This window comes from Lissotriton helveticus, unplaced genomic scaffold (assembly GCF_964261635.1).
Source record: "Lissotriton helveticus unplaced genomic scaffold, aLisHel1.1 SCAFFOLD_1310, whole genome shotgun sequence".
NCBI classification, from domain to species: domain Eukaryota; kingdom Metazoa; phylum Chordata; class Amphibia; order Caudata; family Salamandridae; genus Lissotriton; species Lissotriton helveticus.
This window is the reverse complement of record NW_027611764.1, coordinates 4,246-76,334: the sequence shown is the minus strand read 5'-3', so window position 1 is coordinate 76,334 and position 72,089 is coordinate 4,246. Positions and strand designations below refer to the sequence as shown.

At 47.5% G+C, this 72,089-nt stretch overlaps 1 protein-coding gene across 1 annotated transcript; it reads left to right on the top strand.

Annotated features, from left to right (window-relative positions):
* The first annotated feature begins 23,893 nt into the window (after positions 1 to 23,893).
* LOC144806667 (uncharacterized) lies at positions 23,894 to 69,098 on the top strand. Its single transcript, XM_078672984.1, has 6 exons — positions 23,894 to 24,013; positions 26,845 to 26,955; positions 28,006 to 28,116; positions 65,572 to 65,679; positions 68,391 to 68,498; positions 69,081 to 69,098. The coding sequence occupies exons 1-6, from the start codon at positions 23,894 to 23,896 to the stop codon at positions 69,096 to 69,098; spliced, it is 576 nt and encodes a 191-aa protein (XP_078529110.1).
* Positions 69,099 to 72,089: the final 2,991 nt, after the last annotated feature.

Below are 72,089 nucleotides of genomic sequence, written 5' to 3'. Positions count from 1 at the left end.
TTCTCTACCTTGGAAACCTGTGGGAGTTAGGGTGATAAACCAGCATTTTTGGTAGAGCTCATGTGGGGCTCTGCCATTCCCCTTGTAGCCCTAGGAGCAAATAGCGATCATTAGTACTGTCCCTACCCTTCCTGGACATGGCCTCTTCTCCTTTGCACATTTTTCACAGCCCTCTGACACACATTTTCACACACAGGCATTATCTTTCAGCTGTCCCAGGCTTTCCTTTTTTTCATTGTCACAAATGTGCCTGATAGTGCTTTTCTGAGTTTTTTCTTTTTCAGTAACTGGAAGCCTGTACCTGTATATGGGTGTGACCTGTGTGAGGCTTGATGAGATCCCTGCCTTCCCAGCACTGCTCCTGAGTGTAAGAAGGGGACGATTTCTGACTTGCTTTCCTCAAGATCAGGGAAGCAGATATGTCACACTCTTTGGTGTGCTGCCACTCTCACCTTGCTACAGGCAGGCATGGACCACTGTGTGTTCCCTCATAAATGGCATGGGGACACTGGTGTAACGAAAAGTGAGGGGGCCTCCCTGCACGGTACTTAGAGGGGCCCCCTCCAGGCTCAATCAGGAGCTCTACGGCCAGAGTGCAGTGCCGAGGGGGCCCCTTGGAGCTAGTGGCCCCCGCACTGCGGGGCTGCGGGAGCCTGTGTTACGCCCTAGCATGGGGAGTTGGAGGAGGCACACCGTGATGCTGAAGGGGTGCTGGCCTACCCTGGCAGCCCTTAACAATGTAGCACCACAGCCCTCCTCTTGCCAGTAGCCTTAGGGCACTAGCCCCACTGCGATTGTAAGTGGGGAAAAGGGGAGATTGACAGGCACACATCTCAACACTTAATAGTCTTTCGGGCACAGTCCCTCCTTGGGGAGACTTTGTTTTGAAACTGCATCTCACAGAACTGCCTTTTTTCATCCGACAGCACTGGGGAACTGTTAGATGGTTCCTCCATGAAGGAGAGCAATACAGGTCCACATCTCTGGCCCCATTAGGCCGACTCACATGTGGACTGCTGTAGTTCAGCTACCAGGGGACACATTTCCAAATGTTCACGCAGGTTAGCAGCAAACAAAGTGGCTATACTGTGTTGCATAAAAGGGAGAGAAGAGAAATGCTTCATGTTTACAAAACTATCAAGCATTTCTGCTCTCTTCGTGTACTGAGTCACTGTGTACAAGGATACCAACGTTACAGGCAGGATTGCTTTTTTGCAGGAACAGACACCTTCCTGCACAAAAACAACTTTTAGAGTTAGTTTCCTCTTTTTACATGTGCAGCAGAATGCAGCGCAAGTGGAAAGAGGTAATAATGAAGAGAAATAAAGCTATTTCTCCTTGTTACACCTTACTTTGTATGGTGTAGCATATTGACACATTCCCAGGCTTACAAGTCTTTGTAAAGCTGAGAATGTACCAGAATTCATGGGTGGATGCATGGGAACAACCCCATCTTCACCACCACAAGTGACAGTATCAAGTACAACTCCACCACGCCACTCACAGGGACCGGCCACTCCATTATCAACTTCCAAATCAACACATCTCAAACAACACCCCCACCAGGTAACACAATTCCAAGCCGCAGCTGGGGCAAAATCACAGAAGCAGATTGGCTCAGTGCCATCAGCACAGATCAACCTAGCCCCACAGACGACCTCAAGAAGGCCATCTACAACTTCAACAACTTGATCAAGAAATGCGCAGACTCCATCGCACCCATACAAACCCAATATGTACAGTGGATCAAATAAGCAAGCCAGCTGGTACACAGAAGGCCTCAGAGACACCGAAAAGCACTGTAAACAGCTAGAAAGGAAATGGTGAGTAAGCCAAGACACACCTGCCAGAACTACCAAAAAGGTTGCACTCAGACTCTATCACTACCAAACAAGAGACACCAAGGAAAAACAGAAGTGGGCCGCATCAAAGGAAGCTCCAACAGCTGCAAGGAGATCTTCTCGATTTTCAAGAATTTCACGTCACCATCAGCCACTGTCAACAACATCAGTGCCTACAAACAATTCTGCAACAACCTATCTAACTTCTTCCACAGCAAAATTGCAAACATTTACAAAATCTTCTCACACCAACTCGACCCCAGAGAACTCATCGCTGACTTACTCACCATCTGACAACCCTCCCTAGAAATTACACAGCGTCAATCATACGATGATCCACTCAGCAGCCCCAATGGACCTATGCCCCCACCACATCTACAACCTTGGAACATCACCAATCAGCACCACCCTGACCCACATCATCAACACCTCCATCATGTCTGCAGGTTTACTGGATGAATGGAAACTTGCAGAAATCATATCCCTCCTCAAGAAGCCTTCAGCCCACCAGAATCCACTGACCAACTTCGGACCCATCTCCCTTCTCTCTTATGCAGCCAAAGTGATTGAGAAGGCTACCAACAAGCAACTCACTACCAACCCTGAGCTTCACCATCTTCTAGACACCATTCAATCAGGATACAGAAAGAACCACAAGACCGAAACTGCACTCATGTTGCCATTTGAACCATTCTCTGCAGACATCAACACTTTCTCCCACAACATTCTCATCACAAGACTCCACAAGATTGGTAAATTAAGTTCTGCTCTCAAATGTATCTGTTCTTTCCTCACAGGAAGAAATCAAAGGGTCAGGCTGCCGTCCTCCCCAATAACGATCAAGAAACTGATATGCCGAGTCCCACAGGGCTCATTCATCGGCCCTACCCTTTCCAAAATATACATGACACCGCTCACCAACATTATCTGATCGTAAGACATCACCTTCATCTCCTACACTGATGACACCCAACTCATCCTCCCCTGGTGGACAAGAAAACCACCACCAGAACCAACTTCACCAACTGCATGACCATGGTAACAAACTGGATGTAAACCAACTGCCTGAAGCTCAACTCTGACAAGACAGAAGTACTGGTGTTCGGTAATTAGACCTCCTCATGAGGCTCCACCTGGTGGCCATAGGAGGTATGACTTTTCAAAAAACAAGGGAACCCAAATAAGTACCAAGGACCTTGGGCAATAGATTATTCAGGAAAACAATGGTCCTTAGAAAAAGGAATTTATCAGTGCAATATAACATATAGACTCCAATAAGTACTATATCTCAGAGTTTTTCAGTGCCCAGCCGGGCCTGAATTTTAATTACAAGTGTAAAAAATATATACAATGACCATGAGGTCTGATTCAGGAATTGATAGGGTACAAGCCTGCACCTATCCAAAGTACATTCGAACAGCGTTCGAGGAAAGAAAGATAAGGATAAAAGAGGAAGCAAAGAAGTTCAGGCAAAAAGAACATGGGAGCCAACTGTCCCTTGCATCATTAGTATCATTCACAAGCAAATTAGGACAAACAATAACTGTAACAAAATTTGCATAATAGACAGGTTACAGAATTGTCAAAAAGTGTCGACGGCGTTTCGATCCCCCGGCTCCTATTGAACTGGGATCATCATCAGGACTTTCTAATTTATTGCCTGTAAGAACTTTTGTCATAAGCCTTATGGCGCAAGGATTACTCTGTTGTGCCGAGTTGGAGTGACCGTAGTGCACAATGTCTCCGTTGGGGCTCGGTAAGCATCAACCTTGCGGAGCACGAATTACTCCCTTGCAGCGAGGTGGTACAATGCCTCCGTATCTAGTTGATGGACAACCTGGAATCCGTCTTTACATTTCGCCCATGCCACAGATATAATTGATTTGGGTCTTGTGGGGCAATCCGGATTGCTGAGAAGTCGGCTCGCGGCCATTGTGCACGCCGAGTAGGAATCTGCTCGACTGGAGAGCAAAGCAGCATTCCCTGCAACTGAAAGAGTGCGCAACTTATTACTCTGCCCCACAAGACCCAAATCAATTATATCTGTGGCATGGGCGAAATGTAAAGACGGATTCCAGGTTGTCCATCAACTAGATACGGAGGCATTGTACCACCTCGCTGCAAGGGAGTAATTCGTGCTCCGCAAGGTTGATGCTTACCGAGCCCCAACGGAGACATTGTGCACTACGGTCACTCCAACTCGGCACAACAGAGTAATCCTTGCGCCATAAGGCTTATGACAAAAGTTCTTACAGGCAATAAATTAGAAAGTCCTGATGATGATCCCAGTTCAATAGGAGCCGGGGGATCGAAACGCCGTCGACACTTTTTGACAATTCTGTAACCTGTCTATTATGCAAATTTTGTTACAGTTATTGTTTGTCCTAATTTGCTTGTGAATGATACTAATGATGCAAGGGACAGTTGGCTCCCATGTTCTTTTTGCCTGAACTTCTTTGCTTCCTCTTTTATCCTTATCTTTCTTTCCTCGAACGCTGTTCGAATGTACTTTGGATAGGTGCAGGCTTGTACCCTATCAATTCCTGAATCAGACCTCATGGTCATTGTATATAATTTTTACACTTGTAATTCAAATTCAGGCCCGGCTGGGCACTGAAAAACTCTGAGATATAGTACTTATTGGAGTCTATATGTTATATTGCACTGATAAATTCCTTTTTCTAAGGACCATTGTTTTCCTGAATAGGAGGTATGACAACACAGACCCTGCAAGAAGTCTAGGGTTCATCCTAGATGACAAGCTCAACATAACGGTTCAAGTCTATGCAGTGTGCACCTCCTGCTTCCACCTCCTACGCAGTCTACGAAAGATCTTCATATGGTTACCCTAGAACGCCAGATGACCTTGCAATGGGGCGCAAAGTGACATTTATCAAGCCATGAAAGGCCACCTTGAGGGGCCTTGCTTGGCTTGATAAATCTAGAATAATGCAAGTCAGGGCAAACTGATGCATTGTGCTAGCCTGCACCAGGGAGTGTTGGTGTTCCCATGCATCCACCTTTGGATTTTGGTGCAGTCCCAGATTTACTAACACTGGTAAACCTGGGAATGCATCAAAATGCTACTTCTCCCAGGTGAGAAATGTATTAATTTTTTCTCCCCATTTTTTCCTCTTTGTATGTGTGTGGTATTCTGCACTATGCATATAAAGAGGAAAATGCCTCAGAGGATTCTGACCTGCTTGCAGGTCGAGACGCCCCCCTGACCGGCACCCAGCTCCTGCTGCTGAAGCCCGTCGCTGCCTCCCAGAGCGATTTCGCGCCTGCAGTGACCCTGCTGCTGCTTTTCTCTGCTTCCTAGCTGACGTCCTGATTGTGCTGTACGGTTTTATTCCTCTGTTTTTTGAGTCATTACCAGTGCTTTTTCCCGCTTTTTGCCTGCCTTACACCCCCACCCCTACTTTTTCCTTCTGTATCCCCTGTTGTTACCGCGACCTCCTCGTGAGGCCATGCCCCCTCGCCGCCGCGCTCCTGCCTCCCAGCTGCCCCGCCTCCCGCCCGCCTCAAAGGTGCCTGCTGCTGGACGCTCGGGGTGACTTCTGACCTGCTTGCAGGTCGAGACACCCCCCCAACCGCCACCCAGCTCCTCCTGCTGAAGCCCGTCGCTGTCTCCCAGCGTGAGTTTGCGCGCACAGTGACCCTGCTGCTGCTTTTCTCCGCTTCCTAGCTGACGTCCTGATTGTGCTGTACGGTTTTATTGCTCTGTTTTTTTTAGTCATTGCCAGTGTTTTTTCCGGCTTTTCGCCTGCCTTACACCCCCCACCACTCCTTTTTTCCTTCTGTATCCCCTGTTGTTCCCGTGACCTCCTCGTGAGGCCACGCCCCCTTGCCGACCCGCTCCCGCCTCCCAGCTGCTCCGCCCTCCCTCTCTGCCTTAAATGGCAGCCCTCGCCCGGAAGCGCAGACTCCGATACAACGCCAACACCCTCCACGCCCTCAACACCGGCCGAGACCACCGCTGCTTCCAAGCCGCCCCGAAACTCAACCATGGACCCTTCTCCTGCCACACCTGCGACTTCACATGCAACAGAACCACCAAACCTCCAAGGACCGAACCCAACCACCTCCGATGCATACTCCTCAACACCCGCTCCACACGCAAACACGCCGTCGAGCTCTGGGACTTGCTCGACACATCCGCCCCAGACGTGGCCTTCCTCACCGAGACCTGGTGGAACGACTCATCGACACCGGACATCGCCATAGCCATCCAGAGGGCAAGAAGATCTCCAGCAGAGACCGCACCAACGGAATCAGAGGAGGAATAGCCATCGTCCACAAGTCCACCCTCCAGGTCCACACCTACGCAGACGACTCCCTCAACACCGCCGAACACCTCCACTTCCGGATCCACACCGACCCCAACACCACCCTCAGAAGAACACTTGTCTACAGACCACCCGGACCCCAGGCCCTGTTCAGCAACTCCATCGCCGACCTCGCCAGCACCCACAAACTCGCTTCAATGGACTACATCCTCTTCGGGGATATGAACGTCCACCTCGAGAACAACAACGATGCCAACTCTACCACCCTGATCGACAACCTCGACAACCTTGGCCTGCGACAACTCGTCACGGAACCGACCCACGCCGCCGGCCACACGCTCGACCCCGTCTTCTCCACAAGCACCCAAGTGGCCTTCAACAACACCACCAAACTCTACTGGACCGAACACCGCTGCACCCACTTCACATTCAAGAAACCAACCACGCACCACCGCACTCAACAGCTGCCTCGCCACTGCTGGCGTAAAGTTACAGAGGACCAGCTGACCTCCACCCTCGCCCTGAACCCACCCACCGACCCCACTGACCCATACGCCGCCGCCCGTAACCTCAGACAGGGGATCAAAGACTGCGCCAATACTCTTGCCCCGCTAAAGAAACCCTCCACCAACCACCAAAGCAAGAAAGCCGCCTGGTTCACCAAAGAGCTCCGGACCTCCAAACACACATGCCAGAAGCTGGAGAAGAAATGGCTCCACGACCGCACGCCAGACAGCCAAGCTGCCCACAAGGACGCCACCCGCAGACATCACCAACTCAGCAGGACAACCAAGAGATACGCTTTCAAAACCCACCTGGATAACAACGCACACAACTGCAAAGAGCTCTTCAGCATAGTGAAGGAACTCTCCAACCCCAGCGCCAACACCAACAACATCCCACCCTCGCAAGGACTGTGCGACTCACTGGCCACCTTCTTCCATCGCAAGATCGTCGACATCCACGCCAGTTTCAACACCAAGTCCACTCCGACTACGACAGACCCAACCCTGAATGCAACCTGCACCAACCAACTGACCTTCTGGGCCCACGTCAACGACGACGAGACACGCAAGGTCATGAACTCCATCCGCTCGGGTTCACCATCAGACCCCTGCCCACACCATGTGTTCAATAAAGCAGACGCCACCATCGCACCTCATCTACGGAAGGTCATCAACATCTCTTTTGACACAGCGACATTCCCGGAAAGCTGAAAGCACGCCGAAATAAACACCCTCCTCAAAAAGCCCAAAGCAGACCCCAAGGACCTCAAGAACATCCGGTCCATCTACCTGCTCCCCTTTCCGTCGAAGGTCATTGAGAAAATCGCCAACATACAGCTGACCTGTCCACTTGAGGACAACAACATTCTGGACCCGTCACAGTCAGCCCTCATCGCCCACAGACGACATCCGGTGCCAACTAGACAACGGCGAAACGTCAGCCCTCATCCTTCTGGACCTGTCTGCGCCTTCGACATGGTCTGCCACCGCACACTAAGATCACGCCTCCAAGAAGCCGGAATCCAGGAGAAGGCCCTGGACTGGACCACATCCTTCCTCTCCGGCAGAACCCAGAGAGTCCGCCTCCCACCCTACCGATCCGAAGCAACCGACCTCATCTACGGCGTACCCCAGGGCTCATCTCTCAGCCCGACCCTGTTCAACGTCTACATGGCCCCCTTCACACAAGTAGCTCGCCAACATGACCTGAACATCATCTCCTACGCCAACGACACCCAGCTCATCCTCTCCCTCACCAAGGACCCGCACACCACCAAAGCCAACCTCCAAGAGGGAATGAAGGCCGTGGCCAAGTGGATGAGGAGCAGCCGCCTGAAGCTGAACTTGGACAAGACGGAAGTCCTCATCCTCGGCCCCACCCCTTCGGCCTGGGATGACTTCTGGTGGCCGACCACACTAGGAACAGCACCGACACCCACGGACCACGCACGCAACCTGGGATTCATCCTCGACTCCTCCCTCTCCATGTCTAAGTAGGTCAACGCCGTCTCCCCCTCCTGCTACAACACCCTCTGCATGCTTCGCAGGATCTACAAGTGGATCCCAAACGAAACCAGAAGAACGGTGACCCAAGCCCTCGTCAGCAGCAGGCTGGACTACGGCAACGCACTCTACGCAAGAACCCCGACCAAACACCTACAGCGACTGCAACGCATCCAGAACACCTTGGCCCGCCTGATCATCAACATCCCTCAACGCAGCTGCATCACCCCCCACCTAAAAGACCTGCACTGGCTCCCCGTCAACAAGAGGATCACCTTCAAGCTCCTCACCCACGCACACAAAGCACTTCACAACACCGGACCAGCCTACCTGAACAACAGACTCAACTTCTACACCACCGCCCGCCAGCTCCGCTTCGCCAGCCTCGCCCTCGCCGCCGTCCCACGAATCCAACGTACAATGTCCGGCGGCAGATCCTTCTCCTTCCTCGCCGCCAAGACCTGGAACACCCTCCCCACCAACCTGCGGCAGACCCAGGATCTGCTCACTTTCAGGAGGCTCCTCAAGACCTGGCTCATCGAGCAGTAGCAGCAGCCCCCTCCCCTCAGCGCCTTGAGACCCTCACGGGTAAGTAGTGCGCTTTACAAATTCTATGATTGATTGATTGATTGATTTTTGTGCACAAAACAATCCTACTCCCAACCCAGGCATCCTTGAACCGTGGTGCAATGATTCTTGCTTTGGCGCTGTGAGAAGTTGGCGTGGCATATGCTGTCCACTATTCTGGTGGGCACCTTGCACCAATCCAAACAACCCTTATTGATTTTTTTTTGTTTGAATATTTTTTATTGCATTTCTTATATGAGATTACATGACAATAAAAGAAAAGCAGCAGCTGTTATAGAATAGGCTCGTTTTCGGTATCCGTCCCCCACAGACAATGTGGAAAAAGAATACGGCAATAATGTCAAATACAGCTGCGCAAGGATACACTTGAACAACAACAGTTCGCTAAGATGACAATGTTTCGTCACATATGTCCTGCAATGCAAACATCCGGGTTAGTACACCTTTGACATTAAACTATTCAGAAATAATCTGGCCCACTTGTTCTCAATCAGGATTACTTCCAGCAATCTGAATCAGGTATGGGCTAGTGTATTGGTGCCATTCCGGGTGTAAGGTGTATATTGGAAGAGAAGGACAGGACAGTCTGAGCGCGTCCGTGTGTCAGGTCATGTATATCATATGTCAATGTCCCCATATCTAAGGTGTGCCTCCTGCTCCATACCCAAAGGGAAGTGCGTGTATCCCAGGGAATTGTAGGGTCAGAATTTTCTAATCTAGCTTAGCGGCACTGGGTGAGGCCTAGAGGGATCCGCTGCGCAATCGATATTCAATACCTTTTACACATAATAATAAACTTTGAACTAGAACTTGTTAAAATAGGAACCGAAAATTAAATGAAATCAAATCAGATGGGAAGTAGCACGGGCAAGGGTGGATGTGCACGTTACTCGGTCAGCCAAGTAAATCGTCCAGAGCGGCTTGGAGTCGTTACAGTGGGAGAAGGGGGGGCCTCCAATGCAGTGCTTGACCCCGGGGCGCGAGCAGAGGGAGAGGGGGGGAAGGGGGAGGGGGGAGGGGGGAACACAGGGGAGGTTGGGCCTGAGGGGGGGCGGCCATGGCTTCCCCCCAGTGCCGCGGAGGTCACATCTATCAGCACTTCGCAGGCGTGTCCATTGGGTGTGAGTCGGCAGAGTCTGCCCACTCATGGGGGCGTAAGCACGAGTTTGTCGCGCCTCGCTGCCTCCGGTCCCGGCAGTATCGTCTGGGCAGCGATCTAAGGGGAGTGTGTCTAAATAATACCTCCTTGCAGACACGCCCGGTGGAAAGCAGCCAGAATATCATCCCAGGCCCGGGCTATAGGGTACTTGCGAAACCCCGCTGTTTCTTCCCTGTGCAACGCTACGCTCTCCGCTCTCACCCAATTATCAAAGGAGTTACTCCAGTGTATTGCCCGAGGAGGCTCGCCGTTCTTCCAGCGCTTAGTAATAAGTCTTTTCGCTGTTATTAACCCATGGTCCCAAAATCTAGCCGGGACATTCGTCTGCTTTGCCCGCTTATAAAGGCCCAGTAGACAGGCCTCCCACGTGTATGGTAAACCTCCTCCCGCCCCCGCCGTCAGGGAGGTCGATATCGCCTTCCAGTAGTCGTGTATAGAAGGGCAAGCCCAAAGCATGTGTAAGAAACCTGCATCTAGTAGTCCACACCTGTGGCACGCCGATGTGGTGAGTCCAAAATAGCGGTTTATCTTGTCTGGGGATAAGTATGCCCAGTGTATTATGTAGTATTGGATGGTTTTGAAGCAAGAATTACGCGGAATGTTGAGTGCCCCGGCAATTATCATCGCCCATTCTTTGTCGGTCCAGTCCCGTCCCCTGTCCTCAGCCCATTTATCCTGTAACCGCTGTGGGGAAAATTGTGTGTGTGTGTGTGTGTAAGGCCTGTGCGAGCCAGTGCACCACGTGTGATCCGTTTCCCATCACATGCAAATATTGGATTAGCAGGTGGGTCGGCAATTCTTCCATAAGGTTACCCCAGGCCTGTGTCAATATGTGTATGAGTGTTGCGTGCTTCAGGAATTGTCCCGCAGGTAGCCCTGTGTCTGCGGCCAGAGCCTCGAATGGAATTAGGGCACCTTCTGTAAACAGGTCCCCCAGCGTGTCTAATTCAGCCCGTGCCCAGCTGCTTAGTGCCGCTTCCGTGAGCGTCCCGTCTTCCCAGGGAGTCCCCAGCAATGGCAGAACCGGAGCATATGGCTTGGTAAGGCTCGTGAGTTTCAGACTCAGAAAAAGTGCGTGCACTTGTGCAGTCGTCATGACCACCGTGTCTGTGGCAATGTCTCCTAGATTTTTCCCACTCAGCCAGTAGGTCACCCATTGAAGCTGCACAGCTAGGTAGTAGAGCTCCTGATTAGGGACAGCCAGTCCCCCGTTTTCCGCCGGTACATACAGCGTCTTTAGCGCAACACTGGGCCGCCCGGAATTCCATATCAGCCTTCTAACCAGAGTCTCCAACTCACGAAATATACGAGTAGGGACATAAATTGGCAGGTTGGCATTGAAATACAGTAATTTTGGCAACACTATAATTTTTGTCAGAGTGATTCGACTCGGGACGTTCAGTGGGAGAGAGTTCCAGAAGGCGACCTGTGCCGTGAGCGATGAGATTGGCCTTATTAAATTGCCTTCCAAGACATCGGTGGGGTCTCGATACATGTATATCCCCAGATAGCGAAAAGTGGTTGGGTGCCAGGCAAGTCGTTCGCCCAGTACTGTGATGGCACTTTCCGGCGTCGCAGCGTCAAAGGAATACACACCTGACTTTGCCCAGTTTACCTTAAGACCCGACATCTCTCCGAATGCATGAAATATGTCGGTGAGTACAGGTGGGAAGCAGGTCAGGTCTCTGATGTAAAGTAGCAGGTCGTCAGCGTACAGTGACACCGCATGAACCCCGTAGGCCAAGGGGATGCCCCATTCTACACCGGAGGCTCGGAGTCTCACCGCTAAGGGTTCCATCACGAGGGTGAAAATTAGGGGGGAGAGGGGGCACCCTTGTCTGGTACCTCTGCATACCCGTATCGCGGCTGAAAGCAGCCTGCCTGTGCGAACTCGTACCGTGGGTCTCTGGTACAGGAGTTCCACCTTCTGGAGAAAGTCGTCGCCCAAGTTATATTTCCGCATCTTCGACACTAGGTAGGTCCATTCCACAGAGTCAAATGCCTTCTCGAGATCGAGTATCAAGCACCCCGAATGAGGCCATCGGGGCGTGGCTAGACTCTGTATTCGAAACAGACGTCTGATGTTGTACGATGTGCTTCGAGTTGGTACAAAACCGTTTTGGTCGGCATGGACAAGAGCAGGCACCAGGGGCGCCAACCGCTGGGCCAATGTGGACGCCAGGATCTTATAATCTGTGTTGAGGAGGGCCAGAGGTCTGTACGAACCCATATTGGTCTCGTCTCTGCCCGTCTTTTGAAGAGATATTAGGTTCGCCTCGTTCAGTGTGGGCGGAAGAGTAGAATCAGCAATTGCGGCTTCGAACATGCGCAGTAATTCAGGGATTAGGATAATGGAGTAGGCTTTATAAAACTCCACGGGTAGCCCGTCAGGTCCCAGGGATTTCCCATTAGAGAGAGAAAAAATGGCTGTTCGGAGTTCCTCTGACGTGAGCGGCGCACTCAGGTCATCGCGCTGCGCGTCATTGATCTCTGGCAGGGGTAAGGCAAATAGATATGCCAAGATGTTGGTGGCGGAGACCCGCAGACGAGAGCAGTAAAGGCCCTCATAGTGTGTCGTGAAGGCTTCATGAATAGCCCTTTGTGTGTATACAGCAATGCCCTGTGTTGTATAAACGTACGTTATCGGGGTGGTCTGGGTATCACGCCTGATTAACCACGATAGTAATGTTAATGTTAATGTTAGGGGCACTTACACCGGGTGGCTTCATGGTGCTGACCAGAAAACAGAGAATACTGAGGACAGACTGATCAGACAGCAAGCTGTCCACTATACCAAGTTATATGCTTGCCGGAACAGCCAGGTCTTAAGGAGCTTCCTAAACTGCATAGTGTCAGTACAAGACAGGATTGTCAAAGGGAACGAGTTCCAGAGTTTTGGCGCCAGGACCGCAAAAGCGGCAGCCTCCCTGACGCACACGTTTGAACTTAGGTACAGATAACAGGGAGAGATGGGCTGAGCGAAGGGTCCGATTGGGAACATATCTGGGTAATAGATTGTTGATGAATGCAGGACTTTTAGCATGCAGAGCCTTGAACACAAGGCAGCCTGTTTTGAAAGCACATCGCTGAGAGATCGGAAGCCAATGTAGTTTCTCAAGCACAGGACTAATTGGTTGCATCTAGGTTGTCGCGTGACCAGCCGAGCTGCCTGGGTTTGTACTAACTGCAGACGCTTAAACACATTGAGTGGCATACCCAGATACGAAGAATTTGCATAATCCAGATGGGATGTAACATTGGCAGCTATGATCCGGATCAGAGCATCCTGGGTGAAGAACCGGTGAATTTTCCTGATCTTACGCATCTGGAGAAAGCACTTCGAGATCACATTGCCCACCTTGGATTTCAATGTGAGTTCCTTATCAAGGGAGACTCCCAGTGTTTTAGCTGAGCTGGAAGGGGAAGGAAGTGGACCCAGCTCCACGGGCCAATAATGTGGACCCCAAAATTTACAGCTGTCCCCGGTCAGGACAAGCTCTGTCTTGCCCGGGTTCAGTTTCAAATGATTGCTGTCCATCCACTGCTGTATATACAGCAGTGTTCCCTGAAAATTCGCCACCGAGCGGTTAGAGCCATCTATCTCAAAGACCAATTGCATATCATCTGCATAGTTGAGGACTGTCACATTTCTCTCCTTTAAGGAACGAATCAGAGGGGAAATATAGATGGTAAATAGGTGGGGTGACAGTGCCGAACCCTGCGGGATCCCGCATGAGATTTTCTGAGGGGAGGCGAGATAGGGCCCTTGACGGACCGCCTGAGACGTATCCTTCAGAAAGGAAGAGGACCAGCAAGCGGCCGCCTCCCGGACACCCGCAAGTTCGACACGGTCGACCAAAATAGCATGGTCGACCGTGTCAAAAGCGGCGGAAAGATCTAAGAGTACCAATGCCCGGGGGGAACCCCTATCAGCATGGTCTCAGAGAGTATCTAGTACCGCTACAATGACTGTTTCAGTCGAATGAGCCGGCCGAAAACCTGCCTGATGGGAATCGAGATATTTAGATTCCTCCAAAAAGTCAGAGAGATAATTGGCAACATAAGTCTCCAGCAACTCTGTGAGGAATTGAATCAGAGAAATCGGACGGCAATTAGATAGCAATGTGGAGTCTGCTCCGAGTTTCTTTAATGAAGGGACACCTATAGCCTTTTTAAAGGCCGAGGGAACTTTCCCCGAGGTAAGAGACTCATTCATTAGAGCCAATACGGGGCCAGGGAAGGCAACAAGACAGTCTTTAAGTATGTGCGGGGGACAACAGTCAGATGGAGCTCCTGATTTGACCTTCAGTAAGAGCTTTTGAAAAGTTTCCAAGTCAATATTGGGGAATTGACTTAATGAATGATTATTTTTGAACTGATCAGCGGAACTAAATACGCAAGAAAGCTTAGGAATATTATTTTTAATAGTGGTAATTTTGTCAATGAAATAGTCATTAAGGGAGTCACATAGTTCCTGAGATGGGACTGCCTTCAATAGTATCCTCTCTGGATTAGAGAGTTCATTGACAATGTTAAAAATCTCTTTGGAGTTATTATTTGAGTTAATGATACGAGTAGAAAAGTGAGCGGCTTTAGCCACAAGAATGTTTTTTTATACTCTTTCCTAGCAGTTGTATAGATCAGTCTTTTTTCCTGACAGTACTTCAAGCGCCATTGTCTTTCCAATTTACGGAGCAGCAACTTCTGATTTTTGAGTTCGGTGGAGAACCATCTTGTAGTATCGGCGCGTCGAGTGGTTTTTAGTAAGAGGGGCGTGTTTATTACTGGCATTCATGAGCCAATTCGAGTTGTTAGTTTCCATCATCTCTATATTCGGCCCAGCCAAAGGGACCGTGTCGGCTAAGGAACGAAGGAGATCTTCCTTGTTAACGGAGTTCCATTTCCTAGCAAAACCACCAACAGTGGTGCTAGGTTTCTCAGCTAATGGAAGCCTTAAGGTAAATTTCAGTAGATGGTGATCAGACCAAATACAAGGTGTAACGGTCGGAGTAGAAATCCCTATCCCATTCGTCCAGACATGGTCTAAGATGTGTCCCTTCTGATGGGTAGGGCACAGGACTTGCTGGGTGAAGTTCAAGTTCATAAGCAATTCCGTCATTTCAGCCGAGTGTGGTCCCTCCTCAGGGTCTTTACACCTGTAATTTAAATCTCCCACAAGTATTGCCTTTGCATGATTAGTAGCAAGTTTAGCTATCTGTTCACTAAGTTCCAGGGGGAAAGAGGGGGTCTTGTTAGGAGGCCTATAGAGGAGTACACAGACAAAAGAGTCATGGGCAGATTCTAGTTTTATCACCAAATTATCAGTGCCTTTAAGGGAAAGGCTAGGCAAGGGACAGTACCTAAGATCCTTATGAATGATAGCTACCACGCGTCCCCCTACTTTGTCAGAAGGACGGTCTGCATGTATAATGTAGTAGTTATTAGGTATGGCCGCCAGCATGTTATGTTATTTGTTATGTTATTTTATTTGTAAAGCGCGTAGCTGCCACAGCCAAGCGGCGTCCCAGCGCTATGGTGGACAGAACAACACAACACAGTGGAGGACCATACCAGAAACAGAATACTAATTAAACCAAGGTGAAGAGAAATGTCTTCACGGCTTTCCTGAAAGACAGCAGGTCGGGAATGGAACGGATGTTAACAGGGAGTGAGTTCCAAAGTTTTGCTGCCAGAACGGCCGCCAATTCTGGCTTTTTTAAAGCGAGGAATCTTAGCCAAGAATTGACCAGTAGAGCGTAATGCTCTGGCCGGGGTGTAATAGGAGATAGCTTGAACAAGAATGGGGGGCGAGGCAGCCTTTACGATCTTGAACACCAAGCACAAGGCTTTGAACTTAATCCTCTGCCCAACGGGCAGCCAATGTAGATCAGAGATGGTACGCCTAGCAGAGCAAAATTTAGGCAAGCCGACCAACATTCTGGCTGCCGCATTCTGCACGCGTTGAAGCCGAGTCAGTTCAGCTTGGTTGACACCTAGGAGAAGGGAGCTGGCATAGTCCAATCTCTGACAAATGTCAGAGCTCGAGTCCTCCATGAGCCATGTCTTAGTCAGTAGCAAAAGGTTAGGGTTGTCTGAGAGTAATAGGGAAAAAATATCCAACTGATGATTGTTATGTTATGTTATAAACTGTTTTGTAACGTGCTCAATTACTACCGGAGTATCCTGGTGCGGTATACCGCTGGGGAACCCGTCCTGGCTTTCCCTGTGGGATGGTCCCTACTGGGAGTCCCCAAGGTGAAGCCAGGCAGCCCCGGCGTTGATGGGGCCGTTGTGGAGATTAGGCAAGCTAATACCCAGAGTTGCCGAGTGGGACCCCTGGTTAGAGTAGGCACCGAGGCGAGAATTATCGAGTCCGCTGACCCTGGTCCACGACCCTGCCGCGTCGGGAATTGAACCCTGGTCCCGGGCCGACTCCTGCTTCCGGGCCTGCCGCCTCTAACCAGTGAGCCACACCACTCCACTGAAGTACAAGTAGATACTGTACAGTTTAACAGTTCAGGAAAGGAGGTTCTTTTTGTGAATATATCGAATTTCGACAGTAGATCTAATGTGTCGCTGGTAGGGAACAGACTGGTTGTGTGCAGACCTGGTAGCGATGTGGCGGAATAGGTAATAAACTGGCCATTATGGCTGGCCCCTGGTTCCGTCTGGGCGCGGACGGGCGCAGACGGGCTTGCCTTTGGCGCACCTTTGGTGCGCCGCCGGGGCGTCCGCTGCGCTCCCGCATGACGTGTTGCATTTGAGCCCGAAGACCTACCCCTAGCACCGCCCACAGGGCGGAAAAGACAGCTCTCAGGAACCTGAGGGGAAAGGTGTCAGGGTCTAGCGCGCTCGCGCAACGTACCCGTTAAGTAGGGCAGGGTGAGGGCGTGAGGGCAAGATAAAAACAACTAGGCCGCACCGTCTACCAAAATGGCGGTGTCGGTCGGAAGTGCACTGCAAGTCAGGGTTCGATTCCCCCTCCTGCTCCAATAACGCCCACCCAACCAAAAATTCCCACAGAATCAAACACAAAGATATATGTCTTCAATTTTAAAAGCAGTTTCTCAATTTATAAAAGATTCAGGCAAAGAAGCAAGTTTCAGCAGAGTGTGGTGAGTAAGTCGTGAGTCTGTTGCTTTCTGGGTCTAGCGCGCTCGTGCAACGTCCCCGTTAAGTAAGGCAGCGTGAGGGCAAGATAAAAACAACTAGACCGCACCGTCTACCAAAATGGCGGTGTCGGTCGGAAGTGCACTGCAAGTCAGGGTTCGATTCCCCCTCCTGCTCCAATAACGCCCACCCAACCAAAAATTCCCATAGAATCTACCAGGCTTGTCCCCAAAGTGATGAGTGCGTGCTGAGTGGGCAGCATAATTTAACATTTTCAGCCTGTCAAGCAACTGTGTGTGTTGCTCCCTGGCTGATATCAGGGTCCCATCGTCTCCCTCCACAGCCTCCTGTTCCCCAGTCAACAGGTCAGATCCGACCCGTGTCAGCTCTCCCTCTATCTGCTTCCGCATTCCCGCCTGCAAGCCCAGACAGCGGCCTCTCGTGACGACTTTAAATGCATCCCATTTCAATTGCGGGGTGGAGGCAGTGTGGTTATTTTCTTCAAAATATTGTAAGAGGTGGGTCGAGAGCGCCTCTCTGAACGGGGCATCCAGCAACATGTCTGGCTGGAGCCTCCAAGTAGGCAACGGTGGATGCGGGCGTTCCCAGGCCAGGTCTAGGGTGTGGGGGTTATGGTTAGAGTGAGTTCGGCCTAGGTAACAAGTGTCCGTGACATGGGGGAGCAGGTCGTTTGTCAGCATGTATCTGTCTAACCTGAGATGCAATGAGTGGGCGCCTGAGTAGTATGAATATACCCTGTCGTGCGGATTGCGACCTCGCCAAGCGTCATGCAAGCTCCATTGCGTCGCCCAGTCCGTGAGTGCCCTCATTGCCCCATGTACCGGTGCGCTGGCTAAAGGGGGGAATGACCGGTCCAAGGAGGTGTCCAATACACAGTTGTAGTCGCCCCCGAGCAAGAAAGGAACACCATGCCATGGTGCCAGTACTGATGACAGCCGTGTGAGAAAGGAGCCCTGCTCCGTATTTGGGGCATAAAGTGAAGCAAGAACAATGAGCTGTCCATCCAGCTTACCGTGAATTACTACATATCTGCCCTCCGTGTCTACCCTAAAGTGGGAGAGTGCAAAGGGGACCCCAGGGCGTACCCAGATCAGCGCCCCTCGCGCATATGCCGAAAATCCAGTAGCGTACAGTTGTCCCCTCCATCTATGGTGTAGTGTTAGCGTCTCTGGGCCAGTCAGATGGGTCTCCTGCAGCAGTGCTATAAGTATATGGTGTTGTTTGAGATATGAATAGATCTGGTAACGGCGTGACGGTGTGTGCATGCCGCACACGTTCCATGTACAGAATTTAATCACAGCCATAATACATCCGATTCTCCATCACCACCCCCCCCCGCCCACCACCACCAGCTGACAACACCGTTCGGCAGGTTAAACACCCACTGACATCATCAGAGCACCTTCGCACACACCCATCATATACGAGGGAAATATAGGGGAAGTAAAAAAAGGGGAATCAACCAGCCCTGAGGACAAGGCAAACAACAACACAATACCAAAAGGTCGACAGCAGAACATGTTATCGTCCAAACGCTCTAGTGAGCTAAAGAGACCGTGAGTTTGGGGGGGGGGTCACTGAACGCTTGGCTCTGCCAGCACATTATGTGATCAGGTTGAGGGCACCTCCCCCCCACACGTATCACCTGGCAGTCGGCCCAGTTCCAGCGGATGCGCCTGCAGCATGGGGTCCCGGTTCCTCCGGGCTTAGCACCCCGCCGCCCGTCGGCGCCCCCGGGCAGCTTCCAATATGTCACTCACTTCCGGGGGGTCAGACCACCCCCGTAGCGCTGCCCAACAGCCAGTGGGCAAAGTTGTATTCACTCCAAGTCTGGATTGGCAGAGCTACACTCACAGCGTCTCGTCAGCCAGATCCAAATCCAAATGCCCCCCTGTGGCAAGGCAGCCTCGCCGATGCTACAGTTGTGGTCCATGGAGTCAAAGAAAACCTCCAAGTGGTAGTAAAAATTCTCAGGGTCAAACAAAAAGAGCCAGCCTGTCCTCAGTGAATGAAGTCGGCAGTTTGCGGGGTGCCATTTGGTAGGTCCGTCGACACCTGTGAATCCGGCAGTCCATAAATACGTTCGTCATCGCTTAGGATCCCGCGGGGGCTGGCCTCCAATGTGGGGTCCACTTCCAATGAACTGCTGATTTCCGCCACCATCCGAAGGGCTTCCTGTTGTTCACTGTGCATAAGCTTGGCCGGGGGGCCCACCTCTGACTCCGCGCGTATTCGTCCCGTCGGCGAGGGCCTCCGCCTGCGCCGGGGCCCCTGGGCCCGCCCTATGGTCGACGCAGATGGCGTCGCGCCGGGCTCCGTGTCTATGTCCGAGTCCAGCCAAGCCTCAACCGCCTCAGGAGTATTGAAGAAATGGGTCTTGTCCTGGGCTACCACACGTAGGCGAGCCGGAAAGAGAAGAGAGTATTTCAGGGCTAGGCTGCGGAGTCGCTGTTTCACTGCCAGGAAAGAGTGCCGCTGATGTTGTACTTGAATGAATGAATGAAATGAGTCTTATATAGCGCATGGCTACCCGGAGGCATCCCAGCGCTTCAGCTGCAACACAGGTCTAAAGGTGAAAGATGGAATACAGTTAGCAGTTGGTTTCCGGAGAAAAACCAGGAAAGAGCCATGTCTTTATTTTCTTACGGAATGTAAGATAATTGGGTTCTTGACGAAGGGAGAATGGCATAGAATTCCATAGTTTTGACGTGTTATGGGAGAAAAGACGTCCCCCAGAACAAACCTTATGGATTCTGTTGACTTCTGCCAGATTGAGATCATTAGAGCGGAGGCTTCTGGACGTTTTGTAAGGTTTGATCAGGTTAGTAAGGATAGGGGGGCCCTTGTCTTGCAGACTTTTATGGGCAATACAGAGGGCCTTAAAGTGTACCCGTTCTTTTACCGGTAGCCAATGGAGTGATCTTAACGCTGGCTTGGCTGAGGAGCGATGGTTGGTGCTCGTTAGCAGTCTGGCTGCTGAGTTTTGGACTACCTGGAGTTTACAGATCACCGAGGCCGGGGCTCCCAGATAGAGCGCATTGCCATAGTCCAGTCTGGACAAAATCATGGCTTGTACCAGGATCTTTTTGGCTCTGTCAGGCAGTTGAGGCAAGATTTTACATATAGATTTTAACAGGCCGAAGCAGGTGGCCGCAGCTTTCCTGGCCTGTACTTTGAATGACAGGTCCTCATCTAACCAGAATCCTAAACTCTTGATCGCACATTTTGGGGTTGGGGCAGCGCCCATAGAAGAGGGCCATAACGTAGGGAAGTTGAATGAGGCCTTCCTGCCCAGTAGCATCAGTTCAGTCTTTTCGTTGTTGAGTTTGAGCTGGGACTGGCCCATCCAGTTTGCTACCTCCTCAAGACAATCACTCAGACTCGTGTGGGACGGAGCTGCCTGATTCAGAGAGACCACAAGCTGAGTGTCATCAGCATAACTGAGTAATTCAATTCCATAGGGAGCCACTATCTCGGCCAAAGGGGACATGTACACATTGAAAAGTGTGGGGCTCAGGGAGGAGCCCTGAGGAACCCCACACTGCAAGGGTATCGGAGATGACTGACAATCCCCTTCAAATACTTTAAAATACCTTTCCAGGAGGAAGGATTCAAGCCAAGAAAGTGCTTTTCCCGAGACACCGATTTTATTTAGACGGGCCAAGAGGATACGGTGGTTTACCGTATCGAATGCGGCACTGAGGTCGAGGAGGATGATGGCCACATTGCCCCTGTGTCCAGGATCCTCCTCGACTCTTCAACCACCTTAAGAAGTGCTGTCTCCGTCCCTTGTCCGGGATGAAAGCCTGTTTGGGAAGGATGAAATAGTTTAGAGGTTTCCAGAAATGAGGACAGTTGGCGGTTTACAAATCTTTCTGCCAGTTTACTGATGCCCGGGAGAAGGGAGATGGGACGAAAGTTGGAGAGATCTCCCTGGTCCAGGTTATCTTTTTTCATCAATGGTTTGACCATGGCCATTTTCTAGTCCCGTGGAACTGTGCCTGCTTCGATCGAGGAGTTAATCAGGTTGGTGACTGGGGTGGAGATGGTGGGCAGGGCTAATTTCAAGATGTTAATTGGAGCAGGGTCAAGCGGCGAGCCACTTTTTACTGAGTTGATAAGGGGGAGTAGCAGTTCCTCGGTGAGCGGAGTGAAAGAGGAGTGTTCAGGGGTAGCGACTTGAAAGGGGGGGTTAGTTACCAATGATGAATTGGGGATAGTAGTGGGTGGGAGACCTAGAAGAATTTTTAGAATTTTCGTGTGGAAGAAAAGTGCAAGTTCTTCACAACCGGACCCTGAAGTGTTAGGGGCAAGAGGTGGGTCAGGAGGTTTCAGCAGAGTCTTGACGATTCCAAAGATTTCTTTAGTTGAATTAGGAGATGCAATGATTTTCTCTGCATAGAAAGCTATTTTGGCTGCCTTTAAAGCAGATTTGTAAGCTTTGATGGAGGCCCTGTATTTGGTTTTTGTATCTGAATCAAAGTCTTTTCTCCATTGTCTCTCCTCTTTTTTTTTACAACCCTGTTTGAGTTTTCGGAGCTCTGGGCTAAACCAGGGATGATTGTTTGATCCTCTTTTTTGGATTGCGAGTTTCCTAGGGAGACTGATGTTCAGTGAGTGCTCTATCCACTGGTTAAACTCTAGATTTGCTGTATTGATATCAGAATTGGTGGGGGGTAAAGTGGTCCTGAGTACTTCTGACCATTCATTTAAATTAAGTTCAGACCAATGTCTTGTCTGCACTCTGCAAACAGTATTGGTCTGCGCTGGGGGCAGGACGCTCCAGGAGAACGGTATGGTGAAGTGGTCTGACCACGGAACGGGGCTTGGATCGGTGATGGTTAGATCTGTGATATTTGAAAAGATAGGATCAAGCAGGTGTCCTTGTATATGGGTGGTTTTTTGAATTTTTTGAATCATTTCACAAGTCTCAAGATCTTGAACTAGATCCATGGCTATTGTGTCTTGCGGATCGTCGAAATGGAGGTTCAGATCTCCCAAAATAGTGAAATTAGAGACAGAACTGGCAAGGTTTACAACCGTTTCTAACAGTGTGTTATGGAATTGTCCTAAGGATCCTGGTGGGCGGTATACTAGGAGCCCTGTGAAAGAGACTGAAGGAGACAGGGTAATCGAGAAATGAGCATTTTCACAATCAAGTAATGGGCTGCCTAATAGACGACAAACTAGATGTTCCTTATAGAGGATGGCGATCCCTCCTCCTACACTCCCTGTTCGGTCAATGTGCTGGATTAGATAGCCCGGAGGCAGAGCCTGGACAATGTCTGGGCCTGAGCTGGGCCGTAACCAAGTTTCAGTAAGAAACAGTACATCCAGTGCCGAATCCTGTAACAGGAGTGAGATCTCTAGAGCATGTTTGGGCAGGGAACGGCAATTCAGTAATGCCATGTTAAGCTTATGCTCCTGTTTCTGTTTGATCTCCGCCGGCTTAATCAATTGGAAGAAACAGTGTCGGCATTGGTAATGATTATGTGAGGGGTTTAACGAGTGTTTACATAAGGTGTTCGGAGAGGTAGTAGAATCTCGTAGTTGCAGAAGGGAGGAGCGCCAAAATGTAAGTGGAACAAGTGTGGAAATAGCAGGGGGGTTAGTCCCTGGGCCCGTCCTGGTGCGGACGGGCGCAGACGGGCAGGACTCTGGCATGACTCCGGCGTGAGTCCGGCGCGTCCGCAAATCGCGTCCGCTACGCGAACAGTGTAATCAGGGAATAACATGATCTTGGCGTTGTCAACCCTGACGTCAGACAGTTTCCTAGTCGCTCGCAGTATGGCGTTGAGGTCCCGGTAGTTCAAGACACGAATAAGCATGGGTCTTGGGTTGGAACCTGTAGGAGGTTGCCGCGTTGGGACCTGGTGGGCCCGCTCCACTACAAAATGCTGAGAGAGGGTGCCCTCGGGAAGTAGGTCTGTGAGCCAGCGCTCCATGTGCACCTCCGGTTCCCTACCTTCCCATCGCTCCAGCAGGCCTATGATGCGGACGTTGTTCCTCCTCGCTCTCACTTCCGCATCCTCCGCGTGGTCCTCCAGGAATTCCACTCGGTTGAGGAGGTCTTGGACATGCTTATCCGTCTGCGCGACCTTGGGCGTGACATCTGCCACAGTGGCCTCTAGGGCAGCCGTGCGTTCCGATAGCTTCTTGTGGTCAGCCCTCAGGTGCGTGAGGTCAATGGCAACGCTATAAATTTTCGTTCCCAAAGATGTGCGGGTCAGTTGCAATGATTCCTCTAGTCGCTCCATCACCACCAGCACCGTGTCTAGTTTGGAGGTGGTCTGGTCGTGATCTGTAGATTTCGCCATCTTCCCCTTCACCTGTGTGCCACTAGCACCGGCCCTCGTCTTGGGTCCCCCAGACATGGGCAGCGTCATGTGGTGTGGTACTCAGGCGCTCGCGGGGAGCCCCCCCAGGTCCTCGAGGGGGGGCGCGGGGCAACAGCTCCACTAAGTAAGTGTGTGGCCACATCGCACACCAAGGAGAGTGTTCACCGCTCGGTAGAAGTAAAGAGGAGGAGTAAGGTGTCTTGCCCTTATGTAGACAGTATCCTCCGGCGTGCCCAGGCAGCAAACCCCTCCCCGCTCTGTAGGTCCGATGTGAGAGCCACAGTCCCCTGGCTGCCGCCAGCAGCCCTGCACATCCAGCTAGTCGTCCGGGTGGCCCCGATTACCTCAGTGAGCACCCCAAGGCCAACCAAGACGACCGCGTGCCTCCCCGGCACCTCACACAGCTCCCTCCGGAAGGGGGGTTCTCCAGCGACGTGGCTGTCGGGTCTGGGGCCCCAACAGAGCAGATGACGCCGCTCATTTCCCACCTCGGGCCCCGCATAGATGTCCACCCTGAGGCCAGAGGGGCAGCCAGCCAATGGATATAAAGGAGTCCACGCACCAATGGATGGTATCTCCAGCTCAGAGCCTGGGAAGCCGGTCACCTCATGATTATTCTGCCGGCGCTCGTCTCACTGTCCAGCACGAAAGCCCCTGGGTATGGTCTCCAGCAGGGGGGACCCTTGGGTGCCGCCCACGGGCTCGGCAGGCCCCCACGCCAGCCAAAGGAGTCAGCCAAGTGCACAGCAGCTCCCGCTACAGATCAGGCAGGTGGCAGGGGTCGTAGCCCTCCTCAGGGATGGCTGATCCAGCAGGGCCCCCCGCGCAGCACCAGCATTCGCAGGGGGTAGGGTCCGTGAAGACTTGCCGCAGCTGCCAGGCCCCACCCCGCAGGTCCCACCAGGTCAGGCCTCGTGGGTGTGGCCAGCTCCGGCCCCGCGCCGACCTGTGCGCCGACCAGGCGGGCCCACCGTGGGGGGTTGTCCGATCTCGCCGTCTCCGGAGCGGTCAGCAGCCCCCGCGACACCCCACTAGAGGCAGGGGTCCAGGTATTGTCCCGATGCAGCTCCGCTGATGATTCTCGGGACAGATCCAGCTCCGCAGCCCGCAGGCCCCGCACCACGAACAGCAGTGGCCGGGCCTCGCGGTCACAGCACGGCCCCGGGCTCGCGCCGAAACCCACGCCGGCCGGGAGAGCCCGCCAGGGGAGCGCTCACTCCACGCCGCCGCAGGTGCGGCCAGGGATCTCCGCTCGGCTCCAACCTTGACAGGGGCACGGAGGTCGGCCCCACACAGCTCCGGTGATAGGTAGGGCCAGATTTTTAGCAATTATCTCGGATAAAAGGCCTGTGGTAGGGGAGCTCAGCTCGTAGCTCTACCCGGGCACATCCTCCGCCATTGAGTGCTTAGCCACGCCCCCCCCCCCAAACAACCCTTATTGATGATAGGTTTAAAGACAACCTATATAGAAAGCTATCCTAGTGGTAGCTGTGGAGAGCAGCCTTCAGGCTAAGTCTTGAAGGAATGTAAAACAGCTTGTTTTACCAGTCTATAATCTCGTGAATGACCAAATGAAAGGAGAACCACAGCAGGTTATATATATAAAATATATGTATTTAATCTAAACACAACCCTCTAGTCTCTTTATTAGGCTAGAGGCAAAAGTACACACAGTAAACTTATTTAGCAAACAGTAAATTAGCACAGTTTACATTTAGCCCTAGGGGCGTCACAAACCATGTACTAAGAAAGTGGTTTAAGTACTACTACAGTCATGGAGACAATGCCTAGGGCCTGTAGATCCGCTGGGGCAACCAGGAGCCACCCAAGGTAGTGACGCAGGAGACCCACGGGGGATGCGTGTCTAAACACAGTCGCGAATCACCATTGACTTCTATAGGGAAAGTTGCAATTAGAATTTTAAAGATTAGGGACACTTAGAAGAGAACTTGGCGCAAACCCCTTGAGAACTAGATAGCTCGAGAGTCAAGACCCACGGGAGCACCGAAGTACTCATGTTATCTCATCCAGGGAAGCCGGGTGCATAGGTGTTTTTTTGTGTCGGGTTCATCTTAGTTTTCTATGGCGAGCTGCGGAAAAGTGCTGCAGGCGGCCAAGTGGAAAGTGTCCAGATGGATCCAAGGGTGGATCGGAGATCTGAAGAACCTGAAAGCAGAGGGGACAGAGTCTGGGTCACTTGCCAGTGACCAGGCAGGCAATAAGAAGATGCCTTTGGAGGGGAGTCAGGGCACGTCTGGAGCAACCAGAGAAGCCCAAGAAACAAAAGAGCTACCTTCGTGGGGACCCACCAGTTGACGGACCATGGATGGCGAAGGGGCCTCAAGCAGAAATGCTAGAAGCGTGTCCACTGAACACTCATGGAGTGTCGGCCCACAATCTTTGGTGCAGATGGTGCTCAGGGTTGGACTACGAGTAGCCTAATGCACAACTTCGGGAAAGCTCGGGAAGTAGGTGCACTAGCAAATGTGCACGGTGTCCAGGAGTTCCGGTCCCACGTCTCTCGTGATGGCTACAAGTCTCAGCTTTGCTGTGATCTCGTGTGGCCTCAGAGATGTCTGTAAGTCCGTGTCCTGTGTCGTAAATCCTTCGGGATCCAGCGGGAGCCTTGGAAATGCAGACAAGCAAGATGCTTCTTTGGTGCCTGATTGAACAGGGGAGTCACTCCTTGACCCCAAGGGAGATCCTTCCGTCTTCTAGTCGAAATAGAATGTCAAAGTTCCAGGATATATGTTGCAGAGTTTCCTACAGGATAATCTAAACACCTAATGACTGGGTGGGGGTGGTAACACCCCTTCCCCTTTGTCCCGTTTTGCGCCAGAGCAGGGGCTGAGTGCCCCTGCAACCCGTTAGAACTGGGGTATGCACAGGGACACCAAGTGTGCCCCCAGCACTGTCTGAAAAGCATTCACTGAGTGCACCAGCCCAGCCCGAATACACTAAAGTCTGTCTGGGGAGGTGGTTGTACATCCCTGTGACAGGGAACCTATTGTCCAGGCCTCCCCCTGGGGAGGCATAGGATTCTGATGCATTCCTAGCTTAACAAAACGTTGTAAATCTGGAAATGTGTGTGGTTCGATGGATGTTGGGTGGGAACACTGTAAGCAACACCATGGAACGCTCCTTTCATTCAGAGTAATGCGTGAATGGGGCCCATATTTACAAGGCCATGAAAAGTCATTCAGGGTGACTTTACATGGCCTTGTAAATATGAGCAGGCCCATAGCGTGCCAGTGCATCAAAAAAGGGCCACATCTGTTACGTAATCGCCTTGTTAAACAGGCTCATAGTGTGTAGCCTGTGTTGATTCACATTTGTAGATAGGGATTGAATTTTGCTGTAATCAGATCAACTAAATTCTGATTAACGAAATCTGCTTTAATCGTAACCATATGCTGGAGTGTAATGAAAAATAGATGGTTGTTTTGAAACTTTGTACAATCTGCTACTGACCTTTTTTCTATTTTATAGAGTTTTAAACAGTGCGGAGATACCAGCATTGAAAACCTCGTGACTGATTCCCCTAATGTGAGGGTTGGGATTGCATACACTACCTTACCAAAACAGAAGTCCAAAACTAAGGTACAGAAAGTACTTGGTATTAGTTACAGCCTATGTGTATCTAAATCGTGTTTATTCACAGGTGTGGGCTTGCAGGAGAATATCCCTCATGCAGGAGCCTATCTGTGTGAAGGACTGTCCTACATCTATAGCCCTGGGGTCTCTTGAGTGTGGAGTACCATGAATATCAGATTTTCCATGAGTTTGGTGTGACCACGGGAAATAACTTGGGTGCCATGCACTTGTGAAATTTTGAAATCAAATGTAAATGAAATGGTGGTTAAGAGCACCTGGTTTTTCATAATAAGTTTGACCCTGGAGCTGTATGAAAATATAACATAAAAGCAACTTTTTAATATTTATGCATATTTCTATTCACAGTTTTATCAGTGGGTGCCAGATTTCCTTCATCCTGATCGGCTGACGAGGTTTACAGCTGTATATGATGTTTGTCAGATTTTTGGCAATTTGTTTCTCAAAAACAGGGTTATTCCCCACAATTTGTCTCACACAAGAACACATCCCTTCCAAGGCTTGACCCATATCTCTATTCTGTGGATTTTTTCATTGATTTGAGCAAAGATCCAGGCACTAGTCACCATGCCATTCTTTGATGGAGCGGAGCTGGCTGACAACCAGGAACTCCTGCCAACCCTGGACATGTCGGAAAACTAGAGGTCCAGAGTCATCCATTAGGATATGGCTTGAATGAATCGCATCAAACTGTAATACCCAAAATCCTTTCCAATCTCCAAAAGATATGCAACAAAAATCACAATTTCTTCAATTCCCTGTCACATAAAAACTCCGGACCTAAAGGCGAATAACAGATGTCTAACCATCCCACGGTCCCACACTTCTGATAAAAATCATACCCCACATGTGTGGGGTATGGTTTCAATCTGCCTTCACTATGTAAGGACCAGATTGACACTACATTGACCTAACACACTCACATATTTGGTCTAATGCTGTCCCATATGAAAGGCCCAGCCATACATGTGAGCTACTGGTAGAACTATGGGAACGCTAAGTGGTGGGACTTGTATTGACCTTTTTTCTGTTTTACAGGATGTCAAACAGAGGGCTGATTCGAGAGGCAAAAACATGCTGACTGATTCCCCGATTGTGAGAGTTGGGAGTGCATTCACTGCCTTACCTAAACCGAAGCCAAAAACTAAGGTACACAAACTACTAGTAATTAGGTACAAGTTATGTTTATCAAAATTTGTAAATTAGAAGGATGGTAGTCCTTCAGCATGGGGGAACTAATGTCCCCCTACACCCTAACAAATGGAGCACTATTCGTCAAACTCACATTCAGGCCCTTTGGTAAAGTTCATTCCGGTCACTCCTGGAATCTTCAGGTCCCCAGAGCTGGCCTCTAGGTACCAGGTGTCTCGCCACCCAGGGTTTGTGCAGCTTCTGGTATTCAGTGGTCAGCTGGGCCTTTTTGAAGTTGATGATCCTTCTGATTTTGTGTCACTGAAACTTTCTAATAGGAGGGCAACAGCCTGTTCCTTGTAGAGCAGTTTCAGTCTCTAGGTACCAGGAAAAAGTCAGGAGGCTGCTTTCTTCAAGGAAGGCCTTCTCCAGATGTGAATGTTGCCAAGGCAAGGCATATTCAGAGGAGGTAATGGTGAGGTGCTAGTCTTACCCATGTGCAAGAGACAGTGCTTAGAGAATGTTCCCTACCAAATCCCATCTACTCTCTTACCCTATGCCAAACTCCTTTTGTAGTCCTTCCCATTGGAATTACTGTAGTACTTTCTGGAGCCCAAAATTTAACACAACTGAGCCCTGCTTCTACCAGGAAGGTCTCTGGCTCTCTCTACCATTACTTGCCTGGTTAGATGGAATCTCCTCCCCTTTGTCAGGATCAAACCCGCTTCTCCCTCCCGCTAGGCTTGGTACCAAAAGGTGTAGGAGGGTCATGAAAGGGGAGCATTCTGACTTGTCAGAATTAAAGCTGCCCTTTGATGTGCCAAAGCTACATGGTTTCTTCCGGATGGCTAATCCCTGCTGAGAGGCCTGTTTTTGACAACACACCTGCCAAGAAGCTAGGCAATTGTCATTTGGAGGGTAGGGTCAATAACTCCAGCCGAGAATGTGCATTGGCCTCTTGAGGTAAGTTGAGTGACCAAACTGATTCTAAGCTACTCCTCTTTTTGCTATTTCTTTATTGAGTTTTAAGCACAAAAACAAGAAATAACACGTGGGGTGTTGTCCGCCGAAACAACATATACTGTGGAGTCTCAGCAGTATTGCAGTATTGCAGTGGCACGTCTGTAACATGATAATCACCACTGTGCACACTTAAACCCATTACCAGGTGGGTAAGTCCACTTGCTGAGCACACACATTGCTCAAGTCTTGTACTAGCTTAAATATAAACATGAAGGTCTTATCCGAAGTTGTCGCCATCTTATTTGCTAAAACAGGTCATGCGCAGGGTACTGTACAGCATAAATCTTCACCTTATTCCTGCTGGGGTATGCTAGGTGTATGACTGCAAGTGATGGGGCCCTATACCACAGGATGTCTGGGATGACCACAGTTATGTATGTACATAACCTGCCGAATGGGGCATGCCCATGGGGTGCACTCAAGGGGGTGATGATCTTCAACTGGATAGTGTAACATAGGAAGTGTGTCAGAGAGTGTGGGCTATGTCCTAGTGCAAGTATCCTATTGTGATTTTATGGGCACGCAGGGTCAAGGAGGACACATGTTGGTCTTTGCTTCCAGATTCAAATGTAAATATCCCATAATGGGAAACATCCTTTACAACGCAACTTTTACCACGCAGTGCCTTTACGACGCAACTTTTACAACGCAAACCATTACAACGCATTGCGCTGGGGGGCGCTCTAGGATAGGGAATAGATTTAATTTACTATCCAACACCTTCCCTACTATCCACGGGGACTGGACTTGGAATAGTAAATTAAACTATTCACTATCCTGCGCCCCAAAGCACTATGCGTTGTAAAGGTATTCGTTGTAAATACCGCGTTGTAAAGGCATGCGTGGTAAAAGCATGCGTTATAATGTCATACATCCTCCCATAATGTTATCCCCTGTCCCTCGCCTCCATAAATTCAAGACTTTATCATGATTTCTGTCTCTGCCTTTGCTCAGCTAAGTAAAGCCTTGAGCCAGCTCTTTGTACCAGGAGCTGCACAGGGCATCCAAGAAATCACAATTTATCTTTTAAACAACACAAAGGACAGGTCGAGGAATTTATGGAAGAATTAATCCCCTTTCACTTTAGTTCTAATGCCTAGCATATATGTTTCTGGTGTAACCAATACTATGCGCTCTACTTGGGTCAAGAAGGTTCCCCCTATATTAGTCTGAGCACATTGTACTACCAGACAGTCCCACACCATATGGAAATATCTCACAAATGGCGAGTTGCCCCTTGTGCAGAGCACCGAGGCCTTTGTAAACATGTGTTTGATATGTTGTGGTGTAAAGATACGCTTGGACCAGGACAAAGGCACAAGTTCAGGCCATCTGCGATGACACGTGGGATGGCTACAGGGATCCAGTTAGGTTTACTGACAGAGTACCTGAAATCCAGGTTACAGAGCATTGTGTGGATCCAAGTCAAAGATGCGCCATGCAGCCGAAGCGATGTGTAAATTCCAAGAAGCGTCGAGGCTGGTGTGCGAATTCCTGTTGAATCATCATCAAGGATCCCTGCAACGGGCCTTGTGATGTGACGTTGTCTTCAGCAATACGGCTTGCAGCTGGCAATGTATTGTTTTGGATGTGCTACGAGGCTGCTCATGGATGCACTTTAGGTGCACTTCTGAGGGTCCAGGTCTGGGGTGGCACCACTAGGTAGGATAGACTCATAGATGAGTCCAGGTGCAGAGGGAACGTTGTTGGAAGCCTGTTATGTCCCTGAGGATTTAGATAAGGAGGACAGCCATCTAGCGATTGAACAACAAGTGAAGAGGAGCAATGTCCAAGGATCCACCGCCCTCGATGAGTCATACATCATAATAGTCAATCTTAGCCATTAGACCTTGACCCCTCTTAAGACTATAGCCATAGTGATCATGAACAGCACAGATTACCATCAGGAACGTCTCCGCCAACTGAGTGATCACGGGTAGTATCAACATTTACAAAATGACCCAACTCAGAGACTACAGAAAACCATCAAGACTCTGACAGAGGGAGGATATGAAGCAGGCTGGATCACTAGGAGTGAATCTGAGTTCTTACAACCCACTCATCCCAAGGTTCCATATTTCAACATACTCCCGAAGATTCAGAAATCAACTAGACCACCATAGTGTCGACGATCGGCTCTAACCCTGGGCGTAGTTCGCGTAGTAGTGCTACGCTTAGCTACGCGAAGTGCACTTCGCACTACGCGAACTACGCGTAGGTATGCGAACTGCGTAGTGTACTGTGCAAAATGCTGTTCGCACTGACTGCAGAGTGCAGGATGCTTGTCTGCACTATTGCACAGTGCAAGCGGTCGTTTTCTGCCGCTCGAGTAGATTTCTACTCGAGTTGCAGCTTTCTCAACGTGGACTGGTAGTTTCTCATCGGGAGCGGTCTCGAGCATACGTGACCACTCGCAATGAGAAACCTGACCTCCCTGCGTTGAGAATCTTGCAGAGAGGTTTATTTTCCTCGCTCGTGATTGCCAACTTGATGTTGCTGATGGCGAACGAGGAAAAAGTCTTGCCGGGATGTCATTTTGCTCGCTCGAGGTCATCAACTTGACGTTGAAGACCGCGAACAAGCAAAAAATGACCGCTACGCGTGTTAGCACTGTGCTACTTGCAATTCGCTTAGTGCAAAGTAGCGCAAACTTCGCAAACTACGGGAGCGCAGCGTAGTACTGATAGAGCAAGATTTCGCATCGCGACTTGCTCGATTCATGAACCTCGAAACCGTTGTAACCTCGTAACGAATTGTACGTTTTACTAATATCTTTTATTTCCGATATATATGTATGATAGAGAAGCTTGCTTATGTGTTTTATTAATACGAATAACTTTTGTAATTCTAAAATGGCCGCTGCTTGACTTTCTTCTTCTGCGCATGCGTCAGTCACACTCACGTGACTTCGTGTAGAGATAGTTTTGGAGGGAAAGGGTGCGCATGCGTAATAAGCAATAAGATGGCTATAACGTGGTGAAGCTTTGTGCTGCTGCTCTTGTGAAATTGTTCGTTGCACTTACCAATAATGCATAGTATATTTTTATAATGATAGACCTGAAATGTGAAACCATGACATGTAATACATTCATTTATTTTTATGTACTAATTTGTTTTCGCTTACTTTTCATGTATCTTCGGCACTGAGGGGTGAATGGGGATGGGGAGTCCATCTTGGAGGGCAGATCGGCGCATGAGCAGATGCAGTGAAACGGCATTGAAACCAAGCCAAAGAAGGTTGTTGGCAGAGCCTGCCTGGGAACGTGCACCTTCACCCAGCCAGAAGCATCTAGATTATGCTATATTGTAATACATTGTATAAATTTTCATTGTATTCCTTGCGACTTCTCGTGGGAACCCCAATCTTGCTAGGCGGCACCTTAGGATGCAAATTAGGCCTTAGAATAGTCTGTTCTGATTGGTGTGTTAACCAAAGCCTACCTTAGGACCAATCCAAATTGGGGATTCTGACATTTTGCAACATTTGGGGGGTGGTACCCTGTCCTAAAACAGTATAACTAGCCTAGGTTTAACTAGGGAAATTGTCCGACTTGTCTGAATAGCTGACCTGTCACTGACCCAACGCACTCAATAGGTGACTTGATACAGAGGTGCTGCGGAGCTCTCTGTCCGAAATTTGACCATAGACTCTGAAGGTTTTACTGAACCTTAAGTGCTGGCGGAGCACTTTTTCTGGGAATTCGCTGACCCAATCGGGGTCCTGATCGATAGCTGCAGAGAGGGTGGAGCGCAGGCGTTGCTTCCAAACTGCGGGTGCTGGTCGTATCCTGGTGGTCCTGTCCTGATCCGAATCTGGGTTTCCTGTCCTGTCCTGGGGTGTCCATTCTGCACCTGCTGTCCCACTGAGGGTTATCCTTCCTTGAGGGTTTTCCTGTCCTTAACTGACCCGTGGCCAGGGTTGGTTTTCACACCAGTCTAGGTAAATATCGCTCTGAGTTCTTAAACTGCACCTTTCTATTTTTTCTGTCTTTGCTTCAATAAAGACATACCTTTGCACGTGAATAATTTTCCATGCTTTCTCCTGCAACCATTGCATTTCATAAAGTCATTTGCATTTGATTTCATAGCGTGTTCCTATGTTACCCTACCTTTTAGAAATCATTTTCTGTATTGCAGTTTGCAACTTCCTGATATGGTCTTGGTTTCTCTCTCGTAAAACTGACTAAAGTAACTCAGATTTATAGCGTGTTCACTTTGCCCTTATCTTAGTTTTCCTCTCACTTAGCGGGTTCCCTGTCGCACTAGTATTCTTTTGATAAAGCTGTATGACTGCCTTTTACTTGAATTTAAGATAAACTTTCAAAACTTCCAGTTGTCCGTGGTCATTTTATGAAAAGTAAAGATATATGGTGAATAGTATATTTTGCTGCCTTTCCTTTTACAGCTAGCTCCCTGACCCATCGTGGTCATAGGTACCCATAACGGTGGATGGTAAGTTGGGTACACTGGAAAATCGAAAGGGAAACTCACAATTATTGATAGTAGATTGTGTGGTCACCTGATCAATGTATATGATAAAGTAAAGTATATGGGCCCGAAGCCAGAAGTGGCGACATTATTGGTCGGTTGACCCGCGATCTCTAGCAGTAATTTTCTGGTAGCAGGGGTATGGTTAGGGACTAATTAAAGGATAGGTAGGACTAGTTAGTCTAGCTAAGTCGGATGCTGCTAACAAGAGTAGGCAATTCGGGTGATCTGATCACTCACTTGAAGTGTTTACTTTGAAAAAATTATGAAATGTTTTAAAATTGTTATTCTTCTTATCATACTGTTATATGTATTAATCCATTCGTACGTAAAACGTCTTGCATGTTGTTAAGAATCCCCGGGGAATTGAATAGCGAGTGGTGAATAGAATCCACTTGCTTTGAGGTCACTGGCCCAAGGAAAGTTGGTGCAGGTTAGGCAGAACTGGAAGCACTAACTAGGGTTTTTCTGAATGTATGATTGAATAAATGTTAGTGACGAGGTTCATTGGCAAAATTCCTACTGTGGCATAACCTAGTGAGGGTCGCACCGGAAGAGTAGCAGGTTCATCGGAGCTCGAGTGAAAGCAAAGGGGTTCGCTAGGGAAACTTTAGGCTCGGATATATCCCGGAAAGGTGGATGAGTCTAGGGGAGTAACAGGTTCTCCAATGCTAGTGTGAAGGGTAGGCAGAAGAGATCTACTCGTAGTAAGTGAAAAGTAAATGGAAGTAGTTTACTTGCAGTAAAACAAAATTCTTTCCTGTCTAGACACTTGAGCACAGTGGCGAATGTGTATTCGTTGTTAAATAACCAAGCACTAAGCACTTTAGAAAGAAAGAAAGTTTCCGTTACCTTGTGAAGGAGGGAGTCAGTCGCGAAGCGGCTCTGACGTCACTCCGTGCCGCGCTGGGATTGGTAGACACAGCGGGCTGGTAGCGGAGCTGGAATTGTAAAGGAGGGGCGAGCGCCGGAGCGTGGGAACTGTCTCGCGAAAAGGCCGCGCACCCATTGGTCGAGATTTTTTGAACTCGTGCATTTCATTGGTCGCACGAAAATAAAAGACGCACTCGGGTTGGAAGTGATTTTGTAAACAAAATCACTAGTAAAATCGTATGTGGCATTCGTATAGACCGCATACCAGACCGGATCCACGTTATATGGGATTTGAGAACGATCAGTGTAAAGGAGTTAAAAATGACATTATGTACGGAACTAAGAGAAAAGTATCTCTTGTAAATAAGGTGAAGAATTATTTCAAAAAGGACAAGCCGATTAAAACTAGAGAAGGTGTTGTCATACCACAACCCAACACTCCCGCATCTTTCATGATGTTCGATAAAGGGTACAACACATGTGTATGGTTGGAGAATTGGGTGAAATACACCAAAGATGACGGAGTATTGGCTTTTCCGTTAGATGGAACATTTAATAGTAGGATTCTATTCAATCTGAGAACCCGCATGAATGACTTACATCCCAGACCTAGGTTAACGCAGTATGAAGCACTAGAAGAATGGGAAATTGAGGCTTTTGAAAGGGATAAGCCCCGAATGGATAAAGGGTTAACTAAATTTTATCCAAAATTGAAGCAAGAAGCCCGAGCTAAAAAGATGAAACAGTGGAGGCAGAATATGATAGTGGAGGGATTGTTTCCCATGATGCCAGCCGAGGATCCTTCTGGGGGACAGAAACGGTTGGAAAAATCTAAACATTGGGTACCCATCGGAGAGTCGGATGATGAATTATTAGATGACCTATGTACGAGAAGTCCGCCTCCTTATAATGAAGGACATCGACCTTCCAGTGCAGGAGATATTTCCCGAAGACTTCCTCCTCAGGAAGAAGTTAGGTCCGCAAGTGTAGGAGGGGGTTACCACATTCCTCCCTATACCGAGAGTCTAGGACCAGTGGATACAAGAAACATTTATCCCAGAATGTCAGCCAGTGGGGAGACAGGATATTCCCGTGAAGGAGATTTTTGTTCTCGACCTCCCTACGGAGGCGAGATGAGACCCTCAAGTTCAGGAATGCCGTTATTACAGTCTCAGTATGAGGAAGAAAGAAGATCCCTAGGTACAGGAAGTTTATTCCCAAGACCAAATTATGGTGAAGGACCTAGTGAGACTCATCCCACTGCCCCAAGTTATGCTCCCACACTAACCCCGCAGGTGTTACATGACAAATCCATAGAGAGATTACTGGAAGAAAAGGAGCGGGAGGTTCTAGCAAAACAGAGAGCTGAGATCATTCAGAAAATGACCCAGTTAAATACCAGTCCTGAAGCATTGACAATCCCAGTAACAATCGGACCCGTAGTTTCATTGTACGGGGATCGGCATGAAAGTCCAAAACCTCCAGTCATTACTCCCGTAATAGCACAGTGCAGACCAGAACCCTTAATTATAGATGAACAGACGAGCGAATGTGAATCTGAAGTCTCACTGATGGATCTGCCCATTAGAAATACAGGGAAGAGAATGCAGAAAAGACATAATCCTTTCAATGCGAGGGAGATTCAAATGGAATCAACTTCAGGTACTAGAAGTGTCACTTTGGTCACACCTGAGGAAATCGAAAGATGGAGTCAAGAATTAGAGAAACAAACTTCGCAAGCGAAACCTTTAGACCTCTACAAACTGAGAGTAGAAATAGAAGAATTAATGGCAGGAAACGTGGGGTTAGACAGATTAAATACCTACTCTGAAGAAGAGCTGTTGTTTATGTGTAAAAGTCTTACCCGCAATGTCCGAGTACTTCATGAAAAATTGACCGATACTGCTGCTAGTATGGGAATAGACATTTCAAAATCGAAACCCTTGCAGAAACCCTACCGAGCAGAATTTTCAGACAAAGATTTGGAAAACCTGAATATATCAGGGAAAAAGGCACAGGTCAAGGAACTATTGACAGTGTTGCAGAAATGGGGAGACGTGGAAAAATGGAAAGCCAGATGGGCTAGAAAGAAAGATGAGGCCAGGTCTAGGCAGGTAACTCCCGAATTCGCTCTAAGAGAAGCTGAAAAGCCAGAACAGTTATGCCCTATGCGTGAAGTACCAGGGGGAAAATATGTACATGTCCCATGGTCCCGTCAGGATATTGTGTCCTTCACAAATGACTTCCCAAAATTACGAGAAAAACCGGTCGACTGGTACCGGCAGGTAGAGAGATTCGTAAAAGTGCAGAAATGCCTATGGAAAGATCTGGATGGGTTCTTCGACATAGTGGTCCCTGTAGATCTGTGGACTGAGTGTAAAATAGCCATAGCTTGGCCTAGTGAGGAATACCCGAGAGATGAAAAAACAGGGGAACCATCAAAGGAAGTGATGAGGAAGTATGAACAGGTAATTCAACATTTGAAAATAAAAGTACCTGCAAAGGAAACTGATTGGACCAAGATAGATAGAACCACGCAGGAAAGGGACGAGACAGTGCACTCGTTTTATGAAAGGCTGTTGCAGGTGTTCAAGACATACAGTGGTATAGATAACATCGAGATGAAGGACATGACCCACTTCATTTACAGGTTTGTAAACGGTTTAAGACCCGAAATTTGTCAGTGGATAAAGGATAATAAAATCTGTTGGCATACCAAAAAGATAGATGAGGTCCTACGGTACGCCAAGTATTGTGAGGACGAAATGGCAGAAAAGAAAAAGGCCCTGAAGGAGAAGGTGATGTGGGCTCAAGTGAAGCTCGCAGAACAGCAAGAAAAGCAACTGAGTAAATTAAATAAAGTTACTCAGAACCAAGGTCCTGTGGGAGGGAATGGAGGAAAGCCCCGACCTAAAATGAGTAGGGAGGAAGCCAAAAAGAAATTTCCCTGTCATCAGTGCGGAGAAATTGGACATTGGCGAGACGAGTGTCCGTATTTACAAAATGATAATGCCCAAACACCTGATTTAATTCCACAGACGCAGAATGAAAAGCAAAGAAAGACCCAGCAGCAGGTAAAAACGATTCAAGTGCCACGAGCGCCAAAGCCTATATTTAAAGGGAAGTCACCACAGGGTGATGATGTAGAAGTCTGGGGAGGCAATGAGGATAGAAATACAGCAACTTCGCAGTATTTGTTGAACGACACCTTTTTCTGTGATGACCAATACTGACGGGGCCTGAGAGGGGAGGACGAGGAGTGCGTACTTGGCGCCTCTTTGCCGGTAGACCAGTCAGGGCCATACATTGAAGGAAAGGTTGATGGAAATGATGTCACCTTTCTATTGGACACTGGTGCTACCCGTTCTACTGTGAGAACAGTGGACGTTCCAAACCTACCCCTCTCGGGAGAAGCAATCCAAGTAGTAGGAGTATCTAATCAATTGATTAGTACACCTGTTACCGAACCCATGGAGATCTCAATTGGAAACTTTAAACAAATGCACAGATTTGTTGTCTGTGATACCAGTCCGGTAAATTTACTGGGACGTGATTTGCTGTGCAAAATGAATTGTACCATCTTTTGCACACCAAAGGGCGTCGAAATTCAAACACCAGATGAGGACGGTATCTACAAGCTAATGCTAATTAGACCTGACTCAGAAATAAAACGAATGACTATACAGGACTTACCTGAAGAACTCCAGCAGACAGTGAAGTCAGAAGTGTGGGACTTTACTGGAAAGGATGTAGGGTTGATGAAAAACGTGGATCCCATACAAATAACAATGAAAGAAAATGCAGTTTACCCTAACACTAAGCCTTACAAAATGAGTGCCGAAGTGAGAGCAGGTGTTGCCATTGAAGTACAGAAATTGCTAGAAGCAAACATCATACAGGAAGTAATGAGTAGCCCGTGTAATTCACCCATTATGGGCATCAAAAAGCCTAATGGCAAGTACAGAGTAGTGCAGGACCTGAGAAAGGTAAACAAAATTGTGGTTCCTTGCTGTCCCATTGTCCCAAACCCAGCAGTCATCCTGTATCAGATTCCCTGGGATGCTGAATGGTTCACTGTGATAGACCTATGTCATGCTTTCTTTTCGATCCCATTGCATCCAGATAGCAAATTTCTTTTCTCATTTGCTTTCAACAGTAACGTGTATGTTTGGAACAGGGTCCCCCAGGGGTACACAGAAAGCCCCTCTATCTTTAATCAGATCTTGAAAAAATGCCTCGAAACTTTAGTCTTACCGGGAAAATCTGTTTTGGTACAGTACATAGACGACCTATTGGTGGTGTCCAAAAGCCATAGGGATTGCGTGGTTGACACCATTGCCCTACTGAATCACCTGAGTGAAAAGGGACATAAAGTGGCCCCTGAGAAATTACAGTTCTGTTCGAAATCAGTGAAATATCTGGGACACCAGATAGAAAAAGGTATCAGAAAAGTCACCTCAGAGAGAGTCAGAATAATTCAGAATATGCAGTTAGCCCGTACTCAGAAAGAAATCAGAATGTTCCTCGGAGTTGTAGGTTATTGCAGGCAATGGATTGTAGGATTTGCAGTTCTTGCAAAACCTTTGATACAAATGACAAAGAAAGGAGCAAAGGACCCAGTTGAATGGAATGACGAGAGCCTAACAGCTTTCACACAGTTGCGAAATTGCCTGTGCACAGCCCCTGCTCTGGGAATGCCTGACGACTCCAAGGAGTTTGGCTTATTCTGTGACACTCGTGACAATTGTGCATTGTCAGTCCTGACTCAGGAGCATGGGTTGACCAGAAGGCCTGTGGCATATTTTTCTGCCACTTTGGATCCAGTGGCTGCTGGACTACCTGGATGTCTAAAAGCTGTAGCTGCAACTTGCACCAGTTTAGAACAAAGTGAGTCTATCATTATGGGACATCCTGTAACTGTATAGGTTCCACATGCAGTTGTGATCCTATTGACTCGTACAAAAACTCAGTATCTCACCCCTAGTCGGCTGACTAAATATGAGAGGATTCTCATGGGTGCTGCAAATATCGTTATTACCCGATGTAACATTTTAAACCCTGCCACTCTACTCCCTGACTCAATGGTAATGGAAGAGAAGGGAGATAATGAGCATGACTGCATTAACCTGACAGAGTTTAGTACCAAACCTCGCCCAGACATTAAAGAAACTCCTTTGCCTGTGCATGATGTGGAATGGTTTGTGGATGGTTCCTACTTAAGACATGAACTAGGAGGCCTAAGTGCTGCCTATGCTGTGGTCACGTTAGGCAAAATTGAAGAAGCATCTTATCTATTTGGAGTAAAGTCTGCACAAGTAGCTGAATTGATCGCCCTGATAAGAGCTTGCAAATTGGGAAAAGACAAAAAAGTAACAGTGTATACTGATAGTCAGTACTGTTACGGGGTTGTGCATGACTTTGGCCAATTATGGCTACAAGGAGAATTCCTGACTTCTTCAGGTACCCCCATTCGGAATGGAAAAGTTGTCCAAGACCTTTTAGAGGCAATCCAATTACCAAAAGAATTGGCAGTGGTCAAATGTGTTGCTCATAAGAAGGGCCTTGACCCTGTATCTTTGGGAAATGATTTCGCTGATCGGGTGGCAAAACAATGTGCTAAGGATCGACTGAGAATAAATCCCAATCGGGGTGGGGTTGGAAACAGCTGCCAACTTAGAATGTTTGAAGAAGTGCCTACTTGGGATGAAGTGAGAGAATGGCAGCATGTGACGCCCTGGGAAGAGAAAGAGAAATGGAAAGAACAAGGTTGTAAACCGAGACGTGAGGATGGTGTCATGGTGGGCCCAAATGGTATGCTTGTGTTACCAAGACACCTGCTTGCCCCAATGGCTCGATTGATACATGAGGGATCACACATTGGGAGGGACGCCATGGTTCTGGTATTTCAACAGACTTGGTACAACAAGAAATGCAGGAAGGTAGCAGAGTCCCTTTGCCAGAGGTGCTTGACATGTCAGCAGTTCAACGCTGGCAAGAAAACAGAAGTTGAACTGATGAAAATTGGGAGATCAGGGGGTCCCTTTGTCAGAATACAAATTGATTTCATTACCATGCCACGATGTGAGGGAAAAAGATATGTCCTTGTCATTGTCTGCTTATTTTCAAAATGGGTGGAAGCTTACCCTGCCACACAGAATGATGCCATAACAGTAGCCAAATTGTTACTAAAAGAGTTGATACCTAGATTCGGGGTTCCAGTCTTTATTGACTCAGATAGAGGCGGACATTTTCAGAATGAAATTTTGGCCCAGCTTTGTAAAGCATTTGGGATCACACAAAAGCTGCACTGTGCATATCATCCAGAGGCTTCTGGAGTGGTAGAACAGATAAACGGTACTATAAAAAATAGATTGGCAAAAATATGTGATTCTACTGGCTTGAACTGGATAAATGCCCTGCCTCTTGTTCTGATGGGACTCAGAAGCATTCCAGATCGAAGAACAGGCCTGAGCCCCCATGAGATATTGATGGGAAGAGTGATGAGATAAGCATGGGTACCAGGATACAAACTGTTAAGCATTTCTGATGATTTGGTACTTGAATACTGCAAGCAACTGGGTGACCAAGTGCGTTCTATCTCTCGCCAGATTGGGGCTGACGCCTTTGCCAACCCGACAACTCCAGTTCACAAATTGGTACCTGGTGACTGGGTTAAGATAAAGAAGCATACTCGTTCAAGTTGCCTTGCGCCAAGGTGGGGAAAAAAGCGTCAAGTAATCCTGGTAACGACGACAGCAGTGAAGTGTGCAGGCGTTCCCAAGTGGATCCATGCCAGCCATACCAAGAAGGTGATACCAGACGAGGAGCCTGGAGCTGAAGGTTGTCCAGCTGAGGGGTCTACAGACGTTGGTCCTGAAGTAGCTGATATCAGACGGCCGAGCACCAGTCCCGTTGAGGGTCCTTTAGGCGTTGGTCCAGAGGCAGCCGATGACGTATGGCCAAACACCAGTACTGCCGAGGAGCCCACAGACGTTGGTCCGAAAGTAGCTGATGACGAGCTGCAAAGGATTTGGCCAGAGGATTGGATACCCATAATAGATCTTACTGGAGATCCACTGAGAACAAGAGAGCGAATAAGAGAAGATAGAGAGTGGAATAGAGAGGTCGAGCAAGGCACAGGCGAAGACCCTCAGATCATTGAGATTCACATCAAAACTGAGGACGAAGAAGAAGGTCACACAGGGACAGAACAAGTGATCGATACTCCTCCACAGACTCCTGATATCGAAAAGGGACAGACTAGACATAGTGTAATAGTTCGAGCAGAAGAAAATCAAGGGATCGAAGTGCTCGAGCAGGATCAGACAGAACTAGGAGAACATGTTCAGGACATAGAAACAGAGACAGTTGAAAGCGAAACACAAAATACACCTGAACCAGGCCAGCTTAGTAACCAGGCAGAAGAAATAGATACAAGACCTGGGACTAGTCAGACAGAAAGGGAGAAGACAGAAATTGAAGTGCCACAAACAAGTGAAAATAAAAGGACATTAGAAGAAAGCCAAATAACAGTGCCAGCTAAAAGACTCAAGAAAAAGAAGCACATTGAGCCAAGGTAAATTAAGAGACTAAGATTAAGAATAAAAACAGTCCAAGAGAAACTTGCAGACATAAGAAAAAGTCCCCGAATTGCAGAAATACCTGAAGATAACTCCAAGAGAAGGAGTGAAAGAATAAAAAGACAAAACGAAAAATACAAGGATCCAGAGTGGACCTACTTAATCTTGGAAAACTTTGAGGATCTTGATATTACTGACGAAAGCGACGGAGAACGGATTACTGATTACTCTGCAGAGGAAGAGGAAGAACCTCCGTGAAATTGCTCAGCAATAAAAATACCTGGGAAGAGCTGCAAAGAGGGGTTAAAATTTCCTTCTGAGCCAAAATGTCTGATACAAACGTGAGTGGTAGACCTAGCCGCAGTTGTTGCAAAACATGCTGCAAGGTGTGTATATGTAGTATAGTTATAGTAATATTAATTTGGATAGGATTAACAGTTTTCATTCCCTTTATGGTTAGCAAAAATACTAATATTGACCCTACTCAGATTACCGACACTGAAGAACTGACAACACGAAGTGTAGAAAGACGTGAGAAAGCACTCAGACAGACAAAACGAGACTTAGAAGCATCAGATGAGGAAGGACTACATTACCACGGAGTTAGAAACAAGACACATTTAAATGTTTTCGCAAATTTGTTAGTGCATTACGTAGAAACTATGGAAATATAAGATTGTTATGTCTGCATGAAGCTGCCTACTTCTGTGGCTGAAGGCGTGACATATCATCACCTACCTCTGACCTATGGAATCTCCTGTAGTATTTTAGCAAGCTTATTTTACAAAAGAGGACCGTTACAGTACTATTATTCTAATAATGACGTGATCTTTTCTGAACTTCCCATTCGTGGAAATCTGAATCCTGTACATACCAAAAGTGACGTAATACGATATATGGGAGACTATTTTCTGACTATAGGCAATATAGACATAGCTGAAGCACACAGAGATAACTTGACCTGTACATTACATGAACAAGAAAAGATATTTTTAAACATGGCAGAGAAAAGAAGGGAGAGTTTCCAAAGAAAGGCAAATGACAAAAGGCAGAAAACACCTAAATGGGCTGAAAACATGGAAAGCACCTCAAATGGCGGGGCAGGGCCTGCTTTGTTGCTGGATTTCGAGAAGAGAGGGAAACTCTGTCTTCACCGCGAGAAGACTAGTTATTATAATAACATTTTCATTGGTTCCAGTCAATGTGAACATAATTACAAGGTAATTGGAGGTTGGGGATTCAAAAATGGGTCAGAGCCTGTGTTTCCTGGAATTTATTATATATGTGGAGACAAGGCTTATTTCAAATTGCCGGATCACTGGTATGGAAGCTGCTACTTTGGCATTGTTTTCCCGAGAATATACCATGTGAATGAAATTGCTGGAAGCAGTGAAAATACTAATGGCTTAGTGCGTAGTAAAAGAGAAAGCGTAGGTGAAATAATGGGTAGTATTTTTAGTGCACTGATACCTGGAGTGGGAGTGGTTCTGAACACTCACAGAATTTGCAAATTGTCCACAATAGTGGATGTGTTGTCTACTGACACAGCTCATGGATTCCTGCTGGTCAATACTGAAATGGTTGCGATCAGATCAATGGTTTTGCAGAACAGACTTGCTCTTGACACCTTATTAGCAAAAGAGGGCGGAGTCTGCCGGATGTTGAAAGCGCAACATTGTTGCACTTACATTCCGGACAAGAGCGTACAGCTCAAAAGATATGTGAAAAACATTACTAATTTGGAAAAGGAACTCAAACCACTCGAGGTTGACAGTGCCTGGAAGAGACTGGTTGATGGTCTCTCCAATGTAGGTCATTGGTTTGCTAGTTTAGGTAAAAGCTTATTGTTAAAGGTACTGATGCCAATTGGAGTGATAGGTCTTATCATATTTCTCATATTCGTCTGTTGCAAATGTCGCAAACACCGAAAGAAATACCAAGTGAATGCGAGAGGAGTGAAACGAAGTGCGGATGAGCTTGAATTAGAAAATGAATAATAAGATTTATAAAAAGGTGAAAAATTCTCACCCTACCTTAAATGAGAAAGAAAAATTGAATCGCCTGTTGGAAGAGATAGAAATGTACAAGGTGTGAAAGAAAGTTGGCATCTGGTTCCATTTTTTTTTTGTGATGATAGTAAATATCATCAAAGAGGGGATTGATAGAGCAATATTTCGCATCGCGACTTGCTCGATTCATGAACCTCGAAACCGTTGTAACCTCGTAACGAATTGTACGTTTTACTAATATCTTTTATTTCCGATATATATGTATGATAGAGAAGCTTGCTTATGTGTTTTATTAATACGAATAACTTTTGTAATTCTAAAATGGCCGCTGCTTGACTTTCTTCTTCTGCGCATGCGTCAGTCACACTCACGTGACTTCGTGTAGAGATAGTTTTGGAGGGAAAGGGTGCGCATGCGTAATAAGCAATAAGATGGCTATAACGTGGTGAAGCTTTGTGCTGCTGCTCTTGTGAAATTGTTCGTTGCACTTACCAATAATGCATAGTATATTTTTATAATGATAGACCTGAAATGTGAAATCATGACATGTAATACATTCATTTATTTTTATGTACTAATTTGTTTTCGCTTACTTTTCATGTATCTTCGGCACTGAGGGGTGAATGGGGATGGGGAGTCCATCTTGGAGGGCAGATCGGCGCATGAGCAGATGCAGTGAAACGGCATTGAAACCAAGCCAAAGAAGGTTGTTGGCAGAGCCTGCCTGGGAACGTGCACCTTCACCCAGCCAGAAGCATCTAGATTATGCTATATTGTAATACATTGTATACATTTTCATTGTATTCCGTGCGACTTCTCGTGGGAACCCCAATCTTGCTAGGCGGCACCTTAGGATGCAAATTAGGCCTTAGAATAGTCTGTTCTGATTGGTGTGTTAACCAAAGCCTACCTTAGGACCAATCCAAGGTCCCTACCTGTTTGGAGTGCTGCTCCTGCTTTTCGTTCTTCTCCGGCCACTTCGCCACACCTCGCGGCCCCCGCTCCGCGGGAGCCGCTCGTAGGCAAAGACTTTGGTATCTGTGGACTTAGCCTCCTGTCCCTCGTCGTGCATTGAGCACCAACGCGCCTTCAGGAACCAACAGCTGACCACCAAGGGCAGAGGCGGGACTGCGAGGACCAGCGTGCCTAGCGGCGCGGATTGGCCGCAGCTGGTCCTCTTCCCGCCCCCTCCTCCCAATAAATTCTGAACGGAGTGAGTGCGCCTTGGGTCCCTACCTGTTTGGAGTGCTGCTCCTGCTTTTCGTTCTTCTCCGGCCACTTCGCCACGCCTCGCGGCCCCCGCTCCGCGGGTGCCGCTCGTAGGCAAAGACTTTGGTATCTGTGGACTTAGCCTCCTGTCCCTCGTCGTGCATTGAGCACCAACGCGCCTTCAGGAACCAACAGCTGACCACCAAGGGCAGAGGCGGGACTGCGAGGACCAGCGTGCCTAGCGGCGCGGATTGGCCGCAGCTGGTCCTCTTCCCGCCCCCTTCACCTGACCTCTTCTTATATAAGCAGTGGCGACAACGCGCACGCGGGACGCGCGCGGGGCTAAGGCCGGGGCGAAGACCGGGCAAAGAGCGGGCCGTTTAAGGCCGTTCAAGGACGGCCCTGGCCCTGAACCCCTGCATCTTCGCCCTAAATCCATCAGCAAGGTAGGCGGCACTGATTACCAACTTTCCTTTAAACATATAGTGGCCGCCTCCTAGCCCTATCACTTACCGCCTTTTTGAGACCCCATTTTGCATCTGGCCCAGCACCACAGATGTCAGCTATGCGCAATAGAACTAGAAGTTGTACCAAAAAAGCCATGGGGGTAGCACAAGTGACTGGTCCTATAGATCTTTTTATCTCACGAGTGAATGATACCATCGATAAAAGTATTGTATTGCTGGAAAAAAGAGTCTCCCTGGACCTCATGAACGCTAGGCGCTCTTCCTTGGGTTCTCTCGCAAATGCAAATTCACCCTCCCAACAAGCTTTGAATAATTGTTCCCTACCCCTACCCTTGACTACTGCTGGCACAGTCACAGTATCGAATGCTGTTGATTTGTCAGTCACCCAATCTGACTCGGATCCGTCCTTTGTTGATCTTGAGGCTACCCCAGATCTAGAAGCCTGTCAGACATCTGAAGAGACGGAGCCAAGCCTAGATGGGCAAATGGATAAAGTAACACCTCATGTATCTATCGATTCTGGGGGAAGGGTTATTATCCCTACAAAGGTAGCGTCCAAGACGAAGTCTAAGGAAAAACCCAAAGCTAAAGCCAGGAACCACAACTTGATATCGCCTACTCCGCACCTGGCGCCAGGCATACCCTGCTGGGTTGAAAACATGGTAACAGATCTCAAACAGGACATTGAGGCCACAATAGCAGCACAAATAAAGCCTCTAGTCTCTAAACTTGACAGACTCACGTCGCTAATAAATTCGAAGTGGCCCAATAAGATGAATGGGCCTGGGTCTGTCCAGTTACAAGGGATTAAAGAAACGCTTCCCAAGCCTTCACCTTGCGTTAAGCTGCCTAAAGATGCATCTAACAAAGCAATAATACCATCAGTCACCAAGGATTCAGCTGCACTACACTTGTCCCAAGCAGGGAATAATTCTGCTCAACCCCCACTTCTATCTACTCCGAAGGCGGTGGGTCTTACTTCGACCTTGCAACAATCAGCTGGTGGAAATAAAACTACCATCTTACAAGCGAAAGATCTCGCAGGAAAGCCTACTAACCCTGCAGTTCCTCACTCTACAAACAAGCCTGAAGGCTCTAAGCAAAAGCAGGCACGTTTTAAGTCAATTAGCCTGCCACCGGAAGTCTCTCCTTTTGTGGTTGTACTGACAGCTGTTCCCCCACTGAAGGAGGGAGTAAAAGAAACCTTTGTAGAGTTAAGAAACAAATGTGCCCAGTGGCTTCAACTACACAAACCTTTACCTAATAATATGAGTGGTGAAATTCTTACTGTGCGTAGAGGGGACTGGGTGGGCAGGAGTAAGAAAACAATATCAGGGGATGTAATCACAGTTAACTTTAGGGATATAGGGGTAGCCAGTTACATATGTAACACACCCAACAGTGGTTCTACTACCCAAATCAACCCAGTCCCCTTGTCTTACTTCCTCCCCATGCCGCCAAGACTAAATCCCCATCGGCTTGCTCTTCCAAATAATAGAGGGCCTGTGTATCCCCCTCAACATATCACTAAACACTGGCAACAGCCATCACATTTCTCATCTTTATTTCCACACCATGCTAGCCTTCAGTGGCAACAACCTTTCCAGCATCCACCACCCCTATATCAGTCTGCTCAGCAGTGGCAGCAATCCCTTCAGCCCCCACTATCTGCTAACCATCAATGGCAACAGCCATGGCAGGATTTGCCCTCTTCTTTCGACCCCTCATTTTCACAATTCGTCCATCCAAATAGGTACTGTGTGTTAGATGAGGTAGACTGACTCAATTTTATGGAAGGTCCAGATACAAATCTTGCTACCACCAATAACGGCATGGAGGATGTTTCGCCAGCCACATCCTTCCCCATATGCCCCGAATCTCCAACAGTGACACCTCTAATATCACTCCCTCACACATTAACTAAGAACAGTGTAGACCCACCAAATTCTAAAATTATTGTCATCCCCGACGGTGATCCAACACATGGTGAGATAAAAATCCTTAGTTGGAACCTTGTGGGGATCTCTAGGAAATTAGGTCTCCCGGAGTGGAATGTCCTGATTGACGCCCACAAGATTTGTGTATTCCAAGAGACCTGGATCACCGAGCCATTGCACCGTGTCGGGTTTGTCACATTTTTCACACCAGCTGTAAAACCTATTGCAGGGAAGGGGCGGCCATCAGGGGGGCTTATCATCTGGGTAAGCATTTCGCTCAACTGTCGGATAACTATAAAGAAGGCAGGAAACCCAGATATCCTTGGTATCTCTCTATCGGGCCAACGTGGGGGACTACTTGTAGATCTCTACGATGTCTACGCTAGAGGTTCTAAAAATGGGTGTATCTCACCAACAGTAGCGGAGCTTGAGGCTCAACCAGGGGACCAGAGCGAACCTGGCCATATCATAATAGCAGGAGATTTTAACTGCACATATGAACCACTCCCTTTAGAAGGAATACCTGATTTAGGAGAAGAGGACAGTAGGTGGGGTATTCCCATCCTCTCTATTCCACCTATCAAGCGATGGACTCGCAGTGCAATACAGCTTAATGCACTTACCTTAGAGTTTGGATTAAGAGCAGCCAATGGCCGTACACGTTCTGACCAGATGGGTGCCCCAACGTTCAACAGAGTTGGTCACTCCACAAGGATAGACTATATTCTGTTGGACCGGGGGCTCTGGAGTTTGGTCATCGATATGGTTGTTATTCCTACCATAGAGAGTGATCATAACTCACTTTCCTTAACCCTAATGAATTTTTGGTCCACTGGAGCGCCGCTAGCACCACTGAGCTGTCCACAGGAGATTACTGTCTCCTCTTGTGGAAGACGCCTTAAGTGGAATAAAATCTTGTGTAATACTGATAAATTGTCCACTATAGAAGAGGTAATTAAAGGCACACAGGATGAAATCAGCTCCATAGATCCATGTATGGCAGCAGATAAGGTAACAACTATCTATGAAGTAGCCATAAAAACTATAGGGGACCTTTTTTGGGTAAAAGGGACTATAGGGAAATCCAAACCCCTAACCAAACCCAAAGGCAGACATGACTGGTACTCTGCATCATGCAGAAAGGCCAAGGCACGTCTAATTGAGGCAGTTAAAGGGAAGTCCCCCTTATCAATCCAAATAGCTAGAAGGGATTATAAAAAGGTCTTGTGGTTAGCCAAAAGGGAGTGGGAAGATGCCTACTGGCTAACCCTTAAAGAAGCCAGCTTGAAAAAAGACTCTAAATGTTTTTGGGACACTATAAGGGCACGTAACAGACCAGACAGTGATCTGTTAACCTGCAACATCCCAAGCCAGGAGTGGGAGGATCACTTCTCTAAACTCTACTCCTGTCACGACGGCTCCAACGGGAGGGGGCCTGTCATATTTCCGTTTACCACTAATTATGTATCTTGCCCCAGTGACTTCGACTTTACGCTAAAGGAAGTGGAATACACAATAAGCTCTATTATTCCACAAAAAGCGGCCGGACCTGATGGGATTCCCGGGGATCTGCTAAAATCCGATAGCGCCAAATGGGGTAAATTGATTCACTCCCTCCTTGCTGCCATCTGTAGGGGTGCCCCTTTTCCCTCATCGTGGAAGGGGGCGGAGGTGGTCCCCATCCATAAGAAAGGTTCGAGGGATGACCCATCTAACTATAGGCCGATCAGCTTGCTAGACACCAGCCAAAAAGTCGTCGGCAAAGTCCTGTTACTCAGAATCCTTAACTGGGTAGAAGAAAATAAAATCCTTTCCGACTTTCAGGCGGGTTTCAGAGTGGGCACTGGAACGATTGAGCAAGCATTCAGGCTCATGATGGTATATTGGAAGGTTGTGGTAATAGGCAAGGGCAGTCTTTATCTCGCATTTATCGATTTAAAGACTGCCTTTGACCTCGTACCTAGGGACCTATTATGGAAAGTACTGGCTGACATGGGGCTGCCACATTATCTACTATCTCTACTAGTCAGACTACACCAAGACAGCTTTGCCCAAGTCAGGTGGGGCCCTGGAGGGGAGAAAACGGGCAGTATTCCGGTCGAGAGAGGAGTCCGCCAGGGATGTGTTCTGGCTCCCACCCTTTTCTCTCTTTACATCAATGGGGTGGTCGAGCATCTCCTTAAATATCCATCTGATGAGCCATCCCTGGCTGGCGAACGCATACCAACCCTCCTCTTCGCGGATGATACGCTTTTAATCTCCAAAACCCCAATGGGACTCCAGAGACTTTTGGACAATTTCCAATCATTTTGTACCGTTCGAGGCTTGGTCATAAATACAAACAAAACGAAGTACCTTGTCCTCAATCCACCGAAACAACATGTGCGTTCCCCCACCCTAAACGCTGAGCTCCTGGAAAGGGTGAAAGTCTTCGATTACCTTGGGATACGCCTTTCGGACAAAATGGATTGGATGCCACACCTAGACAAAATGCTGTTGAGCCACAAAAGGATTACAGGCGCCATTTTGAGAGAGCAACGTTCCAGTACAACAAGACCTATAGGAACAGCCCTTGAGATTTATACAGCTAAAGGTGTTAGCTCTGCCCTTTATGGAGCGGAACTTTGGGGCTTTTCATCCATCGACGCTCTGCAAAGATCTGAGAACAAATTTTGCAGAGAAATAATGTCCCTTCCACAAGGCACCCCGACACTTCCTTTATTTATGGACCTTGGCTGTACCCAGATTGGCGAAATTGCGAAATTTCGCCCGTTACTACTATGGGCCCGTATTTGGCGGGTAGAAGAACTGAGTGGATATGCCAGAGGCCTTAAAGAAATTATGTCATCACCAAGCTGGCATAAAATCAAATGGCTAAAAGACATGAAAAGCCTATTAACTAAGGTGGGCCAACTTGAATCATGGCTAAGTAGAACGTCACCCCCAAAGCAAACACTTAAAAAGCTTTATTGGGACTGGATTTGTTCTCAAAGACACTCTAGCACATCCCTAGGTAGGTTAACAGAGAACTTTCTGATGTTCAAAGACTGTCCCAGGCGGGAACTATACCTGGATACAATTGGAAAACCCTTTGATAGGGCCTTGTATTTCAGATTTAGAACGGGAACCTTACCACTTAACACCTTCACTAAAAGATGGAAATCTTGTATAGAAATGTCTGATTTATGCCCATCGTGTCTTGCTAAACCGGAGACATTAGCACATTTTTTGTTTGTCTGCGGCGAGTATGCTACTCCAAGGAGGGTCTGGCTCAAAAACCTATGCCGGCAGCTGGGGACTAGGAGCCATGTTGTGGCAATTAGGATACTTATTTCGGACAGTAATGTACCTTATGCTTGTGCCCTAGCCAAATTTCTATCCTGGGCCTGGGCTATTCGAGCCAAAAAGCTAAAATAATTTGTTTAATTCCTTTTTAGAAAAATTTCTTAAACTGGAAATGCTGCTATAATTGTTTTACCTTTATAATTTAACAAACTAGCTGGCTATGTTTAATTGAACATACATCTTTTGAAATTATTGCTTGAAACAGAGATATAGAATCTTTTTAAAATTGTACTTAACTGTAAATTTTTTATACAATTGATCTGCTTTTATGATAATGACTTTTATCGAAATAAAGCTTTTTGACTTGACTTGAAATTGGGGATTCTGACATTTTGCAACATTTGGGGGGTGGTACCCTGTCCTAAAACAGTATAACTAGCCTAGGTTTAACTAGGGAAATTGTCCGACTTGTCTGAATAGCTGACCTGTCACTGACCCAACGCACTCAATAGGTGACTTGATACAGAGGTGCTGCGGAGCTCTCTGTCCGAAATTTGACCATAGACTCTGAAGGTTTTACTGAACCTTAAGTCCTGGCGGAGCACTTTTTCTGGGAATTCGCTGACCCAATCGGGGTCCTGATCGATAACTGCAGAGAGGGTGGAGCGCAGGCGTTGCTTCCAAACTGCGGGTGCTGGTCGTATCCTGGTGGTCTTAAACTGCACCTTTCTATTTTTTCTGTCTTTGCTTCAATAAAGACATACCTTTGCACGTGAATAATTTTCCATGCTTTCTCCTGCAACCATTGCATTTCATAAAGTCATTTGCATTTGATTTCATAGCGTGTTCCTATGTTACCCTACCTTTTAGAAATCATTTTCTGTATTGCAGTTTGCAACTTCCTGATATGGTCTTGGTTTCTCTCTCGTAAAACTGACTAAAGTAACTCAGATTTATAGCGTGTTCACTTTGCCCTTATCTTAGTTTTCCTCTCACTTAGCGGGTTCCCTGTCGCACTAGTATTCTTTTGATAAAGCTGTATGACTGCCTTTTACTTGAATTTAAGATAAACTTTCAAAACTTCCAGTTGTCCGTGGTCATTTTATGAAAAGTAAAGATATATGGTGAATAGTATATTTTGCTGCCTTTCCTTTTACAGCTAGCTCCCTGACCCATCGTGGTCATAGGTACCCATAACGGTGGATGGTAAGTTGGGTACACTGGAAAATCGAAAGGGAAACTCACACTTATTGATAGTAGATTGTGTGGTCACCTGATCAATGTATATGATAAAGTAAAGTATATGGGCCCGAAGCCAGAGGTGGCGACATTATTGGTCGGGTGACCCGCGATCTCTAGCAGTACTTTGCCCAGGGTTAATTGGCTCCCTTTTCGAGCCCCTATCTCAATTCGTGGATTGGTTCCTGCGACCTTGTGTGTCAGAAATGCCATCCTACCTCCAGGATACAAAGCATGTTCTGAACACATTGACAGGCATTACTTTCGATCCAACTAAACATTTACTTGTCTCCTACAATGTAGAGTCTCTATACACGAATATCCCGCAAGGTGACACACTGGGGAGCACTGCATATCTTCTTAGCTCTAGAACACGAGAAGACATGACACCTACCTTATTTATATTGGAGTGTGCAACAATAGCAATGAAAGATAATTTTTTTCAGTACAAAGAATATCTGTATTGGCAGACTAATGGTACTTCAATGGGGAGTATTTGTGCCCCGAGCATAGCAAATCTATACATGCACAATTTTGAAACGACTTGCATCTACCCTCCATCCAATCCATACACAGAGAACCTGAAAATTTGGGAGAGGTATATAGATGACATCTTGGTGATCTGGGAAGGTGACACAGAGACACTGCAGGCTTTCTCAGGGTGGGTGAACACCAGGAACACCAATCTCAGATTTATCTGCGAACACAGCAAAGACTCCCTACCATTCCTGGATCTCTTGCTATACCTCAAAGACGGTGGTATTCATTCAGAACTCTACACCAAGCCCATGGGTAGGAACTCCCTTCTGAGCTACAATAGCTTTCACTCTTGTGCATTAAGGGATAATCTGCCAGTAGGGCAATTTCTGAGACTAAAGAGAAACTGCACCAAATATGAAAATTCAAAGAACATACGACTACACTTAGTACTAACCTATCCCGGAGAGCATACCCAGAAAAATGAATTAACCGAGCCCCTAAGCGTGCCAGAAATAATAATAGAGAGGCCCTCCTAGGTAGGCACATCAAACAACGTGATGACAGGTTAGTCTGTGTAGGGACCGACAGTCACTTGACCAACACAGTGAAGAGGATTGTGACAAGAAACTGGCCTGTACTAAATACATGAATAGACCACTCTTTGTACTCAAACGCAGTAGGAACATCAAAGATATGGTAGTCCACACCAGACCACGTACCGAACAACTACAGTTAGTACAGAACACACTGTGGTCCCTACCACTGGTAAGGAGACACTTTCCATGTGGGTCATGCTCAGAATACCCATACACTATAACAACTACACAGATTGATTTAGGCTTACGGACACTATGGGAACTTTCCAGACATACAAATTGCAACACAGAGGGGGTAATATACTTATTGAGATGCCCATGCAGATTAAATTACATTGGGATGACTACTCGCAAGGTCCGCACAAGGATCATTGAGCACCGCAGCTCTTTGCGGTGTAAGAGAAACAATACAAAACTGACTAGACATTTTTTGCAGCATGCCCACTCTAAGAACGATATCACCTGGCTGGTATTTGACAAGCCCAACTATGCAACCAGTGTAGGTACTTTAGAGTCAGTTCTCTTTCATAGTGAACAACGCTGGGTCTATAGGCTCGAAAGCGACAAGCAAAGGTTAAGTGACGATATATACCCTGGACAAGCCTGGGAAGTTGACAGACCAGTTCGCCTCCCAGCATGATGCAAAGAAGTCAGTTGATGGTATTTTCCATAGGGACCTTAGACACAGTAGATCTGGGCTATGCTCCCCTGGACGCCAATATGCGTGCCCATTCCTAGTATCTGACTCGTGAAGACCACAACACCAGGACATGAGCGAGGGCCTCTGTCTTTACACAGCTTCAACCTATATATTTTAATTGTAGACCATGGAACTGCCAACGAGGGATGCTCGCTCGGGCTATAAGGCTACCTATGATCACTTGACTTTGTCCTAGGACATACCTGATAGCATTGAGTCACACTGCCTGATTAGTCAGGTGTAAAGATACAATGCCTTTCTCCTGTTCTTTGCAACATTTTACTGTTGGAAGTTGTTATTTTTTCAGTTTATACCTTTTGGGACACAGCCATTGATTTTACTCTGCGCTTTGTCCACTGTGAGCTCGCCACCTCTACTTCACACCACAGGCACTGAGTGGTTTAATTCCACCCCCCCCACCCCCGGAGTGCAAATCCCAAGCATCCTTGGACGCAGTACGTTCCATGTCGAAGCTTGGCACGCAAACTACTTACTGAGTATGGGCCCGTCTCCCGGCTTCATATTGACAATAGGTGCTCACAGGGCTAACCCTTGCCGGACACTGGGAAGACTGAGGCACCTAACTTTAGGTAAGTTCCACTTGTGGGATTCCACTTTTCCATTTGCAAGAAACCTGCCATACCACCATTTACCAGGGAATGCGATAGTCTCCCAATCTGACATCCTTCTCACTGTAGATACCTTCATGAGAGGGGTGGCTGCCAGTAAGTGTGCTCCACTTATTAAAGATACAGGTTTACTATATCTAAGGGTCACTGCACTTAAAACCTATAAGTCACCCCTATAGCAGGACTTTAAAATCCTGAAGGCAGGGTGCTTGGTTCTAAGTAAGAGGGTGCCCCTGCATAAGCAGGACACCACTGCAGCCTACGGAGTCTATTCTCCCAGGTTGTCAGTGAAGCAGTCATTGACGAATTTAGAGGGGAATTATGCGACTGCATGATAACCATCTCTAAAATGGCTGCCACAAACCGTATTGTGTTTGGTGTCAAACATGTTGGAATCATATTCTCACACTGGTAATCGGTGTGGGAGGCATGATTCCACCCATCGGTAGAGCAATCTGTGAAGCTCTCAGTGTTCCTGCTACTAGCCTTCTAGTCCCGCACAGCACAAAATGGATGCTGCCGACCTGAGACACATTCCTGCCCTCCTGCTGCTGTGCCAAGCTGTAGAAGGGGAAGGCAGAACAATAGGCATCCAATCACAGGTAGGTGTGACAAACTCTTAGACAGGATTTAGTGTATTAGGGCTGGGTGGGTGAGCTTCCCAGTGACTGAAAGTCTGCACAAGGGACACATTTGGTGTACCTGTGTATAGTCCAGTTCAACAAGCTGTTGGCTCCCGCTCTGGCACGAAAATGGACAAAGGACATGGGTGTAACCTCCCCCTGTCCAGACCCTCCCCTGAATCTTCCCAACCCTTGTCTTAGGGTACTTAAGGGCTTACCTGGCTGTATGACCATTGATTCATTGTGGACAAGAGTCAGACCTGAAACCACTGCGTTTCAACTGACTGGGCACTCTGGACTTTTCTAGACTTCATTTGGGCCTGACTCTGTCTCCCTCTCAGCCTGCTGCATCTTCTGTGCCTGTGCAACATACAGGATCCGTGCCGGACCTGTGGAGAATCAAAGACAACTGAAGATAATACCCTTGGATTAAAGGAGTCATTCCTCTGCATTCGCAGGCACCTCAACACTGCTGACCAGTCTGCCAATTCTGAGCTCCTATGGACTCTGAAGGTTCCAGCACCACAGGAGGTGGGTTTCTATGTCCCTCGAGGCTCGATCTGCCCTCTCACCAAGGTTGAGGCTAGTATCCCTTGTTGGGGCTGCAATACCTGAACCCCTGTGCTTCGCATGTATTTGCAAGTGCATGAGCTTGTTGGCAATTCCTTGACAAGTAAATTGGGATCTGAGTAGCCCCACCTCTGGCGACTTTCTCTACAAAGATCTTTATCCATCTTGCACCAAGTGTTCTGTGGCTTGCTGTTTTGTGAAACTGCGAATTCTATGTCTCCTAGACCATGCTGGTCCGAACCGTACGCTTTCTTGACTTCCTGTGTAGGATGTTGTTGCCAAGGCTTGTTGGTGCTCCTGCTGGACACCTATCCCTCAGCACCCGCCATGCTTCGTGGGACCGCTTGCATCCAGCTCCTGGTTGTCCTCAATGTCGCCTGGTTCCCGCAGCCGCTGTGTCAAGAGCACCATCTAACTATCCTGAAGCACCAGACATCAGTGGGCATACGTATCCTGAGCCCCTGGTCACTTCTAAGTGACCCAGACTATGTCCACTCTGCTTACAGGTACTCTTCATCTAGAATCCACATTTGGATTCCAACGGTCATTCTTCTCCCTTTCAGCAGTAGCACTTTCTTGAAGTCCTCCACTGAGTTCGACGGTGGTTTCCGAAGGTCACTTCGTCCCTATGCACCCGGCTTCCCTGGGATAGTTAACTTGGGTTCTTCAGTATGCACGGGTGGGGTGGATCTCCCACCTTCTGTCTTCCATGGGATTTCTTACAAGCCCACTGGGAAGGGTCCCTTATCATTAAAACTCCAACCGCGACTTGCACAAAGACTTGTACCGAGCACGCGGTCGTGTTCCCACACAGCACATGGACTCCGTGGGTAGTTCCTTGGGTTCCCAGCAATTCTATGTCTTCTCAACATTGTCCTGACTCGAGTCATGGTTCTTATTCCACTTTCTTAGTATATGGTTTGGTCCCCCTCTGGGGCCCACTGTTTATTGGTGCTATTTACATTGATTTCTTTGCAATAGTATTGTGTGCTTTGTGTATATCTCCGTGTAGGAGATACTGGAACGTACTAGAGAGTATTATATAATAAATACATGTTTTTATAAATACTTTGTGTGGTTCTCTTTTGTTTAATCTACACTATATAATTGTATTCTGGTAAAACAAGCTGCTTTTCACTCTTTCAAGTCTGAAGGCTGCTCTCCACAGCTACCACATGGATAACTTTCTAAGGTTGTTTGAGACCTCTTAAATCACCATAAGGGTGGTCTGGACTGGTGCACGGTGCCCACTTTAATTAGTGGACATCATATACCAGGCCAACTTAGCTGGAAAATTGTTGAGAGTCTACCACCAGAATTAACTTAGGGTAAATTAGGTAAATATTGCAGGGATAATTATATTTAGGGCTCCCTGTTTTCCGTTTTTACGGATTTTTACAGCTAAATACAGACAGAAAACAATGTGGTTTCTGTCTGCATTTATTTTTTAAAGTGGATAAATGCAGTAAATTGTGCTCTTTTCAAGTGACTCTCTGTGCTGTCTTTCCTGAATTAAGGGACAGCAGCTGACCAGGTGCACAGCATGATAAATAAAAAACAGGATGAAATGTCTTTAAATAACGCCATATGTCAACATACATTTATAGTATATGCTAGTATTGGATGCATTGTTATGTAATATTTGACAGCTTAAATAGCTAAAACACGACGGACATCACAGTATAAGTTATACAAATATGGAAATGTAGTTTTTCAACTTCATTTATACGCAAAACACAAAATAAATTTGGATAAATGCGGATAAAATGGGCAAAAAATGAATATGAATAAATACAGACGGTAATGTTAAAAAAAGAAATACCATCAAACCAGGATCCTTCATTATAATTAAAAATCCTTCTACAACTCAAAACTTGGAAATGCAGGATATACAGCTCAACAAATCTAAGAATTTCCCTTTACTTTACTCTCCTTCTTCCTAATTTGTCTCCTATAAAAATCTATTTACAAACTTTTTGAAAAATAGAACATAAACTCTGTTGCACAATGGTGACTCATGTCAAGATCTCTCCATTACTGAAAAAATGTGGATTCTATTTCCACATTGTGTATTAATGACAGCTCTAATACCGCAGACAAGTTTCAAAGCTGCATGACACAGGTCAGCCAGTGGATGGAGCAGAATTGCTTGAAACTGAATGGGGACAAGAGTGAGGTCATGCTGCTAGGAACGAAGGCAGAAATTTGGTCACCAGATTGGTGGCCGGCAGATTTGGGAAATTGTCCGTCACCCGTAACGAAGGTCAAAAACTTAGGCATCATGCTAGATAACAGGCTCATCTTTGATGCCCAAACAAACAAACTGGCATCTACTATGTGGTTCATCCTAAAAATGATTAGGAAACTAATGCCGTACATACCTCTGGATTCCCGCAAAACCGTAGTGACCACCTTAGCCTTGTCAAGACTCGATTACGGGAACGCATTATACGCTGGGATGCAGGCACAGTACCTAAATAAGCTACAACGTCTGCAGAACTCGGCAGCACGCCTAATCCTAGACATCCCTAGAACAGAACACATATCACACCATCTAGATATATTACATTGGCTCCCCCTGGCAAAACGAATAAGGTTCAAATCTCTATGTCTAACATATAAGGCACTCCAGGACAAAGGACCCTTGTTCCTCAGAACCCACCTAAAGCCATATACCCCCTTGAGAGAACTAAGATCAAGCCAGGCTAAGCTGATACAAGTTCCCAGGTTCAAACAGGCAAGATGGGGAGGCAGAAGCTTTATACTGCATGCTGCTAAAGACTGGAATCATCTTCCCCTTGCTATCAAAAATTGTACCTCCCTTATGTCATTTAGGAAATCAGTAAAGACATGGCTCTTCAACCTCAGTTAAATCTAGCTCCCGCGTCATCAGGACAAGGTCTCTTCCCCCAGCGCCAAGACGCCCAAGGGCATAAGTGCGCTTTATAAAACTACAAATCAAATCAAATGAAATCAAGTCAAATCAAATTACATTTATTACTAAAGAATAATGAATATTAGTAGATTTTTAAAGACTTGTATGTGGAACATGACTGCAACATCTGACAATTAGTTCAGTGACACACCACTGCAATCAAATTCAACTGGAATAATCCATTTTCCGCAAATATATTCAAGAAATATACATTTTTGTGTCCCTTACAGTAATTCAATATGCATTTCAAGACTTAAAAATTAGGATTTAAAATGAGTTTAAATTAAGGTTAAATGGGGCATGGCCAAGATGGCGGATGGTTGAGATGCGTTTTTGTCCCTTTCCGATCCTCACTGGAAAGCCCCGCTGACAATAGCCTGGAGCAGGTGGACGCCGCTCCCCAGTGGTGAGCGAGTTGACCTCTGGTACCTGGCGGCCCAATTCAGCAGCTGCCCCAACTCCTGGACCGGTAAAATGACGCAGAGACGCGCAAGACCACGTGTGGGTCTCCGGACGGCTGCAACTAGGCCGGAGAGTTGGAGGACCGACTGTAAACTCTACCGCTGAGACACCGGTGCGGGCCCGCCCCATGGAAGATTTCCCTGGGGACTTGGTGGGGCCCGGAAATCTCCCGCTCTGCACCATAGAACTGTCCAAGGCCCCTGGTGGCTGCAACAACCCCTGAGGAGGATTCTGAGGTGGGATTTGTGCTTGTGCTGCATCACCTGCAGAGCAGAGAGCGGGACCTCGTCCATTCACGCCCAGAGGAGCACACCTGAAGGCCCGCTGGGCCGACAGAGCATCGGGCCTGCAGCAGGGAGTGCAGAGCTTGTCATTCCTGAGAGCATGCCCAGAGGGACCAACCCAGACAAGAAGGTGAGGAGAGGGGGGGAGCAGCTGCAGAACTAGTGGATGGGGCCCCCCAGTGATATACTGACCTGATAAGTGGGCCCCAGGGTGGACGGCAGGGGCCCCTCTCCTGTGCCCATGAGTGCACTGGGGAATGCCCTAAAAGCTTCAGCAATTCATAACCGGATCAAGCCTTACATCGAGACAGATGCCTCGCTTCAGCCCCTTGAGTCCCCTGGCCTTCGTTGCCTAAACCAGGCCTGCCCTCTAGCGCCTGCATATAGGGGAATAGGAAAGGCCTGAGCATCCAGACACTGACCATGGCAGGGGGCAGATCACCCTTCCCTGTTGACCTCCCTCCATGCGGTGACCGATCCGGGGGTCCGCATCCTTACTGGGCGCCTCCGGACCCCCCCAGCCTACGGACCCCCACCAGCCTACAATTCAAAGCTACAGGCACACCTCTGTCTGCTCCAGCGCCTGGCTTGTCCTTTTCCTATCACCAGCGAGCGGGGTTGGACCTACTGCCTCCCCGTCATGGCTTCGGGGAAAACTAAGAGAGACAGGACGGTGAAGGGCATGCTTCTCTGCCCATCGGGGGCACACACAGGAGACCTGTGTTTTCTAAGAGCTGCGAGGAACAAGCAGATGCCACTCAACCAGAAGCATTTGTCTCCGGGGCATCGCTTCCAGGGCAGCGGGAAAGGACATTGTCGCCTTCGTATCTGAACTATTTAGAGCAATCCTGGATGCTGGCCCGAGGTAGAAATCAAGATAGACCACGCACACAGGGTCGGACCTCAGAGAGGCCCGGATGGACCTCCCCCAGACATCCTGACTTGTGTCCATGATTTTACACTCAAGAAGGAACTCCTAAGGACTGCCAGGGACAAACATCCAATCCAGTATCTAGGCCAGTCTACCATCCTGTATCTGGATTTGGCAGCGTCTACCCTTCAGAAGCGTAATGCCTTCCGGCCGGTAACCTCCCACCTTAGAGAGCTGGGGGTGTCCTACTCCTCGAGACATCCCTTTCAAATGTTTTTTTGCTTAGAGGGCAAGCTCCACCACCTTCCCTCTCTGTACGAGGATTGCTGTATACTCAACCTGAAGGACTCTTCCCCGGAGGGTCCCGGCACCGGGAGGGGAAGCAGTGAGAGAAGGGGGCCTCACGGTCCTGGGGGCCCATGATCTCCCCCACCTGGACTCTGACCAGACCCTGACACCATCTCTAGGGAGAGGGGGACAGTCCTGGTTACCCTAGCAGGAGACTCAGAGGGGACGACGGCTACATGATCTGCAACGCTCCTACCACTTACACTCGTTCTCTATGAACTTCCATTCTTTTCCTCTTTGGGGGTTCAGAGGTGGGGGAGTGCACAAAGATTCCTCCCTACCTTTGGTATTCCATGGAGACACCCATCCTGGACAATGCTCTTCTCTTGAACAATATGAGTTATTTGTTTAATTTGGCCATTAGGTCCTTTTGTTATGGGGACTTGTTGGACCTGGTGACTCGACACGCTTGCACATCCCACATCTATTGAACCACATTTGACTCAATGGCCCACACCCTTGGCACAGACGGAGCTACTTGAAGATTACATAACTGACCACTTAGTGATTCTCACACTCAATGTTAAGGACCTAAACCAATATGCTGAATCAGAGCTCTATCCTCTCCTATCTAGAAAACTCTGGGGCACACATAAATGCACCTTCTACCCAAAGATCAGCATAGACTCCGCTCAACGGCATTCCCCTTTTAGTTTTTCTTGTCTCCCCCGACTAAAACGGCTGGTGTTGCGATCCTGGTCTCTAAGACATTCCCTCGTAAGGTGGGGCTTTAACAGGCAGAGATTAAGGGCAGACTTCTAGCATCCTCTCTACACGTAGGATCTAGCAACCTCACAGTGGGCACCATATACTCCCCCAGCAAAGGACAGGAACCCTTTCTTCGCAAAGCAGTGTCTAAAATCATGGGTACACATTGAAGGATGGTGCTGCTGGGGGAGGATTTGAATCTGATATTCAATGCCAACCTGGACAGATCAGCACAATGCCACAGACAGGCAGGGACACTCTCGGTAGCGGGAGAGTCTTGGCTGGGCAGCATGGGCTTGATAGACCTCTTGAGCCACACACAATCTTGGGGTTTGGCTAGATGCCACTCTTAGCTATAAGGAGCATACCAAGAAATTAGCAGGTACTTGCTTTGGCCTACTCCGAGGGTTTAGACCCTTGTTGGGGTTCCTTGATCCTTTTACCCGCCAGATGATAGTACAGGCGGCCACCCTGTCCAGATTGGACTATGCTAATTCGCTCCTGTTAGGGGCAAATAAGGCAGGAACGAATCGTCTGCAGCGTGTTTAGAACGCAGCAGCTCGTGTCCTGCTGAGGCTCCCTAGAACTTGAACTGGGGCGATTTGCCGCCTTCATTGGCTGCCTTTGACGAAAAGAATCAAATTAAGAACTCTGTGCCTGACTTTTAAAATCTTAAACTTCTCCTCCCCTGAGATCCTTTCCAATTTACTGGTACCCTACGTTCCTATGCTCCAACTACGATCAGCTGGGCAACACCTAGCTATGGTCCCCTGAGTGAAGCGTCTCCGAACTGGTGGATAATCTTTTTGCTGTTTGGCGGGTAAATTGTGGAATTCCTTTCCTACGCAGATTTGTTGTCTGGACAGCTTGATGTCTTTCCGTAAGGCCGCTAAGACCTTTCTCTTTCCAGTGCCTTAATCCCGTATCTAAACAGTGACACTGCTATTAGCGCCGTGACACCTCTTCGCTGAGGTAGCTGCGCGCTATAGAAATGATTTAAATTAACTTAACACCCTGACTCCCAAAATTCCACCTTCTACTCTCATGCTCACAAAACCTATGCTTGTATGCTTGACTTGACTACTTTTTGGACACTGTGGAAGTGGCCTCCATGGTCCAATCAACAGAGATTGAACCCCATTTGCTTTCTGACCACACCGCTGTGACAGTGACCCTTGCTGTGCCAAGGTCTAACCCACCCCTCAGAACCTGTAAACTTAAAGATTTCTTGCTCTACCGCCCTGAGGTCATAACCCAGATCACCACAACAATCCAGGACGATCTGGTAATCAACGATACCCTTGAAATCTCAATTGCCACTCTGTGGGATGCCTTAAAATCTGTGGTTGGGGAAGAATTTATAGCTATAGATTTGGCGGACAATAGAATCCGACATGAGAAGAGGGAGAGCATGTCCTGCCAGGTGGCAGAACTAGAACATATACATAAGAGAACAGGGGCCCCTAGGACCTCCAGACAGCTCGAGGCTGCCCGAGCTCAACTAGCTGGACTGCATGTGGACAGTGCAGAACACGCAGCCCTTAGGCTCCGGCATAGGTTTTACGTAGGGGACAACCGGCCTTGTCGCCTCCTGGCAAGCTGTGTTTGATGCCAACACCAAGTGACAGGGGTCCCAAAGGTCCTGGACAGGGTGGGACCCAAATGGACCGATGATGCACACATAGTTGAACCATTTCTGGAATATTACCAGACTCTTTACACAGCACAAGACCTCCCACCGTAGGCAATCCCTGAATATCTCAAGGCGTCTACTACTGCCACCCTGACGTCCATGCAAGAGGCGGAGCTAAAACACCCAATCCGGATAGACTAAGTCATCTCTAGCATGTCCCACCTGAAGCTATCCAAGTTCCTGGGGCCAGGTGAATTACCAGCCTCCTTTTATAAGACATTCTGCCACAGTTTAGCCCCTATTCTTACCAGGCTTTTTAACGCAAATGGAGACAAAGGGTCACTTCCCCCTTCAATGCTCCATGCAGCAATAGTAGTAAATTCCAAACTCGGGAAGGACAGGACTCACTGTTCTTATTATCATCCCATCTCCCTCTTGAGCTCCTTACAGGCATTCTTGCTGCTAGGCTTAATCCCCTCCTCCCAGGCATCATAGGTCCGATCTGGCTGGATTTGATCCCCAACGGAGTGTAGTGACAATACAAGAATGATCCTGTACATAATTGATAAAGCCCAAAGATATGCCCAAGAAAGAATTCTCTTGGCAGTTGAAACAGAGAAAGCTTTTGACAGGGTACAATGGCCGTATTTGGAGGCAGCCTTGACCCTTTTTGGCATAGGGGATCACTTTCAAAAGTGGAGTCTTAGTAGCTACACTCAACCAACAGCCGTAGTTTACATCAACAGCTGCTGTTCCTCCGCCCCTAACCATACACCTAGAGGGACCAGGCAGGGGTGCCCCTTGGCGCCCCTGCTGTTCAGCCTGTACATAGAACCCATGGCCCAAAAAATATATTCCTACTCACAGATAAAAAGGTGTCCAATGCGGAGGAGAATTGCACTCCATCGGCCTTTGCCCAGATGACGTCATAGCCTCATTGGAAGAGCCCTCCGCTTCACTGCCCGCTTTCTTAGCAGCACTGGAGTCATTTGGTCAGACATCAGGCTTTACGGTAAATATCCAAAAATGGCAAGCCCTCAACCTACCCTCTGGCCACAGACGTTAGACACTTGCAAAAGGCCCTGCCCAAACAGTGGGCCCCGGTATCAATCCCATATCTAGGCCTCCAGATAACCGCTGCCATCACTGACACTATTAGGCTTAACTAGCAAAAGCTAACTCACCAGATCAAATCCGAACTGTGTCAGTTGTGGTCATACTCCCTCTCGTGGCTAGAACTAATACTAGCAATTAAAATGACAATCCTCCCTAGGCTCTCTCGCTAAAAAGAAATACATGGATGTGTGGGCAGATAAGCATCCTCGTATCTGTAGAGCCCTCAGCTACCGCTCCCCAGATGAGGGTGGCCTGGGAGACAACAACCTTGTTCACTATTACCAGGTCACCTAATCAAGGGTTTTAGTGGAATGGTCACATGCAGAATCTGAAAAGAAATGTTTGTTTATGGACCGAGCTCTGGCTGGCCAGGCACCGTGGCGCATCCCATACCTCCATAAAGAAGCACATTCCAGATCACTTCCTCTTGCCCATTACCAAGGCTTTGCTGGCAGTCTGGGACAGCTTAGCAACACAGAGGGGTCTCATGACCTTTCCCTCGCCACTTACCCCCATAGTCAAGATCCCAGATTTTCAACCAGGCACCCACAATCCCTCATTCCAAGTATGGGTACATGCAGGATGCAGGTTGGTGGGCCACCTGTTCGACTTGAAGGGTCCACTCCCCTTCGCGACCCTCTGTTCAGAGTTTGCCCTCACTGAAATGGAGCGTTGGCACTACACTCAGATCTGACACTGGACATTGCCCCCCACTATTTGCCCTGGTGCAGAGCGGCAACTTACCCCCATCGAGAGCTGGCTTGTGTCGAGGTCATCCAACAAGCGCCTGGTCTCAGACCTATACTGCCTGATCAATTCACCTACAGAGGTCTCCAAATACAAGAGCCAATCAGGATGGGAATCAGAAATAGGCAAGGAGTTTACAACATTACAATGGGTCTACATTTTCTACACGGCGCGACACACCACGCATAGCATGGCCAGTATGGCGAATGCCACAAAGATCGTCACACACTGGTACTACACACCCCACCAGATTCATAAATACAACCAGTCTAAATCTCGTGATTGCTGGTGCCACTGTGGATCCTGAGGTACACTCCTACACATTTTATGGGAATGCCCGAAGGTTAGGTCCTACTGTACACCGGTGCTCATTGAAATTGACACTGATTTGGACACATCCCAGCCCTTCACCATTACTTCTCTATCTCACTCTTATGGTCACCAGGTTCAGGGGGTGGAGGGGCAGGGGAAGGGGGAGTGGTAGATACTGGCAATTGTTATGGTACACTGCAAGTGTAATCAGCTCAAACAAATTTGAAGTACTCTGCTCGGAAAATTATTTTTCTCAATGGTTCATTGTGAAGGAAAGGATGTTTGATATGGTTCCACATTTGCTGCTGAACGAATTTGAGTAAAGGTTTTGACTTTTTTCATTCTTTAGGATTTCAAACAGTGGGATGGAGCAAGTTACAAAAAATTGGTGACCAACACCCCTAGCATGAGCACAAGTGTGCTTGCTGTCCGTCGGAAACAGTGGCCAAACATTAAGGTATGCAATCTAGTCAATATTATCTTCATTCTCTAAACACAAGGGTAGGGGATCACTGAGACTTCACAATTCACTTGGTCCTAGGTACACCGGTGGGCCATTGCTCAATTCATTTGTACCAACCTGTAAGTGAATGCACAATGATGTCCTAAACAGTTGATGTGCATATTTTAGTCCCATAGACCACTGGTGTTAAAGTCACACATATGTCAAACCTATTTGGAGACCAAATGCAAACAACTGCGCCTTTCACCTAGTTAGAGATCGTAAACAATTCACACAAGCAACTTGTGTTTCTTCTAGTGTGTTTCTGAAACTTACCTAAAGTGTATAACATATTGATGGGTGCTTACGTAAGAATAGATGAGAGGTACCTTTCTTTCTATCAATTTAAAAATGTGGTTTACTCTTAATGGTTTTTCAAACTTTTTAAAAAAATAAGTAGGGAACTCCCCCTTACCCAGTTTTGTATTTGATAATAACTTTTATTAAAAATGTCCATACAAACAGTATAGTTTTTCTTCTGCTCACAAATCATGAGAACAGTGTCAATAAAGCTCTTAGATAAAGGAGCAGTTTTGGGGGTCAAATGGAAAATTTCCATGGCATCTCTGTACTTCTTTATTTTGGCCTCGTCATTCTTCCTTTCACCCTCCCCTCCAAGGGAGATGAAGATAGTTTCAGTTTGCTGAGGTAAAGTTAGTTTTTCCAATCACTAATCTGGGTTTAAGCCAGCTACTGGTTAATAACACTGAAGATCTGTTCCTTTGCTTGTTTGAAAACAAGAATATACAGGCCTCATACTCCAGAACATTGCAACAGCCTAGAAGCCTAGGGCACTGTGGACGATGAGATATTCTTGAGTTGCCTTGAGGAGTTAGTGTTTCCAGTGCTAAATTTGTAAAGAAAGAAATTGCCCGGGACCTTCTTAGGAGGTCAATGTAGATTACATCAATCATATCATACAGCCTGTGCTGCCAGTGACACTACCATTTCAAGTACAAACCATCATACTTCTTTTCTGACAATTCAGAATATCCCAGGCAATTCAAAGCAGTAGCAAATGATGTTCATTTTGATTGTATATTGAATTGTGAAACAACTGTTGTGCTAATTTCAAAAGTAGACAGATACCATCGACATGTGGTGGACTGTCGTAAGTGCCGGTGTTGATCATAAATGCAGGCGCCGAGCACCAGAAACCACGAGCTCAGATTAAGCACTGGTTTCAACCTTGAAATTATTTTGGTCATTCCTCTCCAGATGCAGCCAAAAGGTCTGAATTGGGTCCACGAAAACAACACAACAAATGGATTTTTTTTAGAATAATACGGTCATACCGTCCGTGCTTGCTCTTCAGTGTTTACTTGTATTCATTGATACTGCTCTAGAAATAGCACCAGGTGAACCTACGCATCTAAGCTGATGATAGTCAAATCTACTTTCAGCTCGAAAAAATGCTGGTAAATCAAGTTGACCTACACATAAGATGATAGGAGAATGTGTGAAATAAGTCTAACCACTGGCAATACCTCAAGGTAGCACTCCAACCCACTTCTTTTGCCCTTCCCTGCCAACTCTTATTAGACACAGCCATATGCACATCAGTTTTGACCCTGCTCAAATAGAAATAGTCCAGCCTGAACTGCAAAGCCAGGTCCTCTCTGAACCAGAATACAAGCAACCCAAGACCTGTTTCACCCTAATTGAGGTATTCAATTGGGTGTAGCATTGTGTAAGTAAAGTCATAACTTGGGATGCCTGTCATGCTTCCATGGCATCCTTGTTGATGCTGAGTGTTTTTGGGATTACTGGAAGGGTGCATGGTTTTTATTCTTTGAATATTTTTTATCATGAGTCCTGCTCCTTCTTGCACCTGTGACCAACAGTGGTGATTGTAACATGCTTTAGGATCTTCTCAAGGTACGCCACATGTAGAGGTAATTTAGTTACTACCACTTTTAAAAAGATCGCTGCAAATACCTTACGATGAGAGGAACGTAGTGAATCCTCCACTGGAGGATTTTCCTCTTGTTGAGAGACTACCACCAGAATTAACTTAAGGTAAATTAGGTAAATATGGCAGAGATAATTATCATTTTATTTCCTCCAACAAGTGAATACTTAGAAATGCAGTATATGCAGCACTGCAAATCTAATTATTTCCCTTTACCAGGCACTTCTACTTTTCCCACTGTGTTGTCATCCTAAAATATGTTTTTACCAACTGTTTGTATAATAGAACGTAAACTCTCTCTAGTACAATGGTGTCTCATGTCAAAATGTGAAATGTGGATTCAGTTTGCACATTGTATCTACTTACATTTATAAAAAACCATTCATGAATATCAATACATTGTTTAAGACTTGTTTGTAGAACATGACTGGAACATCTGACAATTAGTTCAGTGACACACCACTGTGATCAAATTTACTGGAATAATGAATAATTCACAAATATATAAAAGAAATGTACATTTATATGTCCCTGGCAGCAATTTGATATGCTTCTGAAGACTTAAAATTAAGCTTAAAAATAAGTTCAAATTATGCTTAAAATTAAGTGCTATCCACTCAATCAGATTTGAAGTACTCCATTCGGAGAATTATTTTGCTAGATCGGCCAGTGTGTAATAGAGGACGTTTGGTATGGTTTCACATTTGCTGAAGAACACATTTGAGTTAAGGTTTTGACTGTTTTTATTCTTTAGGATTTCAAACAATGGGATGGAACAGATTATAGAATATTGTTGACCGAGACCTCTAGCACAAGCCCAAGTACTCTTGCTGTCCGACCGAAAGAGTGGTCAAACCTTAAGGTATGGAATCTATCCAATATTACCCACATTCTCTGAACACAGGGTAGTGGCTCACTTAGACTGCACAATTTACCTTGTTCTAAGTGCCACTGTGGGCCTTTGCACAATTCATTAGTGACAATAAGCAAGTGAACACGCAATGATGTTCTACACAATAAATGTGCATATTTTAGTCCCATAAACCAAAGGCGTCGAAGTCACACATATGTCAAGCTTCTTTGGAGATTAAATGCAAACAACTGTACCATTCACTTAGTTGTGCATCTTAAAATTCATGCAAGCAAGACATGTTTTTGCTTCTGCAATGTTTTTCTAAACTAACCTAAAGTGTATAAAACATTGATGGGTGCGCAAGTAAGAAAGTCTGAAATATATATTTCAGATACATTTTTATTACAAACTTCCATACACACTTTACAGTTTTTCTTCTGTTTCCACCGTGGGACTCTTGCCTTACACCTAGCTGCCGGGGCTTGTTGGAGCGGGACTCCCTGTCCCAGTGTGCACTGCTTTAAAACCAAAGCGGAGTTTGGGATACGCACTCTTCGCTTAATGTTTTGTTCAAAATATCTTTGTTGGTAGGTGGTGCCCGTGGGGTAAAACCCCTGTACTAGGATTGCGATACAAATGTTTTTGCTTGCGCTGCTCCCTTGAGAACCGCGTCTCCCCAGAGCACTCAAATTTTGTTTCAATAAAGTTTCACTGCTTGTAATCAAAGTTCATTGTGTTTTTATTCAGTTTTTCATTTTTTCATTTCTACACATGATATTGGTCTTCTATTTCATAGTAACCCATGTGGCCCAATGCATTTCGGGCACTGCCCCAGACAGAGGAGCCAAGGACAGCCCTCTAGCGCTTTTAAGCACATCTTTGCTCCCCCGATGCGGGACGCGTGCGGGCCAAGGGCGGGTCCCATCCTTGCCCGTCCTTGCCTGGAAGAGACAGGGCAGGGCCACCCCCTCGTATTCGGTTCAGGACAGCAGCGTGAAGAGTCATGTCCTATTTTGCAAGATACTGTAACTCTCACATTTGTTTCCCCGCTGGTCTATGTATAGCTTTTATCAGCCCCTCACTCTGTGATTTGGCACAGACTTTTTTGGGTTGGACACTGAATTGGATTTTCGTCCCTCCCTGGACAATTGATTAACTGAATTGAACTAATTACAAGTTGTGTCCATTTTGATTGTTAATCCTGCTGTCTCCCTAATGTGTGTATTCTGAAGGACTACTTGTTTTGTATTTGTTATATTGGACGGGCCCTAGCTTCTTGTTGACACCTATACTCCAGCTGCCTAAGCATTCTTAATTACTCCCTCATTTTTTTTTTAAACAAATTTTATTGGGTTTTGTTTCACACAACATACATCATTGAGTACATGTCCTGTGCCATACAAGTTACTGAAAATGTCCCTTTTCTATATGAACCTAAGTGGTGGACCCATGTATGCATAGGATCAAACACAGGAAATCCCGACAAAGGGTGTATCTAGCTAGTCCAGCCCAATTACTCAATAAATGCTAAAAAATAAAAAGTAATCCCCCCCTCCCCTAAACCCACCATCTGGTGTGCGGAATATGTTACAGTCAAGGTGGTTAGTAAGCACAGGAGTCGTCAGACAATAGTTTGTGCTATGTACCTGTCGTGTTATAGGCGTGTGCTCCAATCACTGTGTTAGTTCTCTAATTTGTGCCTTGCGTCATAATCGCGCAGTGCTTGTACCAGTGCGTCCCATGCTTGCGCCATTTCTAAAGCCTTGTCATTCTGTTGGCGCCGTGCAGATTGGAACCTCAACATGCTTTCCCCATCAGCCCATTTAACAAACTCGTTTCGCCATCTAGTGCCCGTGGGTCCCGTCACTGCCTTCCAGTGTCGTGTAATTTCACGCTTTGCAAGGATGAGCCCCATATCTATAAATTTGCTCGTAATCTTATTTTTAGGGGTGTGAGGGAACCAATGTAGAATCCCAACGGCCATGTCAAATACTAAGCCTCTCTCCGTTATCTCGTTAATAGTGTCGCTCACTGCCTTCCAGTAAGGAGTCAAGACAGGGCAAGTCCATAGCATATGATCTAATTCTACACCAACTGCCATGCATCTGGGACATCCTGCGGAATCCTCAGCAAAGTATTTTTTGATCTTCCCCGGGGTCAGGTATGCCGGTGGAGAATGTAAAAGTGCACTAGCTGAAATCGCGCATTGCGATTACTCTTCCAAGCCCTTTTCATCAATTGCATCCAAACTGTCTCAGGGATCTCCCTGCCTATATCAGCTTCCCATTTACCTTTCAGCGCCACTAGAGGAGGCAATCCTTCATTGATCATTCTGGAGTAAAGGCATGAGACTGCTTTAAATGTTCCCTCTGCCATCATAGTATATTGGCAAGCCATCGTAGTTCTAGGTTCTGTGAGCCCTTCTCTCCAATGCGCTTGTATTGCTCGTGTGAGAGTCGAATACAGTAGGAAGTCCCCTTTAGGCAGATCATATCGGTCCAAGAGTGCCGGAAACGGTAATAGCGTTCCGTTTTGGTAGAGGTCCCACAAGACTTGGATCCCTGCTTCCTCCCATCTCTGCAACTGCGACCAGTCTCCGCCATGTGGTAATGCTGTCAGCATTCCCAGCGGGATTTCGGGGGCGTATGGGTGCAACACGCCCGCCCTACGCTGTGTACGGTTCCAGCATAATCGAATTGTTTTCTCCTCTTGCGTGAGATCTCGAAGGTCTAATTTCTGCTGTAGTGCTATAAAAGAAAGCACATGGCGAGGTATTCCTAGGCCCTGTTTATTTTCGGGTCCTCGAAATTCACACGCTATTTCCTGGGTGTAGGTCTGCAATTGAGCTGCTAAATAGTACACTTCAAAGTCGGGGACCGCCAAACTCCCTTCCGACTTAGGTCTCATTAACGTTGTAAAGGCTACTCTGCGTCGACCCGTCCCCCAAAGGAAGGACACTATCATGGATTTCAGGAACTTGAAGGTAGCAGGAGGAATCCAGATGGGCAGATTTCTGAAGTAATAGAGGAGCCGTGGGAGCGCCACCATTTTGAGTAGCGCTATCCGGCCCGCCACCGATAGTGGGAGAGTAGCCCAAAAGGACATGCTGCCCTTCAACGCTCTGATGCCTCGGGTAATATTTCCCTCCAATACGTCCGCAGGGGCGTGGTAGACATAAACCCCTAGATATTTCAGGCAGCTGGGCTCCCATCTGACCGCTCTGGTCGTGGAGGGCCGGGTCTCCCCCTTGCGTACTGGAAATAAGCATGTCTTAGACCAGTTAACTTTGAGGCCGGACAGTTCGCCAAAGTTGGTTAAAAGATTGTCGGCTCCTACTAGAGCCCCATCGGCATCCTCAAGAAAGAGCAATAAGTCATCAGCATATAGCGATATATATTGCTGCCCAATCTTGCGCCGCAATCCTCCATAATGGACTCCCGTACGGACTGACATTGCGAGGGGCTCCACTGCCAATGCAAATAGCAGCGGAGACAGTGAACACCCCTGTCTCGTGCCTCTTTCTACTGGGTATTGTGGCGATATTAGTGTGCCCGTCTAGCCATTGCCGAGGCATATAGCACAGCGGTCCACTTCAGGTAA

What these genes read in the sequence shown, in the direction of transcription:
- LOC144806667 (XM_078672984.1), top strand. Translation starts at nt 23,894, where the DNA reads ATGGATATAAAGGAGTCCACGCACCAATGGATGGTATCTCCAGCTCAG. An exon ending in TCCAGCACGAAAGCCCCTGG is followed by an intron (nt 24,014 to 26,844) that starts GTATGGTCTCCA and finishes TCTATTTTATAG; the next exon opens with AGTTTTAAACAGTGCGGAGA. An exon ending in AACAGAAGTCCAAAACTAAG is followed by an intron (nt 26,956 to 28,005) that starts GTACAGAAAGTA and finishes TCTGTTTTACAG; the next exon opens with GATGTCAAACAGAGGGCTGA.